At 32.2% G+C, this 64,435-nt stretch overlaps 2 protein-coding genes across 2 annotated transcripts; one reads left to right on the top strand and one right to left on the bottom strand.

Annotated features, from left to right (window-relative positions):
• Positions 1 to 2,861: 2,861 nt before the first annotated feature.
• Smp_137200 (hypothetical protein) lies at positions 2,862 to 44,616 on the bottom strand (the record flags this gene model as incomplete). Its single annotated transcript, XM_018796198.1, has 12 exons — positions 2,862 to 5,426; positions 7,511 to 7,672; positions 10,908 to 11,196; positions 11,784 to 11,928; positions 16,361 to 16,489; positions 22,730 to 22,916; positions 23,725 to 23,827; positions 24,462 to 24,772; positions 27,761 to 28,294; positions 36,436 to 38,353; positions 40,050 to 40,255; positions 44,377 to 44,616. 12 exons carry the CDS (start codon positions 44,614 to 44,616, stop codon positions 2,862 to 2,864), a joined length of 6,789 nt encoding a protein of 2,262 aa, XP_018646914.1.
• A 9,623-nt stretch (positions 44,617 to 54,239) lies between these two features.
• Positions 54,240 to 54,976, top strand: Smp_137190 (frataxin homolog, mitochondrial precursor,putative; the record flags this gene model as incomplete). Its single annotated transcript, XM_018796209.1, has 1 exon — positions 54,240 to 54,976. One exon carries the CDS (start codon positions 54,240 to 54,242, stop codon positions 54,723 to 54,725), a length of 486 nt encoding a protein of 161 aa, XP_018646915.1. The 3' UTR covers positions 54,726 to 54,976.
• Positions 54,977 to 64,435: the final 9,459 nt, after the last annotated feature.

The raw sequence follows: 64,435 nt of genomic DNA on the forward strand, positions 1-64,435 counted from the left end.
GAGAAACCACGAAATAAAATGAATTCATATTATTCTGCATCAATATTTGTTCTGTCTTTATTTAAATTCATAAAGGGAACTAATTGCATGAAATCAATAAGTGTTATTTGACTTTGGTTTCTCATCAAACAACAGAAAGCCTTCTGTATAAATATCATAACGATTTAGATAAATCTATAAGAATACTAATGAATGTAATGTAAAGAATGCTAATATTTATAATTTTGACTTTATTAAGTGTAGCAGAACAAATGAATGTATTTGAATGCATCTGTCTCTTCTCGGGCTTTAGATAATTTTATTATATATTAATAGCGCTCTTTTGAAAAAAACTTTAATCATTAAACTTGAAATGATAAAATTTTTAGCGACGGAGCGACTATGTTGTTTGCAGAACTTTCCAGATTGTATGACATCAATTTCCACTTATTTTTGAGATATTTTTCACTACCGATTTGAAGAAACGAAGAAATCTAAAAAGCCCATAATAGTCCATGTGTAAGTTATTACTAATAAAGGTAGATCGCTTGAATATATAGGCTACCTATTCCTACCATCTAGATATAGATACTTGCATGTTTTTGATGATGCTTGTAGTAGTTATCCACGTTTCAGCTCCGTATAATAGAACAAACTATCTTGACGTTCGCATTGAAGATTGCGATTTTGATCTTGGTTGAGAGTTGGTGTGAGTTCCATTCGTTCTTCAATTATAGGAATTCTGCCCTTACTTTGCTAATCCTTGCATTTATTTTTACATCAGATCCTTCTTGTTACTCGATGATGCCGTCCAGGTATGTGAAATTTCCCACTTCTTCCAGAGCCTCTCCATCAAGTGTGATTAGGCAGGTGTTATTCGTGTTGTATTTCAGGATCTTGCTGTTTCGCTTGTGTTTGTTGAAGCCTACTGCTTCAAGGATTGCCGCTACATTGGCTGTCTTGACCTGTATTTGTTGGTGGGTAAGAGATGGAAGAACAAGGTTATCTGTGAAATCCAAATCGTCAAGTTGCATTCAAGCTGTCCATTGTATTCCGTACTTGGATTCAGATGTGCAGGTATTCATACTCTAGTCAACCACCAGAAGAAACAGAAAGGCGGAAAGCTAGCAGCTTTGTTTGACTCCGGTCCTCACTTTGGATGCATCTGTCAGTTGTCCTCCATGCACGACTTTGTACCGTAACCCGTCGTATGAATCCCGGATGATGTTGACAATCTCCTGACGTATACCATAGTGTCGAGGAAGTTTCCATAATGTTCTCCTATCCACGCTGTCAACGGCATGTTTGCAGTTACTTCTATGTCTGACTTCACTTGTTCAGGTTGGTGTGTTCTGTTTCTGCTTTCTAATTATTCTTGGTTTGTCCGATGGTCATCTTGATTTCTTCGATCGTTGGTGGAGCGACATCTATAGGAAGATCTGTGCTGCCTTGATATCCGGTGGATTTAGTTGAGCTGGCTCATTCAAGATTTCCTCAGTGTTCTATCCATCTGTCGCACTGTTCTTGAATTTCAGTAATTGCCATACCGAATTATCTTATAGTGATTGGAAATTGAATTTCTAAAATGAACATGGGATTTTGTCATACACTACCGCTTAAGTTTACGCTCAATCGATTATTCGTTTCAACTTTTGTAGTCGTAGAATAAGTAAATAACACTTAACATAAACGTTTCTGTTAGCTTTTGTTTGAAACATTGAGCTTTTATGAATTTTAATTAATTATGATACCCATTGAGCATGTGAATTCTGTTCTTCATTTCCATTTACTTTGTTACTAACTGCAAATAAAAATGGAGACAGTGTATATTCTGTTTAACTACGATGTCACTGTTCACATTTAAAATAAACTTCGACATCCTACAACTGAGTTTCACTGTTTGATTTAGCGATTGACTGATTACAGTGGACTCAAGTTTAGTAACATTTGTCATAAGATGATAATTTACTTGTACCTCAAACATGGAAACGTGATCCTAGACATATATGTATTTGGTACAGACGAAAATGTCATAGGGAATGAGCTCTAACATGTATTTTGATATAAAAACATCCATGCACTATAGCCTGCTGTATTATGTGACAGTTCATTTATGTAGAAAAATGACCTCTTTTGAAGATCGTACTTTACAAAACTAAATACTTCAACAAATGTATTTTAGACAGTCGCAGTTATTTATATCCAGATATGAAAGTCACTAAGATAACATTCAAAAATAATCACCTCTTTTAGTTTAGATGCAATTACTATGACTACATGACTGAGAGATTGTGGTCACGAATTCTCACTAGAATTCCAGGAAATCCATCTTGAATTTATACGTAGTATAAAAATTGACTTTGCATGGTAATAGTTTGATATTTTCTACTCCGTTTTTCGGCGTATTCTCTGACGTTTCAAATCCTGATATTGACCTAACCATATTGTTTTTTTAAATGTACGGCGAATTACAGCGATGTCCCAATTTTCTGTTTATTACGTAATAACACCCATCCAGTAAGTTAGTTCTGCCGAATTAAACAAGAATTAAGAAAAAAGTTGATCAACCCTTTTGTATATATCTTTCATCTTTTTAATATTCTAGAAAAGTGGTCATTATGTACAAATATTTACATAAGAGGTTTTTAGGATCTATAAAGTTATAAAGAAAGAAAATAAGAAATTATTTTTTATATTACAAAATTAAATTGTGCAACTTTATATGCATGATAGTCAACTGATAGAGGTTGTGATTAATAAAATAGTATTCGAAATTCGTTTATCTGGCAAGAGGAAATAAAAATTCAAAATTACATATTATTGAAGATAAATAATTATATTCACTGGTGTAGTATCACAGTCATCAATCTGATCTTAATTTGTCAAATTTGTTCATTCATTAGACTGATATCAAAATGTTTACCATATACATTGTTTTGAATGCAAATCAATGGTGTATTTATACTGTTACACTTCTGACTCTCATTAAACAAAAAGTCATCGCAACGTGATTCAATCACCTTATCAACACATTTTAAATTATCGTGATCGAAGATTTCAGAACTTAATTGTACATTTTCGACTTTCGTTTTCTCATTCTCAACTTTGCTGGCATTTAGAAACTGTGACTCCAATGGAACAATATTCATGTTAATTTGATTGGCCGCTTCAGATGGGGACAATAACGTTAAATGTGGTAAATTCAAACTGGTCGCAGGAAGCTGAGCGAGAAGAACGGGACTAGAAAACTGTGCTGTATGTTGTTGTGTTGGCAAAATGTTTGATGATAATGAAGAAGATAATGTCGGTGGTTGTGATATTATTTTATCGTTTGTTGAAATCAAATGAAATGCATGATTACTGTAATAATTACCATAATTGGAAAAGTTGTTATCATTTTGACAGCTGATAGCCGGTACAGAAGTAGAGGCTTCCATGTCTGTTGTCCAGTAAACAACTGCTCCACTAAAATCACAACTGCACGAAAAGTCTTGTACTGATTGTACAGAGGGTTCTACAGAAATGATGCGATTAATATCAACTTTGTTATTAAATGTAACTCTCGATGGTTGATTTGACAATGTAAGATTGTTAACTCCTTCATCGGAATGGAGTTTCCCACTCTCATTTATTTCATGAAATGAACATAATTCGATGGAATCATGATTTGACTTCAGTATATACTTATTTGGACTATTCACAGTTTCTCTTGTTAATGTGGTCATTGTCAATGGGAAAGAAGTAGATACTTTTTCTTCTGATTGGTTTGACATACCTAAAATGCTTTTACTTGTTTTATTCTTACGCTTATATATGCAACAACCGATTGAACATATTATTACAACTGATATAAATGCTAAAGATAGGGCAAGTCCTGCAATTGTAAATGCGATTCTTCCAGTACCAGAATATCTGGAAATATTGTTGATCATATCAATCTTACTTGTCGACGATACTACAGAAGGTGATGAAATTGAGACACTTCGACTTATACTGTCATTAATATTAAAGTTATTATTAGCTGTTGTGGAAAATAAAAAGTTTTTTATTGAAATTTTTAAATCACCATAACCTGGTTGTACAAAAATAGGATCTGAAGTGGTGAAGTACATTTGTGGAGTAAAAAACGTTCCTAAAGTAAATATATATGGAATAGTTTCTTCATAAATTTCTATACCTTCATTAGGTATTTGATATGCTTCAAAATAAACGTTGTTTGATAGGAAATCTTGTAAACTGATACCTATCGAACTGGTTAGTTTATCATTTAAATAACCACTTGAAATAACTAATCGGTTATTAATATAAAATCTCCCTGATTGTAACATCGTTCCAGTTGGAAATGTGAACATTGTGATTGACGTGACCTTACGATTATTCTTAGTTGGCATTTGATTTGGAATGTTATATTTATGCAAAAGTTCATGGAATTTACTTATTTCTAAGTTTTGTGGATCAATTTTAGTCATTTTCCCAGGACTAACATAAAGTGTGTCAAAGGAAATTAACGACTGTACAGTTATATTCACAGTAAAAGTCATATATGAAGAGTGTTCACCAGATAATTCATTAGGTAGCCAATCAAGGATATTTGATCGAGTTCTCAAAGACATTCCGCAGACGAATTTTTTTATTTCGATGGTAAACGAGTCATGTGGTGTTGAAAAATTTGTCTTCTCATAGTATACTCGGTTCTGTTCTAACTGTGTGTAGCTGAATCTATGTACAGGTATTGTATCTACAAATACTCTGCCATAACTAGGTATTTGTTTGATATGGAAGAATGTAAAAAGATTTGTTTGGTAATCGTGTTGATAGTTTTTCCATCTACTTGATTGGACTTGTAACATTTCTGCATCAAGCCATAGTTTTGTTTCATTTTGTAACAGACTTAATTGTACTGAATTGTTCAGCACAACATTGCTCAGTATAATTTGAAATTGTAAAACACCGCTCAATTTATTCATTTGTAGATTAGGATATTCATTTTGATAGATCTCAAATGTTGCCGAATCGTATACAGCTATATTAGGGTCTTCTTTGCTTCCATCAACATTATTTGCAAAATATCTGAGTCTTTTTAGATTGACATCATTTTGTGTAATTTTATACAATGTTTCACATTCAGGTGTCAACATATCATGCTCTTGTTTAAATGAATTATATGAATAGTATAGTTTACCATATTTTGGCAATGTTTTAAAATGTATGTAAATAAATTGTGGCTGAATAAATTCATGCTGGACATATAAATGTTCATTGGTAATAGTTACATAATCATTCATTTCAACGGTAATTAAAGTTTTACTTCTGCTCAAAAGATTATTTTTATTTATTTGATTCACTGGATAGATGAGCTTAAGTGATGTATTTAAGTTAGGAACAATTTGTATTGGAAAACTAATAGGTTGTTCATAACTAGTCAACGAGCGATTTAATTGATATACCTGAAAGACAAATTTGAAAAGCTCATGAATTCATTTCTTCCAACATTAAAAAAAATTTTAATTTTACTTCATTCCACAAAATAAAAGGTTGTATTATGTTGTTTAATTGTCGCTATATGCAATACATTTATTTATAATCAACAAGGAAATTTAAGACACATAATGATCAAAAAACTGATTAGAGTAAAAGTGCCAATGACAATGGATTCGGTTTACAGTCTTTTTGTGTAAGATTTTAAGTAACCTCAAAAAGCAGAGAAAGATTTTCCAACACAACTATTGAGCGGAGAATATCCTTGTAACTGTTACATTATTAGTCTATGATCCAACCCTAAATAATCATAAAAATCAACAAAATTTGACAATGATTACTAGATGATCCAATAAAAATATACCTATTCAACTCACGACAAACCACATTTCATACAAGATGATGCTATGTAAACTTTCGCCAATACTGTAATATGATTTTATAGCAGTCATACTACTATTAATAATAATGGCAGTAGCAACAGTAGTGAAAATTATAGTAAATTAAATTATTCAATGATGTTAACATTTATTGTTTTTAATGTTAAGGCTATAAATCTCAATTGTTTTGATAACATTTAACATTTTTATGGTCAATTAAAACAAAATATTTAATCATTTGGATATAGTCATCTAAAAGATATACTGGCGAAACTATAATTTATGGACGAACCAGGTATAATTATCAGAAGGGTTTTTGTGGAGATTTAGTATATTGAAGTTAGAAATTAACACCGTTGGATGCCAGCTCAGTGGTCTATCGGTTAAGGGTTTCGGCTCGAGACTGGTAGGTCCTGGGTTCGAGTCTCGCGAGTGCGGGTTCGTGGATGCGCACTGCTGGGGAGTCCCATAATAGGACAAAACGGCCGTCCAGTGTTTCCAGGTTTTCCATGGTGGTCTAGCTTCAATTGACTCACGCTTTAAATCAGGTATAAGATAATAGGTCTCGGATTTCGGCGCGAAATCAACTCATTCATTTGGGTAGATAAAGTTTCGGCATTATAGCTTATGTCAGTTCGTGATGAAAACTATAAGTATAATTCCTAACTGTAACCGTGAACTGTAAATCATAATTCGAACTCCACACAGGTTTATAAGCCTCATCTTATCCCAGTCATTGTGTGGACACTCTTGAGGTCACTCTAGCGTCCCTCAAAGGTCGTCCATAAATTATAGTCTCACCGATATACTTACTATAAAAGTAATAAACAGTTTTCTTTCTATAGTTTAGAAGCATCAATTCAACACGTTACATGTAAGTATATTTTACATTTTAGACATTTGTACGAAGTTTGTTATTAATATTCATTAATATAAATAAACCATGCTTATCATTGTAACTGCTTATTTAAAAATAGCTTGAACATTATAAGTTCATTGAAGATTACTTCTGACCTCAATATATTTATAATAATTAAATAGTTTTCTTGTGTATTTTCAGTGAATGTCGAACATTACCAGTAGACTGTAAATTATAATATGATATGTATTTTAATCATACCATTCATTTAGCAGTTTAGTTAATGATGATTAACACTGTAATTGATTGACTGACCTTTCCTGTTAGTGTCATATTTTCACAAAAAATATTCTATGATTCCAACTATTTCTTCCCATATAAATAGTTTTTATTTGAGTATTACGACATACTATTACTGATATGAAATACATATTGTTTAAATACATTAACTTGGAAAGTGACTATAAATTAACTTAATATTGAATTATATCATCATACCCTATGTTAACTAACGATATGATATTTAGTAATCTGAATCAGTACTTCTAGGCTGATAAAACTTCAGATGAACGTTTTTTTCTTGTTAAATAAATTATTCTACATATATCCTTGTTGTCTTAATAATTATAATTATATATATATATATATATATATATATATATATATTTACTAGTTTGTTGGGGATATGCTCTGATAATATATCAAATAGTTTCGATGAACTTTGATTTCTAACCATACTCTAACTTTATGAAAACTGTGAAGTATTTGAAAAACAAATGTAGGGCTTATTCTAATTTATAAAAAATGAACTTACCAATAGTTCGAAACTGTCCTTTTTTGTTAATGAGCCGTCATGTCGATAAATTAATTTTTCTACTAACTCACCACTCAGTAAACCAGGAATTATACTACCAGTTTCCATCCTTTTTGATCCTAACCAAAGAGTTCCATGTTCTGGAGGTCTTGCAATTTTAAGCTGGCCATTTGAATATAAAATCACATTGAGATGAATAAATGATTATTATTCAGTTGTAATAGAATAAACGTGACTAAAAGTAGTTCGTATCAGGAACCAACATAAAGCCGATGATTGAAATATAATTGTGTGAACAATTATAGCTTAAATGTTTCGATATTTTTAGTAACGACTCTGCTCATATCATGCGATAAATGAATAAAAATTTCATCCTAGTACAAAATCAGGTTATCATTCAGTGAATGGATCATATTGTCACTTAACGTCGTTGTTAGTTTGTAGTAAACCTATTTCTAAACTAGTCCATGTCCAATATAAATCATAAATTAAATTGCTTTGCTTTAAAAAATGTTCCTTATCCTATCATTTTTATAAATATTATATCACATATTCATAACATTTCACAGGAACTTAAGTAATGGACTCAAGTAGCATGAGTTTTAATCTTGATTATTTTGATAACTTAACGCTGGAACTGTAAAGAGACGGTCATTAATTTATTATATGATATTACAGGATATAATGATGTGATCATCAAAATTTTAAAATTTAACAATAATAAAACAAGGGTCGAAACTTAAAAAAAACTATAAGTTCTTTTTCTTTTAGACTTTAAGAGATAAGTTTGTTTTTTTTATTCGATTAAAGTAATCCATAGGGAGTTATCTTTAGTTAGTCCATTCATCTGATAGAATTTAGAAGTAAATTTATAAAATTGTTAACTAAATTTTAACTTATAAATTTTTTTATTATAGTTCATAAACTTGAGACTAAACCATGAATAAAATAAGTAAAGATGGATAGTGGCTAGAGACTGACTAGTTTCAGTCCTAAAACATCAATGGGAAGATTCAAATAAACAATACTAAGGGAATCATGAATAAAATAATTTAGAATATTTACCGAGAATATATGAACAATGGAAGTTTCACTGAATGTACTGATTAAATAGAATACAAGCAAACTAAAGTATTAACTTTATCCTGTATAATTAGATTCAACAAAAAGAATGATTGTATACCATCATAATATTTATAAACATTAGTGAAGTATAACTAACTTACATTTTTACTTTCTGATTTATTAGTTTTGAAAAGTTCGAGAATTGGATTAGGATTGATATGATTCAATGTAATATCACCAGTATGACCATTATGTAATATTAAGGGATTTATACTTAATAAACGATTTTGATTATATTTAAAAATATAATCATATGATATAGATATTGAACCGAATATTATTTGAGATGTTAAGTGTTCTGTATAATCATTATAATTTGATACATCACCAATATTATGATCTTTTATATTGATGTTATTGTAATTTTTCTCATTGTTCTTATTTATAATAGTGGTACGTTTTACAATACTTGCACTGAGAATATATTCATCTTCAATAACAGAATTATACTGTGACAATGTCAATTGATTTCTGTTTGTATGCCATTTATTTGGATGAAATTTATAGGCTATTCTTCCCAATTTGATTTCCTCCTGTTGAATGAAATGAAACATTAAATTGTACTCTTACGATAACTTTGTGTTTACAACAGAGTCACAATTATTCAATACGGCAAAAAAAAGTAATATTTGCACTGAATACCTGTTTTTTTTTAATTATTATTCACAAAGCCAAGCTTGACTGACAAAACCTTTAAAGAATATAGTGAAGAACATCTGTGTCCATCTATGAGGCAGTAAGTGTTCACTAAACATAAAAGATAAAGTTATTTATCGAAAACCTGTTAGGTAGAAAATGTTGAAAGGTATTCTGGTAAACTTACCAACAAAAATGCAACCGTAGAACCTCAAAGAATGGTACAAAACAAATTATAGATAAGCAATTCTTGATTCGTAACTAGATTTATGACGAAATAAAGCCAATCAATTAAACCGGTCTATCAAAGTACAATGTCATCCAATCAACATTGAATACTATAATATTATTCATGAAATGTATTTATCATTAATGATAATTTAGAAGTGCAGAATATGCCTCTATCGCTTTTATGAAACCAATTTTCTATAACTGTTAGGGAAACAAGTATGTCAAAACAGAATATCTCTCTATTTTATTTTATATGAGTCATACACAGATTGTCCCATAATACTGTAACATTGGTATTGAAACTTCCTAAAATGACTGCTTAGTACAAGACATTTCCTAATTATAAGCAAAGATGGATAGTGGCTAGCAGTGGAATCCAGGTATTGGGTTCGAGTCCCAAAGTGAACATCAACTCTGAGATGCAGGTACATCCAGCTGACGGGTCCCAAATAGGATGAGATGGATTCCACGGCTAGCCACTATCAATCTTTGCTAAAATGCTTGTGAATTAAGGCTATATCGAGGCAATACGCACAGTATGCACATATGCCAATAAGAGACTGACCAATTGCAGTCCTAACACATCGATGGGAAGATTCAAACAAACAATACTAAATAAATTTCTTCTTTATACTCCTGGTGTCTACTAAATTTCTATTCAACATAAATCTTGTGTTTTTAGTAATTATTTTATAGAATTCATTATTTATTGATTTGTTTATTCATTGCGTTATACTAATTAGGCATAATCTATTATAAAACGTTTTCCCTTCATTACTATTTTGTCCGTATGTATATAGACTTATTAATATAGTTTCACTTTGATGTCCATGAACTTAGTGCATAAGTGAAATTACTACCCATTCTACTACTTTTCGAATTTTAAATTCAGCTGAATATATTTACATATCTCAGTTATAAAGGTATGTGAAGTTCCTTTGTGTCTTCTTATGATATTGTCCAGAACGATCATAAAAGATCCATAATTAAATAATTTAGTTTAAAGAATTGCACGAAATAAAAAGCATCCGTCTGAGCTTAAATATCATTCAACGCCTAAAGTGAGTCTTCGCAAAAACACTGACTTGTGTGTTTATCAAGGTACCCAAGAAATAAGTAATAAGGTGATTATTATTTTTTGCGGAAATGCGCTGCTGAAAAAATGTATTTTCGCCTATGATTTTTCAAAGCATCAAAATGGATGGCATGACAATCAAATTTAGGTAGTTGGCACTTGTTATCATTCATTTAATTGTAGTATATCTTCGTTCTTCATAAATAGTGAAAAAAATTCACAAATAAATCTGTTTTGATGAATTAAAGCAAGAATATCGTACGTGATAATAATCTGACTTTGTAATAAGTAATATTAGCAAAAATCTAATAATTAGGGAGGAAAATATACCTGAGTGAATTCATTTATACTATCATTCCAAATGGCCAAATGACTTCTGTCTGTGACACTGAACCTGACTATCGATCCATATGTTGGCTGAGATAAAACCTTGTACACCACATAAAGGCCCAACTCATTTTCAAGTTGACATTGACGTGGCATTAAACATGGAAGTGATGATGAAGTATTAGACAGATTGTTGTTCTTCAGCGCAGTTGAATGAGATTCATAATCCATCGATTTTAGGGTGCTGAACTTTATTTGAGTACTGATGTGATGAGGAGTAATTATTTCAAATCTACGAACAGTAAACAAATGTATTCAAAATTTACTTGGCTTTTCCAGTATATTTAGAAACAAGTGAAAATTTCACTGCAATTAAGAATTTATTTCTTCTAACAATTTTTCTTTAGCATACACTATCTAGAGTGTGAGCTTTCATTTATATATTGACAGTTGGTTTTTACTCAGTAAATCATCTATTGATAAACCACATAAAGAAGCTTAGATCTAGGGAACCAGGAGTAAATCATATAATATGGTGACCTACTCTAGTGAAAATGATGGCATTTATGGATTGACATTAAAGCTTCCTGAAAAGAGTGAAGATTTCGAATTGCATTGTCAACAAAGTTCGGTGATTTTATTGAAAGCATGTCCAAGGAAACGACTGATTGAACTATTTCAAATAACGTCAGGGACAAGAACATTAATTGGAGTCTGTTATTCTCTTTAGAAACTATTTTGACACATTTTCTAATCAAATAATGATACACGAATAACCAATCGAATCCATTAATAGCATTTAGTATAGCTACGCTACCAGAAATGGAATGGAGCCCACAAAATCATCATAAACAAGAGTCTAACACTTTAATTTCTTACCCTTTGGGAAACACTAGCAATGTTCGATTGCTTATGACATTCAATTCCACTGTGCCAGGAATTATTTGAAACTGATAAATATCAGATCGATATAAATTGTATATCAGGACAAAAGCAAAACCGCAAGCCGTACCTTTCTGTGAACCTATGAATGTTTACAGAAAAAATAACTTATGAATATGATTAAATTTGTTTATGGAAAAAATATACTGTTGATAATGATAAGACACTGAAATTTGTTCATTGAAATGAATTAAAAGCGTGAGACATCTTTCCTTCTTTTACTTACAGGAACTAAAATACAATAATCATAAACACCAGTTAACTTACATAAAACCGAACAGTCATTTTATTGATAAGTAATTGGGTCATCAAAATATGGTCATATGAGTAGGTTGTTTGAAACAAAGTATATTATATCGAAAACATACATACAAAGGGTACTTTTATCTTTACAAGCGTAGATTTTGCAGTTTATTTCAGATAGGTTAAAGTACTTATTCACTGCTTAGTTGATTAACAAATATAGTGTATTGTGAAATGATTTAAGAAATCTTATTTTTAAAGTTACTAACCAACTAGGTAATTTTGATTAATCATACGATAAACTCTGAATGATTTTAATCACATAACTTACCCTACTATGAAATAAATATATGTCGTTAGAAAAAGCCTCTACAAAACCTTTTACCTGAAAATATGTAGTTAAAACAATGCAGTGTTCAAACGACAAGCGTCCAGCATAGATCTAATAACATAGATTAATTGTAATCATGAAAATAAGGAGAGAAAAAATATTGGTAACTTAGGTAGAGTTGAACAATAACATAACAGAATAATTTTTAGGGATTGTGTGTTCATTATTATTCTACATTTCCACTGTTCCTTTACAAAACAACCTGAACCAAATACATAGTGAATCAGCATAGTTTTAAAGATTATAGATGATAAAAAAATAAATTTAATAATAATCTGAAATCCATATCTAAGAGCTTATGTCACCTAGTTGTTATAGCTTAGGGAATGTAATTATGCGGGCAGGGGGGAAATAACTTAATTTCAAAGCAGTTGCGATCTAACTTTCAGAAGATGGAAATTCAAGTAAATACAGCCCTTTTTCAATGGTAATGTATAAGAATCGAACTCCTTTATACAAAGAAATGTATATACGTAATTCCAACATTCTAAATTAGTAATAAATATTTTATTTTGCTATATGCCGATGAACAGAAAATTGTAATTCTGACTTTTCGTAAACTAATATAAGCTACTTCTTCAGAGTAAATTCTAAGGTTATTAAACTAGTATCATGTTGAGAGCGTACATGTAATGCTTACCATCGTAACGTTTAGAGATGTTAATAGACAAGTTTTATGTTAAGAATTATCACGGAGATGATTCGCATTTGAAGGCAGCTTTCATTAATGATTCAATTCCTTTGGATTAACACTTTGAAAGACTTGAAATCCTTAAAATCTTCAAATACTTATCAACAGAGTAATTAATTACTATATAAACAATTAAATGACTAAGTGACTAATTTATTAAACAATGAAAATCTATGAATTAAAACTCCCTGAGTATTTCGTATAGGTATTAACATGTTTATAAGTGGTTAAATAAGTTATAAACCTTAAAAGTTAACCAAATAGTCAACAAATAAAAAACCATGTAATTACTTTGTTAATTCGAAGATTTAAAATAACAGTGAGATATTTATTATTGAAAATTTTTAATAAAAAAAAACATTAATTTTTGAAAAATTCATTAGTTCACTAGAAGTATTAACAGACTGGTTAAATGAACGTTTTCTAGTTATATATGTTCTGTAATATAAATGTAACATGCCCAAAGAAACAGTATTTAGTGATCAGAATGACTAACTTCTTATTAGTTTGTTCGTTTCGTTGAATATTTGTTTTAAGCATATGATAAATATATGCGAAATAATATTTTACAAGGTGTTCACAATAATTTCATTAGCTGCCTACATAGGAATAAAAACTCAGAAATATTTGATCGTTTGTTGCAACTCTTACATACGCAAATCGTCAAATATATATTATCAACTTACAGGAAAATGATTCTCCTTTACCTGATTCATTAAAGTGTATACGAGAAAACGTTTTTCGAGTAAACAAAACGCATATCCAAGCTTTAGATGTTACGTGATTATTTTCATGCTCATAAAATTACTAGGTTGTTTCAGACTACAAAACTTACAGCAAGTATAATGAACATTTGAACATTCAGTCACCTATCCACATCCAACCTTTTCATTATGATCCTTTTCGTACGAAACAGAATATCACTTAAGAAAGTAGAGAATTTTAGTTTATGAAGTAGTTTATTTATTTATATTTAGCGCTTAAGCTGTTATACAGCACCGAAGTGCTCATTTGGACACTAGATTTAGGATTGCGTTATACACTAAAGTAATAGTTACCAGTTAAGCCTTAAATTTTCTAGCAAAGTTAAAATCAATATCAACTGGAAAAATAATTTAACAATATATAAATAGACAGTGATTCGTGTATTCTGCCTTTCCTCCAAAATACTGAAATGTACAGTGCAAAAAAACTGTACACAGATTTTAACATCAATTTAAAGGGAAAATTGACGTGACAAATATCACTGTGAACGTTACGCTAGTGTATCTAAACAAAAATTGCATCGAATTTCCAAGAAATACAAATCCATTTATCATATGAAACTAGGAAAAGAAAATACGAATTCCCAAATGATATATAGTTATGCAAATGATAACTTGCAAATATTTTAAAGAGCTTTAGAAATTAATTTAAACATCATCCATTCTGTTAGTCATAGTTTCACTAGATACCTAAGTTGTTTACCTTTCTATAATTCATTCTACATTTAAAATGTGATTTGCATAAACCGAACTGCCTAAAATTGTTCCGAACTTTATAAGAAATAAATTTATGCTTTTTTCCATTGAAGGTTAATTACCCTCATTTGGGTGTTCTTCTCTAATCATATTTTTGTTAAAACGAAATAACAAGATTTGAATTTCAAAATAGTTCCTATTATAAACTTTTATTAATACTTCTGAATTGATTTTCTATTATAGGATACACCACGCTTGAATAAAGTTTGGTAATAAAAAGATTTCTTGATAAATGTAGCAAATGATAAAAATAGAAGTAACTAAAAGATCTACATATCATGTCTATACGGAAATAGAAATTTATGTGTTTATAGGAATTCCAGAACAAACCTCGTGTATATATGAATTCAGTCTATGCACGGAATGTCAGCTCGCTTTCAAGAATTGAAAATATTTCTGGCTTTTTATAAACTGATAATAAGTTTTCCATCATTGATCTGGATAACAGTTTTCAATAGCTATAGATATACTTTGTGGATGAAAAAATTTATAATGTAATTTTCCGAATAAACTTCACAATCACTGAAAATATCGAACAACCTAAAAAACTAGAAACATTTCTGACCTATTGTCATATTGACATGCATAGCTACTTCTCTCCACATCAATCACCTGGTATTTTCCCGTAATCTCTTTTACTTACTATGTCTAAGTGAAGTAAAGGTATGAGAAATGTGAGGGATTTCTTCCATGCCAATTATCCTCTAAAAAAGCAGGATTTACGAATCAAATTAAATGTCCAAATTTTCGATTTACAATAATGAAACCAAAATTTGCGATGCATAACATTTCTAGTTAATGACAATATTATAAAAGCATTTATAGTTATTTAACAAAAATATTCACAAATACATGTTGTTGATTATTAGATAAATATGGTCCTATCGCAAATTCGAAAAATTGTTTTAATCCATTTTTTACAGGTAAGTCTAGAACATCTTACTTTCGTAACTACTATTTCAATCTAACGAAGAATAATAATTCCTCAATAATTTTGTCTTTTCATTTGCGTGTTATCAAGCAAAACGCAACGGTTTATAAATTGGTTGCATCATATTTCGTATGGTTTAAACGTTTATGTTTTATTTAATAGAAATATGTAGATATAGAAAGCGTAAAAACACGTTTTCGTCACAAAGAACATTTGCTTTCAGCTAAGTTCCTAAGAAACATTCAAATAATATAGTTGAGTTTATATAACTACTTGATATAAATTCATTTCAACTGCGTCACAAGGCGAGCCCTCACATGGAATCCTGAAGGTCAAAGGAAAAGAGGAAGACTAAAGAACACATTACACCGAGAAATGAAGACAGACGTGAGAAAAATGAACAAAAATTGGATAGAACTAGAAAGGAGGGCCCAGGACAGAGTGGGTTGGAGAATGCTGGTGGGAGGCCTTTGCTCCATTGGGAGTAACAGGTGTAAGTAAGTAAGTAATAAATTCATTTAAAACTAATCTAACATGCAGTGAAAAGAACTAGTTATAGTGTGAAATTTCCCAAACTATGTCACTTCACACTAAAAAATGGAGGTAATAAAAATTAACTTTTTTAACAGATTATATCAAAAGGATTACACGTTACAAAACATTTTCGAAAAATGTATTATTTTATAAACTGTTAAGACGTTAATATGAATCTTTTTATCGAAAATTATAAAGACATACCGCTATGAACAAATCCCACTCGTCCTTGTCGAAGATCCATTTGTGTAAATGTACTTAAACTAACAGAAAAACTGTTTAAAAACACTACGTGACCTTGATGTGTGTACAAGATTTCGTAGGTGATTTGATCTAAAACATATCAAAATAAAATTAAAATTGTGATGATTTAATGAAATGATTATTCGGAAAATAATTTTTATATTAGATAGAGAGAAAATGTTTGTTTAATCGAGAATGTCTTTGTGTCTTAATCAGTTGATTTACGCTTTAGTTAGGGTGGTATCTCAGTGATTCCATTGATTAGGCGTGATAGGGAAAAACATGTGAAGTATATAAATCCTTTTTTTTCCTGATACAAAATAAAAATAACAAGAAATAAATTAGGTACAAATTCAGAGAATTTACAATTATTTCATTCTAGACCTAGTGTTAAACTCATTAAAGGTATATTGACCGAAAGGAATGATGATGAATCGTCACAAAATTTTTACAGTCAACTGTATTATGTGAAACTCTTAAGAATAGCTCATACTTGATCATCTATGATGAAAATCTACTGAGAGCTTGACTAAATTTACTGTACCATTTTTATGTAGATAAGTTAGCAGAACTTATAAAATAGTGACTTTAAGAACTATATATTTTCACTGTAAAATTAATTCGTAAATATTTTAACTCAACTGAACAGTATCAATTAATATAGCTGCGTAAAAGTAAAAAGAAATGCAGCCATTTCTAAGTCTCAGAAACACATTCAAAAGAACAGTACAAAACAGAACAATTTAAAAAACATCATTATCTTCAATTCATTCGCCTAAAAACCATTCATTATTGTACTACTTTTTGAACTAAATAGTAAAACAGTGATAAAAGATAATTGTTGTTCAAACTGATGTTTTAGTCGTCATTCCGTTTACATATTTCCAGGACATAAATGATGGGACAATAAGTTTACTAAGTAAATTCAGGTGCTAATAAGTTCTGTACACAAGTATTAGATAAAAAGAAACAGTTCAATAGATTATCATTCTCAGGTTAATATTTTTGAGACAGTAGTTCAAAAGACACGAAATCGTATTATGATAATCACCAAACATGGTATCAGTTACACATTTGAAATGTCTAATAATTCCCTCAATTCAGCCCAGATGTATCTTTAAATGAGACTTCCAAAATCTGCAGTATTAAGGCTAAGTTGCTTTTTGTTGGTTCCCAGACAAAGGCTGATTTAATCAAAACCAATCAATTAACAAAATGTACCGAGTTTCTGTTTATCATACGATGGCCGTTGGACTCCAGATCTTCTGAAATATCCATAATTTTGACTAAAATCTAGTTACCACAATCCATGTAAGTTATAAAAAAGAAGCATTTTCAACTTCAGTTACTAATTTTATCTGGTAACATGCTATGTGGTCTTCCACATATTTTGAGTCACCCACACTTGTGAATTTTAAACTTCAAAATCTAGTAATATCGTTTATTTTCCCGAATCATATATCTACATTTCAGTTGATCCCATTGTTCCAAAGAATATTTTTATTTACCTAACTGATACATACACATGTAAATCAATAAAAATACAAATTCATAATTCTTTTCTGCAAAGCACTTCCCGCTATTTATTAATCCATAATATTGAAGCTGTTTGCACTAATAAATCCAACATCTTAGTGAAAAGAGATTCAACATTCGGTTCTGCTAACCGATTTTTTGAAGTCCTTATTACCTTTTGTAAATTAATAATAACAGTAAATAGACCTATGAAGAAGAGAATACTAAATCAACAAGTAATAGTTTAAAAACAAAACGGATACGTAGGTTGACTACGAAAGCAGCCTAAAAACGATGGAGTTTTAATGGTGTAATTTCATTGTATACATAAGTTATCCATCAATTCCTACCCTCAAGGTCTTAATATCACGGGTTTGAGCTTGGGAAGGGTCGTACAATTTGTCAACATTACATGTACGTTGTGCTGACAGATTTTGTTACGTCCTTGATCTGTCTACCCGCTTTCGTACCGAGGATAACTTGTCTAATGTAGGTTAAGACCTTGATGCGATAGGCTGACTAGCTTAACCTCGAGGCTAGTATGCGTGAGTTCGAAGTAGGGGTAGAGAGCCGAAAACTACTCTATCCCTGATTGTCTGACAAGCACACGCGCGAGAGAGAAGACAAGGACAACTGGAACACTACTCGATTTCTTCCAAAATACGATCTGGTACCCGAATTCAGATTAGTGTAAAAAGACACATCAATAAATCGACGACTAACCTGATCACAACGTTCAATAGTTAGGAAAATACATTTGTCCAAAACTGGGGGATTAGAATAGAAAATAAAGTACAAAAGGTTACGTCTAAATTACAATAGCTTTGGAACAGAAAATGCTATGGCAGTGAATCATACATCAAACGAAAGTTTATGATCTGTTGAATAGACTAAGGACAAAAATAAATGTTGCTGTTATACAAGCTTTGAATTAAATGAGATAACGTCCCCAAAAATAGCTTCCGTAGTTTGTTAAGGCTTCTTGTTTCGCTGTTTACATCAGATTTCATCTAGCGAAAAACTCAGTTTCGAGGTTTTTAGTAGGAAATCACGTGGATAATAAATATCATGATGGAAAAAAAATATAAATACTTAGTAAATACACTTTTTTAAAATGCTAGAGAGTACTTTGAAAAATATTGCGTAAAATCGAAAACATCAAAGATTGGTAAATCCATTACTTAGCCCATTAAACTCAGGTTCGTGCCATTTAATGTTCAAGAATTTAGCTAAGATAATTTCGTATAATTTTCCCTTAAAAGTTGATTAGAAGGAAGTTTTAAATATGTGTTTAAAACTTTGTGGTACTAATTAGATAATTTTATCTTCTAGTGTAAAGAAATTTTAAAAAATTCCCACATTGAAAATTAGAGAAAGTATATATGCTAATAGTACTGCTTCAATTAAATCTTTTTCAGACTAAAAATAATTAGTATCTCATTTGTCTGTTGTTTAATACTGATCTAATTCTTTGAATATTTTCATTAAGACACTAAAAACACAAGTTCAGCAAAGAGATATTTCATTTCAATTAAGTCTTCATCAAGCCTCTACTTTAACTTTTCAGGTTTTATCATTAAATATAAAAACAGTGACAAATAAATAGGGTAAATCAACCTAAGAGTAAAGTAATCTTAAACAGTTGAATCCAGGAGTCGATCTAAGCTAGACCACCGTCATTTAGTTACACAACGAATGCAAAATTAAAAATAAGGTCAAATTTCATAATTATTTAATTATCACAACTAACTACCTTAGAATAGGAATTGAAAACAGATAAAAATACAAACTATTTAAATGTAAATGTTTGTATTATTCGTGTAAATGATAAAGAGTAATTATTAAAAAGAGATTAAATAAAAATCATGTAATCAGATTATTTAACACATCTCGTAAGATTAAAATTAGAAATTAAAATTTCACAGAATCAAAAAGTTGGGAGGATTCAAAAGGGTATTTTAGGAAAGGGAGCCAATAGTAAATTGAGAGGCTGTACAAACTTTTTATGTATATAGATGTTAGGCTTAGCAATATAGAATACTATAGCGTCTACTCTATGTAGGAGCTGGACCCTGGAACCGTAGAATAGTTTTGATGGGATTTTATGGATCAATTTGCAATTCGGTCAATACTATAAGTGACTTGACTTTGCCAGCATTATATTTTGACGCCAGATGGTTCGTGGAAGTTGATAGTAATCCTCATTTAGCTTGTATTTTGCGCTAGTTAGAACTCGTCAGCAAGGCATACCATAATCTTCATGGACCTGATGATTTTGGTGTATGCGAACCTGATCCACGCACTTTCACAATCAATGAGGTATATTGGTCAGGACTGGTATATGTAAACCTAACATTCAAACCTATTTCACACGATTTGGAGTCACTTAAATAAGTTGTTCTAATGCAACTTGATAGGAAGAATTTTAATCATCACAAAAGGATTTCAATATTTTGTACTATTTACATATATATGCTTTCTCAAAAAATTGGGGGCTAATTTTAGCCGGTTTATTACTGATGGATTCTTAGCTCTTGATGATGTCATCTTAACAGATTTTTTATGGTCTGACCATGCAACATATGAATAGATTTTGTTTATAGTGAGTGGGTGGGAGACTAAATAGGTGTATGCACTGACAAACAGAGGCACACTTTCTATACGGACCTCCGCTTATCAATTTCTTCCTGTCTATTTAATGATATGTCGTGAGAATATCAGTCATTTTTTCATTGATTCTTATAAGTGGAAGTGACTATTGAAATTCTGAATGAACAACTCATTTTAAGTAGGAAAAAGTGGATAACCCGATCAAAAACATTTTATGAAAAACTGGTCAATATCAGGTGGTAAAACTGAATAGCTGTGATATCTCAGTATAAAACACTTAATAAATTATCTGTTCGAGCTTGTAGTCATAATAAATGTGTAATATTACTTATATGATTCAATATTTGCTCCAAATTGCATAAGACTGCTTTATTTTACCGCTTCGAGTTGACATTAACCCAGAAATTTTCCACTTAATGTATGAGGTGTAGATTGTTTACCTACTATACTGAAAATCTCAAGCAAACTTCCGGTTAACTTTTATGTATACCCTTTTATTATAATAGGGTTGATAAAAGAGCATTTCTCATAAATAAAATAAGCGAACTGTTATGACCATTATTTCCTAAAAACAAACAAAAATTTTCAACACAGTTTTTTAAAAATTATGCTGGATGAAGAAATTTATTTTCTCTCTCCTAAATATCCAGTCGAATAAGGTAAATAAAAGATAAAGTGATACAGGCATTTTTATTTTTGAGTTATGACTAAAGGTAATGACTATGACATGACGTCAAAATGTGTAAAACTTAAAAGCTTCATAAAAAACTATACTGCAATAGTGAATAAAGTCATTGAAGTTAGATGATTGCTGCTCCTAGGCAGTAAAGGAAACAATGATCATGTATAGGTGTAAAAAAACGCATAAAGTTGAGACTTTAAAAACAATAAACAAAAGGCACTCCCAAGAAATCTACATAAACATATAATTATAGAGATCGTACATATTTTATATCTCATTTCCTAGCAGAAATAACTCTGAGCATAACATTGATTGAAGTATAAATCAATTGTAATATTTGTAGAGTTTCTTGTGATATTCACTTGGTATCGAACATATACATTTCAGATGGTTAAGATTAATCACTAACATAATAATAGTATTTATCACAAAACGGATGAAAAACTAGTTTTCTCATGTCAACAAAATGAAGGAGGAACATTGAATCAAGACGACATTGTGTTTACTTTTTTATATCTTTATGTCATTGAAAGCTAATAACCTGAAAATGTATAAATAATATAAAGCGAAAGTGATGTAGTTAACACTCAAATGAAATATCTGAAATCTAGATCAATTGGGTCTCAAGGAGATCAGTAAAATTGTGAACGCATTTCTACCATATTATTTATTACGAGATAAATGCAAAATATCGAATAATTTATCATTGACAACATAAACTGTTCCCAGTGCAGTGGTAGATATGAGATAATAGAATAGCAAAGTTAGTTAAGTAGATACAGACGATTCCAGTTTTCAAAGAATAGATGTTTTAAACATTTTGAAAGGAGTATAAAGCACTTAAACAAAATTAAAGCGAATTATCATAAAAGATGGTACATCTATGTTGACGCTTCCAGTAGCTATCTGTCACGGATTGAAAATGATAAAAGGAGATAAGTGAACGGAACTAGTGGTGGGAAAATTAAACTGTCTACATCTTACTGCGTGACAAAAAGATAGATTTTATAATTGATTGTCTTTATCTTAAAACTAACAGTCACAAGTAATAGGGATAGTTACTAACCCTGTGGACATATTTTAAATACTTTTCTATTTTTCATAAAAGGTTTATCCTACTCTTGTTTTTTTAATACAATATACAACGAAACAAGTTTCATCAAATTAAGTAAAATATGGTTAGTATGTTTTATTATTCATGATATATTCTTACCAAAATATAAAACATTAACAAAATAAAATAACTAACATTTTGTCAACCAATCATAACCCATTAACATCTATTGAAACCAAAAGTTTCGTTATTTTGCTTTCGTATTATCAAATATGTCAAAAAAAGAAGGAATTAATCTGAAATACTCTACGTCGAATTCAATCTTTTTTTGTAGACTATTATTTAATATCTTGCAAACACAATAATTAATGGAAATAATTGATTTTAAAGAATATGATACCTTCCAAATTCCCATCAGTGGATAAAAATATTCTTCATCATCGTAAAATCAATTTCAGTTGAAACTTACCTGAATTGAACCCACTTGTTAATGCTGCATTTAAATAATCCGTATGAATAACAACTGATGAACCGGTTAAAATACGCATTGGTCTACAAGTCTTTAAATATGGTCGAGAATTCATTTCATTTAAAGTAAACTTAATTTTGACTGGATTAACTGTCATTGTTTTTGTTGTAAGTTCCAGTACTTGTAACTAATAATAAAAGAATGAAAAATGGGCATTTCAAAAAGTATTCTATAATTACTTTTTGTGAAAACATAAGACAACAGTTGAACTATTCAACGCATTCTGCAAATAACCCAATAAAGATTTGACATTATATATAAATATCAACATGATCAAAACTTATTTACATCCATTAGTGATTCAGTTTTTATCTTTAGATGTTTTTTATTCGTATTGTCTTTTCAAAAAAACAAAAAACTAATCAATTAATAAAGCAAACAACTAACATGAAATCATAAAACACCAAATGTTTATTCTTGTACTTCTTGAGGTGATGTAAATATCAGTAACAAAACGACATTATTAAGCACTATAAAGTGATAAACTAAAATTCCAAACACTACAGTTTAAGTGGTGATAAGAATAGATCTTACCCTTTTCTTTTGTTCCTATTTTATTTATTATTATTCAGGAATTTATATGATGAATAAGAAGTCTAACCAATATTTAGAACAATTAGTTGTAATTAATATTAACAATTGATATAAAATGTTATAATTTAGGTAAAAGATTTGAAGAGCATCTATTATATGTAATAGAGCTATCAATGGTGCAACTCTCATCATTTCAAATGAATCTCTTGCTGAATAGTACAAACAAATCTACATAGATAGTGAAAATAAATCCATGAATTGACAGCAATGAAATGAATGTATTTTTAAAGAATAAAATACATATAAACGAATAATAGAGCGTTTCATGAAAATCTAAAATTGATTTTAAGAATGTTAGTGAACCATACAGAGTAAATATTGAGTTTGAAATATAAACTTACATCAACTGAGTCTTCAGATATTGAAGTGTTTCCAAAATTTTGATAATAAATATCATTAGTGGCAAGATCTACATCAGAAAATAGGCGAACTGTTCGATTAAGCCTGAAATAAATAAAATACTCATATTAACTAGTAAACTTTATTCATCTTGAATTTGAAGAATTGTTGTGTAATTAACTTTTAAAAAGAATAACATTGAGTAACCTGTATGAAATAGAATTGTATTATGAAGGCATTTATCCAGGCTTCGTGGATATTAATGCCAAACAAAATGCTCTAGTAAAGCTGACGTTTTAGAACATATATTCTAAAAATGATTTTATTCACAAATAACTTTGATGTATCGCTAAACATTTCGCCCTGTCACTGACGTATATCTAGTCTAATATATGTGCTTTTCTAGATAATTAAAACGGTAACGAACCACGGATTGTCAGAAAAGCGTATCTTAACAGATGTAAATAATTGTTTCAATATATTTGTCTTTCGAATCTTTGAAAAATGGATTTTTTAGAATTCTCATATATTCAGAGTACTATGTTTCACTTGATAGAGAAGTTGCTTGATGAAAATATTTTGTAAGCCCCGCATACTATACAACTTCAATTAACACTTTGATAGTGTTAATAGACTGATAAAGTGGTAGTTGAGTTTTAAACAACGTTAACAGTTTCTTCCTTTATAAAGTTTACGATCGAAAAACAAAGAAATCATTTAGTAACATCTGATAACCTACTTTTTTGAAATTATTAAACCATAACTTGGCCCATTCTTCACCGTATACAGTGTTTTTACATTTTTCTTGGGATCCCTGTTGCTACTAGTACTGTATTTATTTTGTGCATATGGTGCATCCAATTCTAGAATACTTTCTGATAATTGCGTCATATCATATTCAGTATTTTTGCTTGTCAGAGAAAAACTGCCCTCATTTGTTGCTATGAATGGTTCGTCATGTCTGACAGGATTTTCTTTGTTTAAGATTGGAGTTAATTTTGAGTCTGTTAAGGATCGATAATTCTTTGCATCCAAAGCTAAATTCCAGTGCTTCAGTGTCAAAATCGCAAATAAACAGGAAACAAATATATCTTTGTTAGATATCAGACTTCGGGAAAGTAAAATAAAGTTGCCTAAAATTAGTTCAGTACGCTAGCCTAAAGTAGAAAATTGTAAATGTTATGTATGGCTTTTACTTCATTACCAATCACCTTACAGCTGACTAAAGAATATATATGAAACATTTCCAGAAATTTGTTTAGCGTAAGAGGAACGCATTTTTCTAAAATCTTTGTCTCCTGCACGGCCAGTACAGCCTTAAAATTGAAAACTTACTTTTAAATTAAGAGAAATGGATATGATGGGATTATTGAATTTCTGTCAAAATAGTTATTCGCCTAGATGTTTTTATTTGTTTTGGCCAAAATGTTATTCTGAACTACTAGCCATGAAGAGTCGATGAGGAGCGTGACATTAAAGACCTAGGACTTCACGCTTTAACAATAAAAAACATTACTTAGAAACGAAGTCAATTTTATCTGTCAGAGTGGGATTCACAACCAGTACAGACCACCCTCTGAAAATAGAAACTAAATATTTCAAGATATCTGACAACAGAAATTATTTTAAGTTTTCATTATTGCTTGTCTAAAAGCTATCATTCTGTTCATATATTCTTCCACAGGTGTAACTAATTTAAAGGTTATAGTATCGGTGTTGTGAGTTTTCAACTAAATCAGTAGTTGTTATTTAAGTATTCTCTAGAAGCGTATAATTAAACACGTATATTTTATCAATCCACAAGATTATTTTATCATTGACGATCTCACCAAGACATAGTGTGATTACGATAGAGTTGTGATCCCCACTTTGAGCTTTAAGAGGTTTTAAATAACCTATCTTCACTTTATTCTAACTTATTATTTACAATCAAAAACTGATTAATAAAAGCGATTATAGGAAACAGTTGTACACTTGTTATCGTTCCTCGAGTCATTATTATTTTAAATGTTTACGCTTCATTTCATTCAATCTTATTTCGATGTTCAGATCTACTTTTAAATCAACTAAGCTTTAATAAGAAGAGTGAATAATTGAATATAATCAGCATTCATGGATGATAACAGAAGGTACATTAGAACAATATAACCTTGCTATTTACCTGAAGTTTATAAGGCTAATAAACAATCAGCTGAGTCCTCAATCAGTCTATTCGGATAACGTATACAATAAGTTAAAATTTCATTTCCGAACACAATTACACTTATTTTGTTCAAAAATATCACTTTCCAGAAAATCTAATCTAATATTTTAATAAAAAAAATACTGACATAAACTGTCAATATGAAGGTATACTTATGACTCTAGTCGAAAGAATATCATAAACATTACAACAATATATTAAAAAAAATAACTTTAATTTTTTATCTTAAAAAATATACTTATCAAAACCTGGATTCCATTAAATAATAATTTTTTATCATTACTTTTACGTCTAAACCTTTTTGCATGATTAAGAAACAGATAACTTGTCTTGATTCAATTTCTGTTTCATTATTGATTTGATCTGATACGTAATTGTTCATTCCATATTGAAATTGATTATTTAGTAAGAAAATAGTTATACAGTCTTTAATCAATAAACTTTGTTTGTAATATGTTTGTATTGTATTCAATCGATTTGTCAATGACTCGTATAATATTCTTCCAGAAAATAGATCCGCCAGTGTAAAGTATTTAATAGATGATATTTTAAAATTTGTAGTACATAGATGAAGTATACCGTAACGAGGCTCCTAAAATAAAATGATTGTCGCAATCAGTAACAAGGACATCAAAGATATTTTGCTAATTTTCAGTTCACATTTTAAAAAAAACGTCTACAGAATATGGTAATTTCCATTTCATAGGTATTAATTAATCAAATTAAACAGATGTATACGACGTGAGTCGATAAAGTATGGCAGAACAGACCAATAATATATACGTATTATTCCAAGATACTTGCATTCTATTTACTTATGAATCACGATCTTTTATCAGAATGAACAGTTACTAAGCAAACATGATATATAACAAAAATTATTCTCCAATAATGCATTAGATATTTTATTCAATCGGAGGTAAAGAAACTGTACACATATTGAGGATTGATTTTTTCTTGGCATAATTACTTGTGATTAAACAATGCAAATCAGCCTAGAAAACATTACTCAATTTAGTGCTTGTTTGTTTATTATTGATCATTTAAAAGATGGCTATTTATAATCAACTTAAAATCTTCAAAAGTCAAGGTATGGCATCGTAATATAATTTTTTTTAAGTTTAACAGTTTATGATGCTCCTTTTAAAGGCTATATTTTGCACATATACATAAGATCCCGATATAAAGCAGAACATGAGTTAAGAACTGAAACGTTTCATTTACACATGAACTTGAAAATTCAATTCTGGTGCAGAAGTGTGATCTTTTCCTCCTAAAAAACTAAACATTCGCGATCATGTTCTATTACAATGTATTAGATCTAAGGTGCCAAAAAGCCATAGTACGGGATAGAATCGTAATTTTAATGGCTAACATGTATCTAACACAAATTCAAAGGAAGTCATCTGTTTTCCCACCACATTAAACAAGATCGGTAGAAGTTAGTAAATACGAAGACTATTCAGAGTTTTCTAGACTTCACAATTTCAGAGAGAGCGTTACATCAGCAAACTAGATACGTTTATCATTACCAGCTTCGTATATAATGTTTTGTGGATTTATATGTATAATTCTCACTTAGTTTGTGATCGCAAGATCATAAACTTGGTTGCTTAGTCTTGCTTTTCTAGGGTTATAATGGGATAACATAATCATGTTATTATGTAGGATAAATGAACTGTTTTAAATAACTTTTATTAGAATATATGTCTACGTAAACCATGATTAGTACAGTTTTATGGAGTTTAATTTAATTACTCACATTTTGCTGAACATAAATATAATAAACCTTTATCTTACCATAAATGTGTGAAGGAATCCATGTACACACCTACCTGATTTACAATAATTGGTATTTGTGAAAAACTTCGTGTATCATTATTGTTTGGAAAAAAATTTGGTTGCACGACAACACTCTTGCCGGTTTCAACAGTTAATTCGTCACTAGTAAATTTAACATCGTTTCCTCCATTAATATTTCCATCATCCCATAATTTAAGTTGACTCAATAAGATAGATAACCTGACTTCTTGCTGTAATATATGGCCAGAGAATGTAGTACTGACAAATAGATAAACTTCGTCTGATCGCAATGTAAGGAAATCATCTTTCTTATCGTTTTTACTATTTGAATACAGTAATTTACAGTAAAGACTACGTGCAGTACTCTTAAATGATGTTATATTTTGAAGCTTAGACTGGCTCCATGAACTGATGTATTCATAATAAAGGGGAAACTGTAGTAAATCATTATATGTCCAGTTTGTTGACTGATCAGTTAAACCAAACAACACCAAGTTTCCAAAGCATCCAGAGCGAATTACGTTAATTTGAATATCGCTTGGATCAAGATGAACATTCGTGATTACCTTTATGAAAAAGCAAAGTACGTGGAAATTTACTTCCTAAGCTATTATTTCCAATATTGCTGAAAAAATAAGTATGGTTAATTATACAAATCCACCAACGTACAATCTTTTTAAACACCTAGCTAAGATTCTTAAACTATATGAAAGAGAAATAAAATTTGAAAAAAAAATTCTAATGAATTCAAAGATATCATCACTACTATCAGCATGGAAGAAAATGAAATAATGACAAGGGATGATTTTTGTTCTTTGTTTACAATTGTTCCTGTTAGGAAGGCTCTAGAAATTGCATATAATCTCTTAGATTCTTACATTGAGGTAATATGACGATACTCATTAGGTCTCTCATACATTACGAAAGCTCTGAGTCCGTGCTTTTATACCACATTTTTTTCGATTTTCAAGGAGATTCATACAAACAAACAGGTGTGACTATAAAATCACTGATTTCTCCAATTGTTGCTAACTTATTTATGCATTTAACGGAAACAAGTGCAATTTTACAATGTTCTCATAAAACCGAGATTCTGGTTGAGGTACGCAGATGACACTTTTTTCACCATCAAATGAGATGGATCAGATGAATTTTTTTAATGTCAACAGTGTGACAATCAAATTCACCAAAGAGATGGAATCAGTTAACCACGAACTACCTTCTCTGGGCTGTTTGGTTGAAAGGAAACGTAGTGATTGTTCACAAATTAATATATTCCAAAAACCGACATATTCTGGGAAATGCCTAGATTAGAGGTCAGCACATCCTACCAAAGTGACAGAGGCCGAGAATCTAATAAACAAAGTTCGTAACATCATCACGGAACAAAACGACAAAGAGACTAAAGTGAATTTAGTTATGTTTACTCTGATAACGAATAATTAATCCTACAATAAGGATAATTAAGAAAGATCAAAAAGATAAATAAAGAGATAAACCAAAAGAATGAGTTAGAACGTTAGTAATCTCATACCTTAAAAGGAATTTCAGAAGAATCCTAAATCTTCAAAATATAAAAGTATTCACCCAGACAAAAAGTGCTCAAAGCTGTAAACTGGTAAGAATCAAAGATTCAGTCTGAAAGGAGGAACAACAAAATTGTAAATACGAGAACAAATATAGTGATTGTAATGTTATATGTGCAGGTGTGACATCGCAATAACTGAATGTGATGGTGAAAGAATACAAACCTCATCAATCAACAAGGAAGATCCGGTGCAGATGTAAAGGTGAGGAAACAAGTCAGCGATAGCACTATTCGATAGAGTCTGGTTTATCTGAATATACGATGAACAATTAGCTTGATCAACACAACAGCACAAACATTTACTTTATTTATCTCTATTTTATATATGCTGTGACATGTTTGACTTATGTTATCTATAAAAGTGTCTTTTTCAGAGGTGATATCTAGTCAATGAGTAAGTATCGTAATTTATTGATTAAACAATCCCTGCTTTTGATAATTGTCTGCAAAGTTAGAGAAAAGTCAGTCGGTTGTATGCAACGTGAAACTTCGCATGTATGCACACTGATTAAAGTTGGCGCACCACATTACCACACAGTAAAGTCAAGAGAAGTATCAGTAGTATTAGGAAAAATTAAGCATAGAAAACATGATTCTAGAAAAAGGATGAGTTCTTGGAAAAAAATCTATAGGATAATATTGAAACTTAAGGTCTGGAGTAAAACAAACTATGAATACATGCGCAACGTTGCTAGCAACCTGAAGTCATGTCATCCAAAATCTCCACCCACTAGTTACTATAATCATATACAGCCCATACAAGTAGTCTGTACCACCTGCACGTCCAGGACCCACGGTCAAAGACTTCATGGACTAATCCCATGTTTCGGTTGAGTCATTCCTAGCTTGCTTCCAATCTATTCCTAGGTCTGACGTAAACATCCATCCAGTTTGTCGGTAGACAGGCACACAGAATACCACATTGGTCGACGAAGATCCATATCTTCACCAACCACTTTGTCATCTTTGCCTAGTAACCTGAATCTAACTTCAATATTCCTTTCCAGATGGTCCCAACATGCACCATCAATGCTTCGAAGATATATATGACCAAATACAAATAACCTATATATATATATATATATATATATATATTCTTAGGATATGTTCTACACCATAAAACAGAACAAAGAGGATGGACATTAAGTGATGTAGTTTGGTAAAAGTCAACCGAGGTTTCTGAGCCTGTGTTAAGAATTTGTCAAACACTAACCTACTAGAGCTGATGAGACTTACAGGAGGCTATACAAATTACGAATGTTGTTAAACGATGTTTGGAACTGCTGAATAATTTGCAACGTTCATGTAAACCACATTTCAAAAAACGTGCAACTCAAAAGTTGTCAAATTATTTGGCAACTCAATCCTACAAGAAATAATGTATCAGAGCCACATTAACGAAAACTTTAAACTTTACCACTCAAATTTTATTGAAGCAGTTATTCTGATTTACTGACTTACTAGATGTGGTCCAAACTTTAGCAATATCTACATTTATAAATTTATTAATTATCTTATGTATAAAACTACTGACTTTAACAATATTTTAGATGAAACACTTTAGAATCAAAGTACTACGTTAAAGATGTCAATTATTTTCTACACTTATAAATAGTATTGAAGACAAACTTTAGCTTACATAACATATTTCTTAAAAGCCAATATAAATAAATGGTTATTCAGCATTTGAATAGGATGTATATATAACCTTTTAATATTTTTTGCACGTTGAAAAGTAAAAGGCTGAAAAATTATTTCATAAGATGTATCGTATACTTTCAATGTAACGTTCATTATTTGTACACAAGTTCACTTCGTAGTGTTATTTTTCCAGACTGGTCGTCAATATATTATACAAAGTAATACCTTGTACAACCTTTTCCGATATCTACCATATTTAATCATCCAATAATTTTTATTCTTCTTGTAAAATACCGAATATATGAATAAAATCTTAGAATTATTTTCAGCCTCTCTACTCAATTTTGACAATCTCAATAGTTTCATTTGTAGTATATGTCTCCCGCCTCCAGATTTTACATTACATTGGAATCTGTCAATCAAAAATCTCACCATGATTGACTGAATGATAAATTTGGGTTCACAATATAAAATGTTATATATATTTTCATGAATATGAGGAATTATATGACGCAATGATTTTCACATATCATAACAATACAATTCAATATGATACAATATGTACAGAATTCAACTCGTTTAAAAATTAAAAACTTGTAACTAAGCTATCTCAGACTGTAATCAAAGGTGTATAAACATGTTGAAAACCTGTATTTCAGATATTTTCTGCATTCTTAAAACCTTTTACAAAAAAACGCATTTATAGGGAAAACAGAATAGAAGCTATTTGAAAAATTGTGTTGTAAGAAAATGCTTAGAATGTAATGAAATTTATTCTCTGTAAGCTTCTTTACAACAATGTACTATGTTTGATTTTCAATGATTTTATAACGAAAAAGTATATTATAAGTTATAGGCGGTTTTATGTTTTTATGATTAGTCGTACTAACCTAATAAAAAGTAACACTAAATGAAATTATGTCAAAAACACGCAAATTTATAACCAATATATAGTGAAATCACAATTTTTTCTTTGTATGTTTACCAAAGGAAACATAAATTGTTCCCGTTTTTCGGATATTTATGCACAAGGGCATTATTTCTTTTGATCAATTATCTTTAGAACTTCAAACCGACCTAAAATGTATGTTTCCAGGAAAGAAAAGATTTATGTTTGGGTTGTGTGTGCACAAATATACTACTGTATATTACAGTGAACTCAAGCTTCAAAAGTCACGGTACGTGCGCAGTTACGGGTATTACCAGTTGGAAATAGCTAAAGGTTTTTGAGTTGAAAAAAACTAACATACAATTAAATGTTTATTGTATATATCAGTTTTCATGTAATTTAAAAGCTAAGAGACATTAAACCTAAATTTAACATTCGAGTATGTCAGCTCTCCTATGTATCAGCGCAAATATACTCAACAGATAAGTTAAAAACAAGCTTGTTTCAGTTTCAATTGTAATGATGGCAAAACAGAATAATGTACTTTAAATAAATCCATATCTAATTGGTAGATAGATAATTATTTTTGACTGTAAAATAATATATTACCATCTACAAACCGAATTGATTAGTGATCGCGGATAGATTAAAATCTAAAGTAAGATGGAAATTATTAGAACAAATCAAGTCAAAAGAAGGCTAAAATACGTTATTTTGGTTAATGAAGAAAAATCCTCAAACTACATATGACCATATGACAGATTCTGAATGTCTTATTAACTTCAAAAGCTTTCGAAATTTCCATAAAACAGCAGCTAATTACAGATAGAATGTGTAAATATCCCTACCGGAACATTGAGAAAAACACTTTTGATAAACTAGGTGTGGTTCCATGAATTCCGTTGTACTTTTGAAATTTATTACTTCACACTCACATACTTCCCATCTAAATCTTATTTCTGAGAGCTTCACAACTTATCAAAAAATAATAATAAACCACAACTATGACATTTAAATATGCAATTACTTGTAGGTAACGAGGTGCAGTAAAATCTTTTCCGGAAGTCAAGTAATGTGGGAATAACGGATTACTAACAGCCCAATTGTCTTAAACGAGAATAAACACTTAATAATCCATCCACAAAACTGAAATACAATAGTGATAAATCTAACCTGCTTTAGGATATTATTTATCACGTTTAACTTTTGTATGAAACTGAAGCTATCATTTCCTCTCACCCGTTCTTAAGTCTGTTACTTTTCCCTCTCTGTAACGATATGAAATTCGGTGAGCTGTACCGATACACCTTTGAGCTGAATCTTGTATTTCCTAAAGATGACTGGCACTAATAATGTATTCCGGACACGACGTCGTAGCAAGATAAAGCATAGACCTTTGGTTTTGTCGCTAATTCCATACACAGTATGTATAGAATTAAGATGAATTAGGCAGTCTGACAAACTGAATTCGCAATTTGTCTGTTCTCAGACTACTTTGTTGATCAGTGACAATAAAACTTGAAACAAATATTAGTGTTTGCTGATGCTTTTGTCATATTCATTGCTTACCTAAACAAACTAATCCCTTTCACGGACAGTTATGAAGTAACCATTTTCCTAAACGCTTATTACTTTGGATTCGAAAACTGTTATACAAGAGGGTGACAAAAAAGATAACTATCATTTTTAGGTTTCCTAAGGTTTTGACAGGTTTTACATAAACATATTGACAACTGATATGTCGTTCTTATTTTTCAAATAAAGTCTTCATGAACAAAATAATCAAATATTCTATCGATCTGAACCACTAGGAAGTTCTTCAGTCAACCGAAAGAACAGGAAAGTATAAAATCCTCTCTTAAATTAGTGTTTCAAGCCTCATTTTTATCCAACGCGAGGTTATTGGTATTGTTTCTTCAATCTTCGCATTAGTTACACACAAAATTAATTTATATATTTTCTATGAAGAATTCATCAGTAGTTTGTAACGAGACTTTCACTCATTTACCTCTAAATTTATGCTATAGTATGGTTGATTGCACTTAGAACAAAATTTTCGAAAGTGCAAAAATTCACCCGAAACATTTTTGAATAATTGTTTAATTTATTTGGAAGATGGTCTTTTTTGTTACTATACTACTTCAAGCCAATCAAGTGACCTATTCATGTAATGTATAAAGATGAATGTTGTCTGTAGTCAATTAGGGTTAAATTATGATAATCCATCAAACTAATTATTTTCAATTTTCTCTCCGTTAAGCCTAGTAAATGTGAATGTATCAAGAATGTAGATTCTATCAGCGATCCTAGTGTACTGACTGGAAACGACTACTACATAAATCAAACTGGAACATTTCTGAACTCCAACTTCGTGACTACCTAGGCAAGGTAATTGAATTAGCACGAAAATAAAATAGTGTACATCTGACTTCGCATTCTTAATAATTTTGCCAGACTAATTCCGAGAGGTTAATCTACCTGCAAAATGTAGGCTCACGGAATCACTACCTAAGCGCAGTTTCCTTTATTATCTTGAAGAGAGAAAAAACAAAGATTCTAGCAGAGTAGCATAAATTCGTTTTATTTCGTTTGGTTCTCGTCAGCTCTTTGCGACCTCTGATAATTATAATCATAATTACGGAGTAGGTTTAAAGTACTTACATGAAACAGTTTAGTTGGAAGTTATTTTGAAGATACATCAGTATAGTATAACAAGAGTGTAAATAAACTTAATAGACTGAATAAAACATTGTAAATAAATGCCTTATGTAAAATAATATCCTACAACATTGATCGTAACAAGAGTTCAAAGAGCCAGAAACAAGTGATTGCACAATGAGTGAATGCTGATAAGAATTAAATGAGTAAACTCAGTTAATAAAAGATTACAATTTTCGAAAGACAGTGGTAGTAAAAAGATGTAATGATATAGTTGAATGAAAGAGTTAAAAAAGAATTTCTTTAAGACGGCACGAAGGAATACTTGGCACTGAGGCAAGCAAAGACTAATGAACATCTTCTGAACACATGAACTGGGTTTTTGACGCATGATAGCAGCGGCTTCAGTAAATTTAAGAGGACTGGAGCTTGGCTGTTTAATAATCATTTTGGAAGATTGCAAGATATCGACCTGGTGTCCCGTATCTAAGATATGTTTGGTAATTGCACTGTTTAAAGTTGTTCTTTCTCTTGTTCTAAGTCTTTTCAGAACATGTTCGAAAAATCCAAGATATACCCTTCTTTCTATTCGACCAATGTGGCCGCTTTGGCAGGTAGTACATGTAAATTTATAAATACAGTTGGCAGTAACATGAAAGGAGTGACTGTCGACCTTTGGGTTACTGAATATGTTGTTTTATACACAATTTATTGTTTGGCTACCTGATAAGTTCTGACTGATGGAGTTCCAAGCATCCTGTTGATTGAGCTTGCGACGTCATCACCTTTGAAGTTGAGATTTATAGATAATGGTTTTTTATTGAATGTAATCAATTCCATCTTGTTTCCTTTAGGTTTTTTTGTATTTGTCAATAAATTTATGTATGTAGCAGTTGTCTCTTGGGCATTTTTCAATACTCATCAATTCTTTCTCCAGTTTGCCCGTAGTACATATCCTTTATACTCTATAAAATATTGTTTTGACCAATGCTTTGGTGAGGATTGGATAGCAAACTAAATACGAATATGATAATAATAAAATAATGATAATTTCAGGTAATATTATTCGAAGCTGTGAATTTTCCTAAGCAATGAAAAGTTGACTACTGTCACTCTCGAGAAATAAATCAGGTTTGAGTTTTTCAATTGCTACTGCTTTGGTTTTGCCTCACTCCGCCATATGTTTTTCGAATTCCACTTTCAAACAACCTCATAATTGTTCATGCATAGACATATTATATGGTTATTATTAATAATCTTTCTGACTCTAATTCCTTCCATCATCAGTGTCGATCGCTTCAAATTAGATCATACTTTTATGTTACACCTCAGTACATATGTTTGTGATCAACTGATGAGAAACCACGAAATAAAATGAACTCATACTATTCTGCTTCAGTTTTCGTTCTTTCTTTAATGAGATACTTAACAGTGACCGAAACAACACATAAGATTTATACATTTAAGATAAAGTACGTTTAAGGAATATGAGTTTACTCGATCCCTTAGAGAAAAAGCTTCAAGAGCAACAGTTAATAACATCATACTTTTCATGCACTTTTATGCGAACATGTTAATTGAATAAGCTTTGAGATTCTGTATTAAATTGATTCATGAAATGATCTGAAATTTCTGGGTGTAAATTGCGTTAGTGTCATAAATTTTGTTTAGAGATTAGCATAATATTGTAAAAGTCATTGTTAAGCCTACAGTAAAGTCAAATGTTACTATCAAAATAACTAGAGAATAAAATATCTCAGCCTAATAAACATAGAGCTTGCATTTCTACACCACTCATTTGTTTGGAAACAAATACCACAAGCTGGAAATAAGTTGCAGTATTCGTTACTTTAAAAATAATCAATAGTGCATTTTCACGATATTCACTTTTATAGAATATAATAAAATAACAGTTTTGATTTACCACCTACCTCTATAGGTATGAAAACTCTCCCGTTTGGTCTCAATGTTATACGACTTGGCTGCAATACAAGCAAACTAGGCTTGGTTGCATTGATCGTTAGTAGCTTAGTAACAGTAAACTTTCCATCCATTACTTTAAGATTCACTTGGCCTGTAGGAAGTCCCATATGTTTAAAGTTTATAAGACCATTAGTTAATTCAGAATATTTGAAACGTCGACTGACAGTCATATCAAGATTTTGAATGAAATATCCCAAACTTGGATATATAATATCTTTTCTTTGGAAGTTTTTGTTTTCTTCCCAATAAATCCAAAAATCACCCCTTTTATATATCAATTCATTATCATTATCATTATTATCAAAATAATCGTTCTGCAAATTCTTATCTTTATCTATTATTTTAAATGATTTACTTAGTGTGTTATTTGTTTTGTTAAATTCAACAAATAAAGGAGTTATATACAAATTCGGAGGATTATCATTCACTGGAATAATACGAATCCGAAAAACAGAAGTAACTGGTTGACCAAACAGTTCATCTACTGAAGTATGCGTTAATCCTGTTAAATGTACGGTTATATCGTCATTAGTATCATCATATGAATGGCTAATCGGTGTTTGACGACAAAAAAATTGAAATTGAAAACTATCCTTAAATTCTTCTTCACCATTATGACGATATATTAACAAGTTATGACTAATTAATTTGTGATTATATTCTGTCAAATTGATTAAATTGGTTAAAGTTGAATTATATGGTGATTTTATTAAAAGTGTACCATGTTCGGGTAATGAGAGAATTTGAAAATATAGATCATAGTCTTGAAATAGATCATCAGATGATTTTTGTACAGAATTGTTTTGACATTGTGAATGTTTAGCATAAAACAACTCAGGTGTTAGAATCAGATCTCCACCTTCCTCTACAATTCCACCTCTGTTTATAATTGTAGGACTAAATTTATTAGTAGAGATTGAAGTAGCGCTGGATATTTTATTGATGACTATTCTAAAATCGTATATTGTCTTAGGTTGAGCTCCTTCTACATTAACACGATATTTGAATTCATCCATTAGACTGAAACGTTTAGAACTTACATCTGAAGTCCTCTCCAAACTATCATCTAGTACACGGCGAAAGGTGTAAAATAAATTTCCTGCTCTTAAGTCTTCTTGTGTAAATTTTGAACTAACACCGAGATAAATTTTATCATCCAATTCCTTGTTTGTATTTGTCTGCTGACTGCTTCGATTAACTAGAAATAAGTGTCCATGCATCGGAATTTTTGTTACAGTAAACCATATTAGCGAATCTTTCTCCCATGGTTCAGCTCTGACTTCTAAATATCTTGAGTCCAGTCGAGCTGTACGGCCTTCCATGCCAATGAGGTGTGGGTTTATTTTATCATTGACAGTACTTACATAAATTAAAAGAGGTCTGTTCACGGTGATACTTATATGAATTCTGATAAAGTTCACTGGCAAAACTAACCTCATGATGTTAGATTTTTCCAAATTTCTAAAACAGGCTATATGTATGCGATCATTAAACGCTATTTGCATACTTTCTGGTTGAGCTACAAGGCTAATATAACGAACCTTTTGTTCAATTACTTGTAATCCACTAAATGTAGTTGTTTGTTTCCATGTTGCTCGGTCATCGTCTACTTTTATTTGTATAATCCCATATTTAATTTGTACAACATTAAACTGGTAATGTGGAAACGTTACTTGGTTGAAGTCATTTATAATATTACCACTTGATGATGGCAATAAATTAGATGAATGTATAGATACCGCTCTAACAGGTACACTGTTTACTGCTGGAAGCGTAAATGTAGGTATCATATTTCCAGTTTTATTAAATGAAGACATTTTATCTTTGGTTTTAATTATTGAACGTGGAGAACGTAGTGAAAACTTCCTAAAAATATAATGGGGAAAAACGTTAACAGGTAGAATTGTGAGATTTTTATTTTTGGAAATACTTTTTGCTCCCAAAGGAGAGTGAAATACTTATGTGCATCACAGTGGTAAGGTTAAGTGATGTTGATCACAACGTTATAGAGACAATAAATCATAAATTGAAATTCGTCACATTCTTACTATTATTATTAAGTGAGAATCTTAAGTAATACACTCCCATAAATACTTTGGAGACTAACCTAAGACACGATTAGAGAGTTGAAAACATTAACCTTTGCTTTAACCTACAGGAAAATGCGTGAATTATAAAGTAATCTGAATGGCTGATATAAATGAACTTGCACAGTTGAAAGCGTAGTTCATTAATATGCATCATAGAATGTGAATATTAAGGGATATCTTCAAAAATTGTGAATAATTACTGATAATATAAGGGTTATTTAGAACGAAAAATGTCAACTTCCAAAACTAATGTTATTGGTTGAATATTTATTATGTTACCTATTCTTTCTAATAGATCCAACTCCTATATTATATGAATTACTGGATAAGAATAATGAATTTTTCTAAAGCTTTAGACATTATTTGACAAGTTTTGATAATGGATTCTGACATTAACTTTTAATTTTTTATTAAACCATCGATTAAAGTTTACTTCCGTAATTATAGAGTCGATCTCGTATTGATATATATGGGAAGCTACGAATTATTTCCCCTGACACAAATACCGCCCCATTGCTAATGACAGAACATCTCTTTCCAAATCCGCTTTTTGAAAAACACTAGATTAGTTCAGAGAGAGTTGTATAATTCTAAACAGATTATTAGTTTCATAAAGAAACAAAAGAATTAATTAGTGATAAATAACATGAAAATGAGATGACTGAGGGTTCAGTTGGCAAATGTTCCAAAATATCTATTCATTATTCTTTTTTTCCGAAGCTTACATAGTTTTAATTACAAATGATACATCATGGTCCAGCTGCATACTAGAGGAAATAAATCTCATGAAATAACACGACCAGCAATCATTAACACTTGGAAGCACTAGACGGTCGTTTCATCCCAGCATGGGACTCCTCGGCAGTGCACATTCACGATCCCGCATCGAGGTTCGAATCCGAGACCTTCGGTCTTGAGCGCTAACGCTTAACCTCTAGACCGCTGAGCCGGCACCTAATGGTGTTAATGTCTAACTTCAACCAATTCACGAAATTGCGCGATCATCGATTGTTTGAGGTAGATACCTGTCTCTAAATGACACGGATTAGCTCCACTAGTCACGGCTTCTCACTAGAACTCCGACACTGCCGTCCAGTGCCTCCAGGTTTTCACTAGTGGTCTAACATTCATCGGTTCATGATCTCAATCAAAAACTCAACAGTCTTCACAACCCTATACTGATAATGCTCAATACTTTTGGATTCAAAAATATCTGTATTCAGAAACATCTTACATTTCTTGATTTGTTTAACGATTCAATGTTTCTAGGTTTTGACATGAAGAGCAATTGTATTAACGTAATACATAATGGAAAGATGAAACATTCTGATTACTTACAGTATTTTAAACGATCTAGAGATTTATAAGATTTTTTGAATTGACTTAAATTACTGAAAACCTTAAACCTGCGTAACAAAATAATTTGTCGTTATTATTAACACTAAACTTTTTAAAGAAATAAAGGAACTTACCGAAAAAGAAATAAATTTAAATACTGTTCAGTGTTCATGTCATATTTTATGGATGCTTTTAACATGTAGTTCCTGATACAATACGAACAAAAGTATATATTGTTTCCATTATTCATGAATTCACGCCTTTCGACTTCTGAAGTCAGATGACGTTGTATATTTGAGTATGTTGGAGAATTCATAGACATTTTAGATACATTGATATGCTGAAAATGTATAATCAAGACGTAAGAGTTAATGAAACAAATTCATATTGCTTATTATTATTATTTATTTAATCTAGTTTTTAACTTTGGATTTTGTTGTGTAAAGTTACTCTTTTTTAATAAATAATAATAATGAATGATAAACTTCTTGCTATGGTACTGTCTCGGGAACTGCCTAATCTTCTGACAAGATTTAGTGGAGTTTTAATTTCGGGCAGAAGTTCGCAGATAAATCAAACGAAGATGTATCCTGTTATGAAACTGTCCTAAGTGTTTCAGCTAGTACTACACATACTGAACAAAATAGCTAATCGAAAAGGATTCTTAAACAGAGATTATTTACTCTACTAGTTTCATTTTCAAAAATGTGGATGGGTAAATTTTGAGTTTAGCAGAAACGACTAGCTGTGATTTTGCTAATATGAAAACGTTTGATAAATTCATCCCTTTTATGATAGTAAGCATACAGTACTGAAGAAAACTACTTATAAGTTAATGTATCTAAACGTTTTCTGTCATTATATAATTACATATTAGGTCCTTTTTCATCACAAAATTTCAAGGAAACTCAATGACAAACTTCATCGTATAACCAAACAGATGAAATGCCACGAAATTCAGGAAATCTGTCAACTGTTCTATCACAAAATAACCATAATTTGTGAACCAGAATAACTGTGTCCATTGGTACTATTATTAATATTAAGTCTATCAATTTTAGAAATAATGGAAGTTTGGGAATGGTATGGATTTACTAGCTTATATAATGTAATAAGAATCTCAGTTTGTTCAATTTTGTTTGTTTGCCATATCAGTCTTCTGACTGAGAAATATAATCATAGCCATTTGTTGGAAAGAAATTAAGAAAAAACCTCTCCACATCTATTACAGGGTCAAAGTTGATTACGTAGAATCCACCCAAGCAAACAGATATTCAGCAACCTAATAAACTAAATAAACTGAGGATCTGAACAAAAATGTGGAATAGCTTTGACAAATGTATTACTGTAACCCCAGACTTTGCTAGATTTTTTAAATAAAATGAAGATTACAGGTTTACTTCTTACATAGTTATTTGTTCTGAAATTATTAAGTATCACTTCATTCACACACTTATCAACATATTCGTAGTCTAGTGAAATAAGTAGGAATATGACAAACAAGAGATTTTAGCAAAGGCTAAAAACTAAAAAAACATCTATTAGCAAATCATTCTGACAATAGCAAATCTAAAACTAAAAGCATGAAAGTAGTATGGTGAATACAGCAACATGAATTTTAGGAGTCAGACACAAAATCCTCCTGAATAGATTTAAATTTTAACCAGTTTATTGAACGAAAATGGTGAAGGGTTAGGAATGGCATATTATTTTTTTATATTTTTCTTTCACTTGTTTAACCACCCTTATTTTAAATGGCCGACACCAAAAGATCTGCCTCACTTGTTCTTTAATGCTATTAGTAAAATCATTCGGTAAATCTGCTTGGTGTACAAGATGTTTATTTGCATGAGGTACTAAGCAAAACAAACTCCAAGAAGTGATAAGCACAAACGTGTCCAAACAGTTATAAACGAGTAGCGCAATAGTGTCCGTGGTGTTAAGATGAATCAATAATTTCTTTGTACTGATGACTGTTTTGATTTTGAATTCCAAATACAGTACACTCGTTCGTGCTCATCTAATATTTCTTGATTAAAATGCGTTATTGCTGGGATTATTAGTTCATACTATAATTCAAATACTTTAAATCACCACAGTATCCTAAAATAAAAATTTATCAAAGTATCGGCCAAGATGCTATGAAACATAATGATGAAATATCTGTTTTGTATGGCTTAGGTTGTTATGCACCCTAAAAGGTATAAACGTTATCAAAAAACATGAACCCTTGACATTTTCGTGATTTCATAAGGCTTAACTACATGAAACAGGATTTGCGTAAAAGATGAATGAAGTTATTCAGTCGATGAAGATATCAGCCATTCAATGAAACACTACATAAATAAATTGAAATAAAATAAGGTCTTATTTTGATGTCTTTGACAGTGTGGAATTATTGAAAATCTAGATCATTTTTATCTCTTCTCTCGCCTTCTTAGTCGACATGAAGTTCAAACTTGTGCCCATAGACTTAGATGCCCGTTTATCAGATAATTTTGCGTCGAAACTATGTGTCTCCTTACTTTCTGTCTTCTTTTCAATTCAATACGTTCTTTTTAAATTAAAGGGAAAATGAAGACCGAAACAAACATTTCTAAGGAATAAAAGTGATTTGATGTTATACTGTCTAAAAACTATGAAAAATAATTGGTGCTATTAGATAAAAAGTCATAGTTAACATCCGACATTACCGTAGTTCAATGCCAGTTTACAGCGTTCATTTGTCTGTTACACCAAACCTTATTTTTACACATATATTTTGAAAAAAAAACAGATTTGTTGATTAAAAAAATAAACCTTAGCAGAGAAAAGTGACTCAAATAGACCTCTCAGTATTAGTTCAGTTAAATCAAAAATTTGGGCTTGTAAATATACAAATACCTAACCTACCAGAGTCTTTCTATATTACACAACAAAGGTGAAAATAAAAATGATTATCTCAAGCTCAGTTACTTCACAACTATAATATTTTAAGCCTACTGTTAAGATGGGCATTGCTTTTTCTAATTCATCAGCTTCCATATTATTAGGTTAATTTATTATTGTAAATTCGCAAGTTATGACAACTAAACTTGTGTGTATTCGGGTCAAGATAATATTACTTAGGTAAACATATATACAGATAAGTTGGTTTAAGACTTACAGCAGAACCAAACAGCACATGTTTTTCCATAGACTCAGATAGGCATAAAGTGGATCACTGAGGACATGTTGTCTCCTATATCAACCACATTTTAGGGTTTGACCCACTAATCCCCAGTAGGACTGCATATTTATCACAATTTACCATCACAGTCCAGAAATTGAAAAGCAAGGTAGTCATTTAGAAACTTTATACATTTGATTATACAATACCACATAACCACTATATCATAAAAATTTCTGCTTTATAAGCATCTTCTGTCCGCCTATACATCAATTTATTAGTTTTAAAAGGAGGTGAACAATTTACTATTATGTATATCGATCCTTTGGAAATGTGTATAATCATAAAAGCATTACTTATGCTACTAAACAGATAGTAAACAATTGAAATAATTTGGCGTTATAAAAAATCTACCCAACGATTACGAGGAAGTTAGGGAGCCACTTGATTAAATAACATAAAATCGTGATAGTCGACACGACTTTCTAAGTAATCTCCTGCAGCAAGGTCTATGATTTATCTGTTCTAGAAGAAACAAGGATACTTTTCTGGACATAAGATTTAAAAACAAAAAGAAGTGAACTTAAAGATACACACAAGCATATTTCTTTAAACCAAAAACTCTAAGACCAACCAAACTAAGAATACTTTTACTTCAATAATCAATGAATCAAAATGATTGAAACATATGGACATCCAATTCCTAATAGTTTGCAAGTGTGGGCCCCACATTAGGATTATTCAAGGCCTTAGTTGCTGCAGCAAGCATACTGCCATTAAATCATACAGTGAAATATCTTCAATAAATCGGAATTATGGTTAGTTAACAAAGTGATAAACTTATTGTCTGACCTCATCCATTGCATCCACTACATTTTAATAATTTTCCTTAAGCGTTAAGTCAAAGTTCACAAAGACATGTCTGTTGGCGCACCAGTATACGGAGTCGAAGACTGTTCAGAATGTTGGAAAGATATTGCTGAAGGACAATATACTTTCCCCCACTTTACTATCCCCTTTGGAATGGAAGCGTATAGTGTAATGAAGAACTACGACTGTTTGACTCCTGAACCAAACACTAGAACTAAATGAGCTGTCTGTTGATCTGAAAACTATATGAGTACTGAATTCTGAAGATTTGTTACACTTGCAAATATATCTGTAGAATGTTACAATCATGTAAAAACAAACAAGGTTTCAGCAGTGGAAGGAAAAACTTCTGCTACATGTCAACACGAATTCCCGAATAACACTTTAAATTCCAGCTTAAAATTAGGTTGACTCGACAAAAATGGCTAGGGTTAAGAACAAACCTTGCAGAAACGTTCGAAAAAATTCCAAAAGTCGGTCGGTACTTCCAGGTTATTGGTAGTTTGACGGGCAATTACCATTTCATCATCCTCAATTTCAGGTTTATTATGAAATTTGTGATCACAGCATGAAAAGTAGCATCCGTAAAAATCGAAATAGTGTAGTGAGTTGACTTTAGCTTTTTCATTGGTAAAAGGAACAGATGCAAAACCATTGTAGTCCAGCAATTTATTAAGAAACATAGCTACCAGCAAAAAGAAGCATATACGTAGCATCATTCAACTCTCTCACTGAAATCGATCATGTTTCCACCACTAAAAATCAGGACAGAACAATAATCCAGAGAGTAACGATAAGCTGTTCTTACATTTAAATAAGTCATCATTGAACGTCTCGTGTGACTAACTGCAGATTTAAACAACAACATTTCAAATACGAATTTGTTCAGCAATATCATGGAATCTGTCTTTGGCACCTACCTCCTTTTTTCACTCAAAATTTAGGACGTGTACACGATCAGGCTTGTCGAATTTGTGAACGTTTTCCATTGCCAATATTTCATTTATCGTTTCGAAACAACGCCGTAGACGAACTGGCTGCATCTGCCTACCACATCTTAGAAATTACGAAAAGCCGAGGTCTTTCCCGTTAAAGAAAAACCTCAAGCGACCCCGACTGACATAATCAAACTATGTCACACACTTACACGCAACCTTCGATTTCGTAATGAACGTAGACGGTCACAAACCCCGCGAAGAAGCGTTTCACGTAGGCGATCTGTCTCTCGACCACGAGAATTTGATAGCCCCAACTGGTGCTGGTATCATAACCAGTATGGCAAGTCTTCTAGAAATTGCAGGAAACCCTGCAATTACTCGAACTCCAAGTCGACTGACACGAGTAAAAACTCGGGAAACTTCCCTGCCGTCACGCGTTAACGGCAACCGTAGCCAGCGAACATAGCCGCCTCTTATACGTCACGGATGTGACTACGAACGTCCGCTACCTCGTCGACACCGGCGCAGAAGTTAGCGTTCTTCCCGCGAATTCCAACGACAGACTCCACTAGTCTATTTTAATCTTACAGGCGGCAAACGGAAAACCGGTTACCCTGTATGGTAAAAGGTACGTCTACCTTAACGTGGGTTTACGCGAACCCATCCACTGGATTTTCGTGGTTGCAGATGTCTCTATGCCAATCATCGGTATAGACCTGTTACAATACCACAATCTACTCATCGACACACACAAACGATGGTTAATAAACAGTAACACTAAGTTATCTGTTTGCGTAACTCCGTTTTCTGGTTGCAGATTATCTCCAGTCACAATTAATCACGCCATAGACCCCTTATATCAACCATTACTTGATAAATACCCTGGAATATATCAACCGCAACTGAAATTGCCGTGCGTGACCAGCAATGTTACACATCACATCTCGACTACAGGACCACCTGCATCCTCGAAAGCACGCCGACTGGCCCCCGAAAAGCTTAGGAAGCTAAAAACGAATTCGACCACATGATAAACTTAGGAATAATTCGACCGTAAAATAGCCCATGATCATCCTCCTTGCACATGATCCCTAAAAAAGACAGCAATAATTGGCGTCCAATTGGTGATTATCGGCGTCTGAATGCTAAAACCACTCCCAGTTGTTGCCCGTTGCCCCATATTCACGATTTGACAGCTACATTGAAAGGTACAACTGTCTTTTCGAAAATCGATTTCGTTAAAGCTTACAACCAAATACATATGGCTGCTGACGACATTCCGAAAACCGCCATTATAACTCCTTTTGACCTCTACGAATTTTTACGAATGCCATTCGGCCTAAGAAACGCGGCTCAAACCTTCCAAAGGTTCATAGATGACGTATTCCGAGGTCTCAACTTCGTACATACGTATGTTGATGACTGCCTTATAGCAAGTCCGGACAGAGAATCACATCTCAAGCATCTGGACATTGTTTTCGAACGGCTCCAAAGTCATGGCGTTACTGTAAACATTCAGAAATGCCGAATCGGAACAAACTCCTTAGACTTCTTAGGACACACTATTGATGCCCAAGACATCCGACCTCTTAGAAGCAAAGTGGCGGCCATTCTGGATTACCCAGAACCGACCACCATTAAGCAATTGCACACTTTTAATGGCCTTGTAAGTTTCTACAGACGGTTCATACCTAAATGCGCATCTCTTATGAAACCGTTAACCGACCAACTTCGTGGAAATGCCAAATCAATCAATCTAGACGACACCGCTCGAAAAGCATTCTCCACAGTTAAGGAACATATCGCTAAGGCAACCCTGCCCGCACATCGGGACACTCAAGCGCCCATTAGTATCGCCGTAGACGCATTCGACTCAGAAATCGGAGGAGTCTTACAATAATTGGTTAACCACTCTTGGCAACCATTAGGATTTTTCTCGAGACGATTGCTAGACGCTGAATCTAAGTACAACGCGTTCGGTAGGGAACACCTAGCTATGTATTGTGCTGTACGACATTTCCAACATTCCATTGAAGGAAAAGAATGCACTCTTTTTACCGATCACAAACCTCTTACCTTCTCTTTGAGCTCATCCTCAGACAAGGACTCACCCCGAGAGTCTCGACAACTGGACTACATTTCGCAGTTTACTTCAGATTTACAACACATTTCTGGAGCAAACAATGTAGTTGCAGACGCTTTGTCTCGTATAGGTTCCTTGAACAGCTTCCAAGGAATCGACCTTCTTAAACTCGCTCAGCATAAAAAAGAAGACACTGAGTTTCAGCACAAGTTATCCTCGACAACTCTAAAACTGCGTATTAAGCAGATGGGAACAGGTAAGAAAGCCTTACTATGTGACACATCTACAGGTAGGGATCGTCCAATCGTACCAAAACATCGACGCAACGTCTTCAATACATTGCACAATCTTTCTCATCCGGGTGTTCGTGCATCCACCAAGCTTATAGCCGAACGGTTTTGCTGGCCTGGTATTAATGAAGACGTGAGGGAGTATACATGCTCCTGTGTAAGCTGTCAGAAATCTAAGGTAATCAGACACAACGAATGTCCCTTAGGCCCTTTCAAAACCCCTGATGCTCGTTTCGACCATGTTCATCTAGGTTTGGTAGGACCCTTACCCGATTCAAATGGATACTCATATCTCCTAACATGCGTAGGCCGTTTCACTCGATGGCCAGAAGCAGTGCCTATTAAGGACATCACTGCTGAAACAGTGGCTCGCACTTTCGTCGAACGATGGGTAGCAAATTTCGGCTGCCCCTCAACCATCACTACAGACTGTGGACGCCAGTTCGAATCTGGACTTTTCCGTTGTCTGACCACACTATTAGGAATCACAGGCCTCCGAACGACCGCCTACCACCCACAAGCAAACGGGTTGGTAGAACGTTTTCATCGACAGCTAATAGCTTCACTATCAGCTTCAAACGTTTCACAGTGGACAGACGCTCTTCCACTCGTCTTGCTGGGTACCCGCAATGCAGTGAAGGCTGACATTCGATACACTGCATCCCAACTCGTTTATGAAACGACACCCCGACTTCCAAGAGAATTCGTTGATCTTCCAGCTTCTTCATTGAACATGGATCTAAACTCTTACACGAGCAGGCTTACAAAGGCAATGCGTTCAGTTAAACCTGCTTACACTCGACCGCAACCAACTGATGATTTCGTTCAACTTGACTTACGACATAGTACACATGTCTTAGTTCGTCGAGACTCACATCGACGACCTCTCGAATCAGCATACGAAGGATACTTCAAAGTTCTGCAACGTGAACCTAAGTACTATATAGTCGATAAGAACGGCACGAACGATAGCATCAGTATCGATCACCTAAAAGCAGCGTACTTAGAAGGAAACCCTAACTACGTCGATTTTCCTTCAGTACAATCGGATGACACGGCTCCTAAACTTGTAGTACCCCACAGGACAGCCGATGCACATCTTGATACTTCGTCAACGTCGGGAAATAAACTTAGGACAACACGTTCTGGAAGAAGAGTAAGATTTCCAGAACATTTAAACGACTATTGCACGTAGGACACAAACTTTGTCTTGAATTCCCTTTGTATTATTTATTATAAAAAAGAGTTTTTTAATATGCTCATTTTTATCTATTTATTCCAAAAAAACAATTTTTTCACTTATGAGCGTGTATATTTCTTTATATATAAAATACCCCAAGAAACCAATTTTTTCCAGTCGCTTTTACGTTGTCGCAAACGTGTTGGTTTATTTACTTTTTTTCCGCTCACCTTGTGTCCTTACGCAGGTACGTGTATTTCGACATGCACTCACACGTTCTATTTTTTTCTTTTCCAGGACGGCTGGAAAAGAACGATGAAGTTCACAAAGAACCGAATTTTTCATTGTACTTTGTTTCCTTATTACTATGTTGTAATTCATGGTCCCTGAGTGTAAGGAAAGACGACCAGATGCTGCTAAACATAGTAAGCTATCAGAAGAGTGTTTAACAATGACAAACTCGTTGGGTTTAAACTTCTGGCTGGCCACGTCGTAGGGTCATCACTACCTCACTAGGGGGGAGTGATCTGTAGCTGCAAATAATTCCCCAAAATCAATAGCTTTTTAAGTGTTCGACATTGGATGCTGACCACATTAGTTTAAGTGGCCTTGTTTAACTGAGGGCGCTTGGTCATGCATCCGCACTAGATCACGTTATAGCTCAGCGTGGGAAACATTTCCTACGTTCACTAGCCAGATTAGAGCAACCGCTTCTCGATATATTGATGACGCATCAAATATATTATTAAAACCTCTTCGCATCTGACTTTTGATTTTAACCAAGTGGGGGACGATTCGGATATAGAAGGTGTTACTGGTTAATAGTTGTCAAAATACAATACTGGTTGTATCTACAATGTTTTGCTGCAATGGTCCTCAAATAGATGTTTGGTTTTTAAACATATCGAAAGTACTTACAATGAATTATTGACTATCACGGTTTTGATATGGCTAGCAACCAACTAAGACGAATTTATAGAATATGTGAGTTTCTATTTTGGTACAAGAATAGGGATTCTATGGATAACCGAATGGCTCCTGTGATAATTAGCGGTCTGAAGGTCTCAGTTGTTTGAAATAGTTGCCTGCAAACTTAGATAGGTCTATACGTGTTACTAGTAAGCCTCAGTCTTCCAAGTCCCAAAATTACTCAAATGTTGAAGAATACTATTGAGTTGTCATTCTGTAACGGGACTAGTTATTAAGAAATGCCATTTTAAAGAATGACACCTGAATCACTCAGGTCTTCTAGGCTAATTACAAGATGCATTCGATTGGGAGTTAACGCGGTAGGATAAGTGCTAAAAAGTCGTATACCTCACCATATTTTAAACCATAGCGTTAGCTCTACTAGTGGGTAATTTTCCTCCAACATGCTTCTATTTCTTTACGGTTAGGGTTTGCTACTTCTGAATTCCCCTAATGTCCAGAGGTCGGTCAGTCGATAGGTGATGTGGCTCTGTTTAGTTATCTGGTAGAGGTGGAATGAATAATGAATAGTTATCTCATAACTGTCTCAATAGAATATTTCAAAGACAGGCTGTTCTTGTTTACCGTTTCCAAATGAATTATGACATAAAAGAGGAAAGGACTGACAGTAGAGCAAACGTTGGGAACAAGTTACCTACCTTGCAAACGTGTTTTGAGAAAGTAGCTAAGAGAATAACTGCCAATTTTGAGTGTGTCAAAAACTGGTTGGCAGAGCAGCAGTTTCGAAGGACCTGATTATCTTCTGGTACTTTAGTGCAAGTAAAACAAGTAAGTGTATTGCTTTAATATCTACTCCTTATTTAGACATGGATCAATTAATGTGAGTAAACCAAAACTATAGTTGTCGAGGGAGTCTTATGTCACACGGAGGGATTTAACCTGACCGTCTCAGATTCTTCTTGTGTATCTTCCTCGAGTACGTAAATTATCTGCATATTTCGTAACTACAATTTATACTAGTGGAAGCAACTGGTATGAGTTTGCCAACTAGTTAGAGGTACCTTTGTTTGTTCACTTGAAGTCATTTGGGGATCTTTGAGGATGCTTATCCATTATTTTTTTGTTTCAGAATCACATATATGGCACACACTCACAAATCTAACGCCTTAACGTCGACCAATGTCTAAGCGTACGCATTTACCAGCATCATAACCCTCTCCTTGTCGGTCGATGATGAATGTAAACTTAGTGAGCTGTTCCATTAGTCAGATCTGTTCAATAATTGGCTGATATGTTTGTGAAGACTGAATTATGAAATTTTCACCATTCACTAGTGTGATTTTTCTAAACATACTTGTGTAGTACTCTTGATATAAATCGTAGTCTTAAAATATAAATCGTACCTGTAAAAATGGCATTTATCTACAGTCATAAATTGATGATAGGAATTATAATTTGACGATGACTCAAGTGTAAGAAACTCTGACATATAGGATAACTGCTTAGTTCTCTACAATTTTAGGACGATCCCCTCCAGGTTTCGAGATAAAAACACCAATCAGAATAGAACGCCCCTTGACGAGATATCTGCATCTCGCTTGTAGTTGGCTGTAGATATGGCCATCACAATCATTTGAACCTCAATTTCGGTGTGACCAATTTGCTACATTACCTTTTTGGTCTTTTTGAACAAAGTTAAGTTTTACTTGAACATCAAACTTAGAGGTTGTCATTATTGTCTCTCTCATTTGGTCGTCTTTTTGTAAATTGATAGCTGTGATTTGTTCACAGGAGAAAGAACTGTGTTGCTCACTTGACAGATGCGCATCTTCCTCTTTCGATGAGTACTTGGTTTATAATTGTTGGTGACCCAATTACTTGATGATTTTCATTCTAATTGTATTGTACTAACGAATGAAAGTGAGCGACTCTGTAGAATAATAACAATATATTCTTAAATAGCAGTGTGTTACATGTATTATGCCGGTTTACAGGCGAGATCAGATTGTTGCAAATGCTGCTGGTTTCGCCCTAACACGCTACTCAGTGGAGTTCATGTGTTATAGGGGCAACTGGTTATATGATCAGGGGATAGATAATGATGTTAGCATGACTTACGTTCAATGTAAGAGTTGGGGCACTTTGTGGAGGTTGAGTTGCGACAAGCGAGTGTTGGTCGAGGACGAATACGACTTAAGTCCAGAGATGTTTGTAGTAGGAAGTAATGAGGTGAATTCATAAACAACCAGCCAAAGACGTCATCGTTAACATATTATTTTGTGCCTTCTGATCCCAGATAAACTTCCGAAATACTGATGACGGCGCACGATGAAGTCATATGTTCGACATATGTTTTCGTTGGCATACTGTGGGGGTGCTGAGACTGAGAAAGGAAAAGGCAAGGGTAATAAGCAGAACAGTCAGTGCTCATGACTTGTAAAGTTTAGTCATTAGTGACAGGATATTTGATGCTTGACTACCTCAACCTATTCTCTTGTATTAGGTCAATTTCTGAGCAAATATATTTCCCCTAGACCACAAGGATCGGTAATTTTACTAAATTATGGTTTAGGACAGTATTAGTACACGTAGCAATGCTACTAGAATGATAGGCCTATTCTACAGTTGTGGATTTGCCTTGATGTGACCACGTGATCGATCATACCTTACTTGGAAGCCACATCGTTAACTAGACTGGTTCGTACCATCGTGTTAATAATTGATTACGTTTGAAGAATACATTTGCAATGGGAAGGGAATTATATGTTTTGTAAGGAAAGCAAGAGGTTACATAGCGATGACCATACAGTGGTATTGTTTCTAACCATACGGTCATCGAAGCTTAACATAACTTGGAAAAGTTACATTCAACATTAAACGCGGAGACGTCGGGAACGGTGAACTCAGGAACATTTTGATCAGTATGAAATGACTCAGCCTAATGGGCGTGCCCATTAGATGTAACCTGATCCCATTCACAATAAATATATTGTTCCATCTACAGTCTAAATGTGTTCTTTAGATGCGCTAAACATCTGCTGATATCACGATGGGATGGGTCACTGTAGACAATTATGTGACTTCTACGTAAATCCCATAGATTGGGTAGTCACATCATAACAATCTACAATATTAGGATCAGATCTATCAATACAGTAGCAAAGACAATACCGAAAAAGACCTTAATTGTAAAACCATACTTTCATGGCATCTGTAGAACTAACATATGTAACGTACAAAGTATTATGTATCCAAGCCTGCAAGGACCCGATAAAGTAGGTAGTTCATGTAAAAGCTAGAGTTTAATAGACAACACAAAGGGAGGTGGCTGGTTATATATTGGCGACACGTCTGCTGAAATAAAACTGACACTTGACAAGAACGCACTGCTCGGGCCTGAGTCAGCAAACGACCTTGGGGTGGATAACTCGCGCACTCCTGACTTCTCTGAAAGTACCCCTACTAAGGGATTTAGAAAAAGAAAAGTGACCGGTTTCATTCATCGTAGATCCTTAGAGACGAATCTGGAATCATCATTTACAAGATATATGTAAGACTGCTCGTTGAATACTGCTCGTTCGGATTTCTCAACTTACTCCTATTTGAAATACTGAAGGTGTAGTGCGCACAACAGTATTGCGCTCGTTAAATCCTTGAAAAGGACAGACCTTTTGACTACCCTGGCCGATGCCATACTTTAGGATTTGAACTTTCGCGGAAAAAAAATGCCCATCTTTGATTTTGACTCCAGCCTTTCGCTAAAACTTCTTTGCTCCTTTTATAACGTAGTTAGTACTTGAGGCTCATATGTATTACGTTCGTGATAAATCACAACTGAGGAGGCAATCGATCAGTGATATTCAACCTGTCCTCCTATGCTCGTCCATCTCAAAACTGGAGTTCGCAATTTAGCCCTGGCCTCATTATTCTGCTACGATAATCTACCACTTGTTAACTTGGCAAGTAGGCGAAGTCAATCGACGTTCGAATAAGAAGTCCTCACCATGAATGATTAAAAAAACTGTTAATCGGCATCTAGAAACCAAGAATATTGTTGCTTCCTCAGTGCAAAATGGATATGTCTCTTGGGATGAGTACAGGGGTGCGCAGCAATATGGGTGGAAGGATGTGACCATAGCCACATCAGTGAACAGTTTTAAGAAGAGGTTGAATAACGACAAACTCATTCATGTTGTAGATCATCAACGTTGATGATCTATGTCGAATGATTGAAGGCCTACTCGAGTAAGACGGGAACGATGTGACGGACAAGCTAACTTCGAAGTCACACCTCGTGACCAGCACATTACGTGGATTGCTCCATCGACGTATCAAGGGACCTTGGATGCTCTGAAGACTGTACAACACAAAGGACGGTATTACAGGAATATATTAGTTATCACTGCCGCATGGGCCAGTCCATGGCGTATGATTAACTGATGCGCGTTGATTGTCCTTGACCTGGACGAGGGATCGATGATCTGTTCGATATTTAGTGACCTAACTGCCGGATGATTTGGCCAGGGTTCAGTGACATTTCACTGGCCCTACAATGTCTTCAGTAGCTGTACCTAATGCATGTGTGTTAGTAAACCGATCACTGGAATAAATCGTTTTTCAGGTCTTTGAAATTTGTGCAGGCCTAATTAATTTTAGTGGACACACCCTTAGCGAAAGTCACTTGGTCAAGAATCTAATCCAGGCCGTGTCTGCGTATACAGTGATGCCCACCTCCTACAACCTTAATTATATGGCATCATAGACTTGAGGCAGTACTTAAACGTCAAAAGGTAAGTCCAAGGGAGTAAATTAGTTTTTACTAGCTGTTCCGAAAGATGGTGGATACTATAGAGTATTTGCTCCATGGTTGGAGGCGTTTTAAATCATGCGTTACAGTACCATATTCCAGCATTTGAGGAGACCTCGTACTTGTGTCCATTCTTTTTTTCTTAAAAGTCTTGATTTAGTCTACATTACTCACGTAGCTAAAATAAGACTTACTAACCTATCTTGCCCAAACTCATTGTCCGATGCTGAGTACGAGCGTGTATCTACGAAAACTCTGGAGTTACTAGCAGACTCTTTTGAACAACTTCCGGAACGCTTTGCGTTAAACAAAGAGTATGATGTCGAACACGCCTATGGTGTTTTAAAGATCACTTTTGGTCCTGAAGTTGGTACTTATATTATTAATCGTCAGGCCCCAAACAAGCAGTTATGGCTTTCTTCTCCTCAAAGTGGCCCTAAACGTTACGATTATATTCCGTCGATGCGCCTGTGGATCTATAAACATGACGGAAAGTCTCTCCATTCTCTTCTCAGCGAAGAGATCTCTGCCATCGTAGGTGGTCCTGTAGAGTTTCAAACCTGAGATCTGCTTTTCAGCTGATCATATTTTATTTTGTTATATGTTTCCACCCTTAGAAGATACTTTCACTGAACTTGTCAAACTCATTGATGTTTGTGTATGTTCAGTCATGTTTTGTTGCGGTTCTGCTTCTGGCAATCGGAACTATCTGAGTATTAATACATTGAATACGATAGATACGTTGTTGTACATATAAATTACGATATTCGTTTCTTTCGAAATGATTTGATTTTAAAACTCGTACTTACTTTTTACCTGTGTTCTTAAAATTCGTATGATCTGTCAGTGACACATTCGTAAAAGTCTGTAAATGAAAGTGTCTATTTTTGATAGCTTTTAACACTAGGCTAATTTGAGATGTACTTTGTGCCGTTATTTTGTATCGTCTGCGTACAGCTATATTGGAGGCGATAGTCTAATATTTAGGTCATTAGTTCTCGTCCACTGGACCACCACATTTTAGTCCATCTAATTTTCATTGCCGCAAATGTTCAGTAGTCAACCGTATAATGGTACTACTTCTCCCTAATTATACAGTGGCAGTACTTGACTCAACTTAGTGACACTATAACTGTCAATTGATAAATTAACAAACGTCAAATTTCCGTCCGCGTCTACAGGGCGTTTTCTAATCTCGAGATTGGGTAACAGAATTACTAGGTAACACTTTTTCAGGCGGTAATATTCAGTGAGTATACGTTTTTTCCCTTATAAATTGCAAGCAAGCAGGTCCCTTTGAAACTGCTACCAACATACCTCTTAGTATTTTAGATAATTGTCCATTGTTTAAGAAACACTCGATTCTCCACTTTAGATTTCAGTATTTAAAGAATTAGTTTATCATCTGTTAATTAGCTGGTAACAATTCATTTTTAATTCCATTTTGTGAATGTTGTTTGTACCTATTTTAGGACTAATTAACAGTTTTTAATGAAGTTTGACAGAAGGCTGCACTTCGTCACTGTCTTTTGTCAAGCAGGAATACCTCGTCTGCGTACTCGTAATTCGACTAGGTGGATATAAGTTTACACCACAATAATTTTTACCCTGCTGATAATATTTAGCTTGAACTTTACAGCATTTTGATAACTCAGTAAGATGAAACTGTTAACAGTATTAATAATTATTTTGTTCTGTATTTGAAAAGCATATACACTTTATTCATTGATAAGCCGTCAACTAGGTGTTTGTTTCTTGATCACTTGCAATTGTCATTATGTTACTGAGATAGTTATTTCTGTAGGATGGTGTGTAGATTGGGGTACTTTCGTTACATCTATATCATAACGCAACCTACAAAACAAAGACATTCAGTACAGTCATTTTATAAGTATTCATGACTGAAATCAACATAAGAGACATCCACTGAGTATTTCAGCTTGATCTAAATACCTCGATGACCTGCTCAAGTACAAGTATTTTTATTTGTCTGAAAGTGCAACTGTTTATATCCTGTCTACACTCCCTTCCTACTTTCCCATTGAAGTCATTCCTAAATGTAATTAGAACAGTAAGCTCAATCTCAGAAGATAGACCAAGTGTATAGTTTTTAAAATGGCTTCTGGGTACTGAGTATTATATTTTTACAGCTAGAGGCGCCAGCAACGGTCGTAGATTTCTAAAGACTAATTTAAATATTCTCCATTTTATCAGGTATTTGCATATTTGGTATTAGACGCTTCTCCAAGAAACAAACACGCCAACCACTTTAAAACTTAATAGCATCATCGATGACGATGTAGAGGAAAGTAACGGTAATGGGTAATTATCGAACACTACTGCTCGTATCGACGAAATTAGACCTAGTTTCGCCATTATATTTGTTGTTTACTGTGATTTGTCCCATTAATTGTCATCCAGACGAAACTCAATTGGTGGGAAACCTATATCTCAGTGGTTCTCACGTATATTAATATACTGGCCATATGTATAGATCTATGCAACAATAGCTTCTTTCTAGAGTGGACACTCGGTTTACCATATTTCTATAGAAATTCCAGCTATTAACTTTCCAGAATCATTCCCACATATGTGAAGGGAACTGTGTATGAGTTGTCTGCGTTTACGCTCTCTGGTTGATATCAGACATTGAATGTAACTCATCTAGTTGTTCGCTTATTATACTAGGTTCCTGTAATATCTCCTATCTGTATTTTTGAGTTCACTTAGTTACTGATAAAACCCGCCCTTGCCTGCTTCTAGGGTGCGACCAGTTAGAGTGTCAACAGAGATTACTGTGCGTACGTCAGTACAGTTAAATAACCTCGCATCCAATTTCCAGTAGTGTCTGCAAATATACGAACGTATGTGTGTTTCGAGAGCAAGGTTAAAATCTCCATACTCAAAAAAACCTGATGATTAGTTTAATGAATGCTGGCTTCAACTCCACATCAATAGTTAGTTGACTTCTTAATAACCCTTTGAAGGTTGTTCAATTATTACGAAAGCTGTCTATTTAACTTTCAGGGTTACCGTCAATTCATTTCTGAAACTTCAAGCTTTAATCATTAACACAGTGCCGTCTACTGGATTTTCGAATATTTGTCGTTTTGCTTCTGGTACATCAGCACTTTTGACGAACTGTGAAGAGAGACAAAAGTTACGTCAAGAAATATATCAGACCATCAGTCTCAAGGTTACCCCAATTATGTCAGGGATTATTTTCGGAAATATTATAAACCTCTGTTAGGAAGAATTCCTATGTAACTGAATTGTCAATATGAACACCACCGAGACATTTGCATAAAAACAGTAACCTGGAAACCATTGTGTAATATTGAAGTTCTAACTTGTACAGGGATGTTTATTAACTGTAATATGAAAACTCGGCTTTCCTTTCTCTCCAATCTTAGGAATAGTTTGAAAAGAATCCTTAGTAACTGGAGTTTGACAAAAGCACTAGAATTTCCAAAGACGGTTTTTCGCTTGGACTCTTAACGTTTATCAACTACAACAATTCTTGTTTCGAAAATTTGAAATACTGTACTTTCTTAATGTCTTCTTCAATTAGGAATATTTTGCGTATGCATTGTATTAACTGAGAAACGGGCTTAAGTTAGCATTAGATAATAAAACCCGTAATAATCCATAGTAGCGATAAGTGTGTGTGGTGTAAGACATCTCGGCTTCTAATGTAACTTGTCTTGATGATTGCAGAAGAAATCCAAGTTAATTTTTTCCAATGCAGTAAGCAGCTTCCAAGAGATTACTTATCCATATCACTTCAATATTGTTTATCTTAAAATGTGTTTTCTCTGCGTAGGCCGAATAAATGTTTAAAGTGTCATCTTTAGCTTTACAGTAGTTTACTATTCTGTCACGTAATAGATAACCGATATCTATTTGTTTTTAAATTTGTGCCTTCTTTACATCAATGAGCATGTTTTCCCACTGATAAATGAGTAAATATGAAACTTTTACAGGACTTGCGGGTTAATGAAAACAAACCATAACTTGTTTGGTACATACGCTGTCAAATAAAATCCGAAAAGAGGGTTGGATGCAACTCCAATGACGTTCGTTACTTACCTAAACTAATAAAACCGATTATCATTAAGAAAGTTTTCCTTATACGTTTCTTTTGTTTCCAGTAACGATTGGACAGGTGACTTCAAATGTTGAATAAGAAATAAGTTAAAGTAACTTCGATTCAATCATATACGATATCAGAAGAACCAAACTCCCAACCACCTGGTCATTAAATCCTTTTGAAGAGTTTTAAGTTTAATGATATGTGATATAACAAAATTCTTGATAAGATCCCGGTTAAGATAATATATTCTAGACAAAAGTAGTGTAACAGTCTGAAACGTTTACTCATGTATATAACAAGTATTTCTCTGTAAGCCCATTGTTGAAATCGTCGTAGAAAAAGTGTTGTTTCTCCACTTATTTCCTGTAAAATATCCGTTCTATAATCAAACCACTTATTACATGTAATAATAACAATAACAAATAGTCTTATCAAGATTTTACGAGTGTAAAACGGATATCTATAAATCCAAAATAATTATCATTTGACTATTGTACAACTATGTGATGCTTATAATTTAGTTCATAGTTTCCCGAGAAGTCATTCTTATTATTTGTCCATTGATCTTCATGGAAAGTACAGAACTAGAACCTATTGTCCTTACGGAAACAATTAAATGTTATACGAAAACATATGTAACGATTGCACAAATAACAGTGATCATTAGTAAACACAAGGTTCATGATCAATAGATTCAATAAAGTAGGTAATATTTGAGTTACAGTTCTTGCGAAATTATAACATTCACATCTTTTATTCATCAGTACATGATATTGGATTTAGAAGTGATTAATCGCTAGAAACTATTAAAGAATAATTATTCGCAAATCTGACTATCATTTGTGCTATCCTCTACCTAGATAAGCACATCTTTGAATTAACAACTAAATCAATTATTAAGAATTTTTATTATTTGGATACGGATCGATTACCCTGGAAAAAAAGAAAATTGAAAAATAAATAAACAGTAATTCATGAAATCACTTATATTTAGTTTAATTATCATGGTTTGAAACAAATCGGTGTAATATAACTGTAAAATAGTTAATAAGATTCCCTGATAGATAGTATAGTGTTACATTGAAACGATATCAATTAGACCCAGAGCTGGAAACATGTTATTAACTAGTTTTACCAATATTGATCGTCCTCAATATTTCCATCATAATCTTGAGGGATTGTCTGAGTCTTAACAATGTTTATTCATTTTGGCTAGGTTATATTACTCATTTGAGAACAATGTATCAACTTGAAAATAACAAGCATGCACTTTTCAGTAATTAGATTGAGAAGTCTTTTTTTTAAAATTTATTTTCTCATTGAAATCGAATCAGAGTTGAGGAGCCGGTGTGAAAAGAAAGTAATCAATATAAGAAGATTTATAACAGTATATATTTTGTTTTCTTCATTTATATATATATATAGAGAGAGCAAGATATATTCAATTCATACATCAAAATTTGTAAACCTAATGTATACAATCATTATTTAGAATTTTAGAAAAAATAATATGACATTTTAAACTAAATTTGAATGAGAAATTGATCATCACAAAAAGTTGGATTCAATCAAATCAAGATAATCAAATTAATAGTAATAATAATTGACTGAAATTGTAATTAGAGTATTCTTATTAAGAGCAAATGATGTATATTTTTAAACAACACAATCCGGATAATAATCATAATAAACAGAATGGAAGGGACAATAAAATAGGTAAAAAGAAGTTGTTATTATTCCTGTTCACATTTTAATTATATGTTGTCATAAATTCGATAAGATAAAGAAAGAATAAATGAAAGAAATAGAAAAAAAAGAAACTGGATAGAATAAATGACAAGATGAAATATCTATGTAATTGAATGTGTCCCATACATACACATAGAAAGTCTGTAAGTACAGTATTATTTTGTTTGGTAATATTATATTATCAAACTAATTAGGTGTCTGAACTACAAGAGGAAAAAATGGTTCTCTCAATATCTGGAATATTATTGAAAAATGAGAAATCTAATTAACAAAAGACATTAACTGGAGGAACTTTAGGATATCCTGTTATATATTTATAGATATATAACGAGCAGTTCAAATAACTTCACCAATGTTATTATTCTTTGAGTTTTTATGGTTAAAAATGTAAAGAATCGTACAGGTTATTTTATTGAATGTATTTCAAGATGGACGAACCTAGTGAATATGACAAGTTACTAATAATTTGAAGGAATTCTACAACTGTATTTCTAAGTTAATATTATTGTTTTATACTAAGTTCAAAACTAATAAAACTATTACTAAAACAGTAAATAATAGATATCGAATAGTTACTGTACTGTAAATATGAAGAATTGAGAGGAATACGAGAGAAGGCGATATAGTCCATCTATTATAGGTATTTGTGTTTTGAGATGAAAAACATTATATATGTATGTATATATATATGATAACCTCACACAGCCTTATTCAGTTTTATTTATAGAATAATATCTGTTGAGGGAAAAGTGTTCATAATTTGAATGAGTAAAAATATATTAGAGAACACTTACTTCATAATCAACTGTTCAATAATGCTTGAATTCTCAGATAATGTATATTATTTGCTATGCTCATTGTTTCATCTCAATATTGCATACAAATTCTCACACATATACATACACATTAAGATTGTAATATTGTATGCTAAAGGAAATATGTTTATGTAATTTAGGCTTTATCACAATTGTTTATATATAATAATTGTAAATATTAGTAGACAGGAATAATAATTGTGTAAAAAAGTAGTAAATAATGACAAATGGTTTTGGTAGACATGTGATGATAATAATAATAATAATAATAAAACACGAGTGAAATTTGTCAAAGGCAAAATTTAATTCATAATGTTAATTAAGCAGTGATAATACTACTTAATTACTTATTTAATTAAATTTCCTTTTCATCCCCAAAAAAGTATAAATATGTTTGTTTATATAAATGTATGTTGTTTTTTTTTAAAGAAAGAGTTAAGATGATAATAGTAGATCTATTTTCTTTTGGTTGGTTGGTTGTATAAAATACTTTTCTAAAAGTTATGTGAAGAAATTCAGTAAAACTATTTTTCTTGATTGGCTGTACTAGAGTCGTTATTATTATTATTATTATTATTATCGTTATTATCATCATCACCAATATTATTAGCATTATCATCATTATCGTCTTTCAAACAAACTACTGATTTCGTAAGTATTTCTTTATTATTCTTTGAAATATTTGTTGATAAATGATTTATTATTTGATATGAATGTGAATTAGATGATGATTGATTGATATATCGTTTTGATTGATTACTCCATTCCTTCATATCACATAATTTACTTGAATAACCACCACGAAATGCTCTGATTGCACGAAGCTGTCATATTTTTATCCAACACACACATACATGTCCGCAAAATGACGTAATATATGTTGTTGTATCAGTTTTGTTTTTATTCCAACGTTTCAAAATAATTAAAAGAATAAGAAATATAATTAATAAACATTCAAATAATATTTTTTTCTTTCTTATTGAATGCATGCTTTGAATACATTAAATGAGTAAAGCAATAAATAAATATATGTGTATATATAAATATAGCATGAGCTTAAACACTTATATATATACATATACATATGTATAAATGTATGTATACATATACCTAAACATAGTTACTGTATTCAGGTAAATTTAATAACATGCAAAGCATATTCTAAACAAAAGTTTTTCTATTCATGAATGTCAATATTGTTTCCCAATCGTATCTGTTTAGTAAATTAAATTAAACTAAAAATAGAAACCTAATTATTTTCATTCAATCAGTCAACAACAAAAAAAATAAATGAATTATTCAAAGGTTAACATCTTCTGAAACAAGGTGCTCATCAGTGAATGGAATAATTGTTATTGTACATGCTGGGAAGATGTGTTCACATGCAAAATGTGATCTAATAGTGATAGGGTAAAATGAAAAAACAACAACCAAATAATAGGAAGGAAAAACTAGCCATAAACTATCCATATAGAAATTATAAGATCATGCTTGTGTATCGTACTAAGAATTATCATCTCTAATTTCAATGGTTCAAATGACGATTTAAAAATAAACAAACAATGTAAATTATTATAAGGTGAGAAGTGAGATGTAATTTTCTTTTTTAATAGTTGAGATCGTGAGTCAATTGAAGCTAGACCACTATGGAAAACCTGGAATCACTGGACGGCCGTTTCGTCATATTATAGGGGCTCTTCAGCAGTGCTCATCCACGATCCCACCTGGCAAGATTGAAACCCAGGATCTATCGGTCTCGCACGCGAACGCTTAACCTTTAGACCACTGAACCGGCTTCCAGCGGTGTTAATGTCTAACTCCAACTAATTCACGAAATGCAGCGACACATATATCATTGTCTTCAGTGTGTTACTATTTCACAACAGACCCGGTTTAACTCCACTGATCACGGCTTCTTACTAGAACTACAGGATGTACCTTTTGAAGCCATTCACTAGTGAGCATATTTTGATTAATATCACAAAAGATTTTGTGGTGGTCTAGCTTCAATTGACTCATGATCTCTAACTTATTATATATATCAGTAACGGGCATTGTGGTAAGTGCACACAAATCAAAACTGTCTTTATAAGTAATTTATAAATAGAAGAAAGGCTTTAGAATGAATTTATATTTTATGCATAGTTAATATAGAACAGTATTCTTTAAAAAGAAAAATCAAAATAGAACAAATACTTGAAGTTGTGTTGGTTACCAAATTATATTTAAAATTATAAAATTTCAATTATATATATATATATATATATATATATATATATATATATAAAGAGCTCTTTACATACAAAAGGTCTTCTCTTTTGACAAGACATACTGTAGTCTGGAAAATAATAAGTATTAAATGATTATCATATCACGTGAACCTAATAATGGTAAACTAAAAAAATAAATTACATTAAGAGTCTGACGAAACAACACAAGAAGTTGAGGAAAATTGTAATGAGTAATCACTAACTACTTTCTAATGGTTTTCTTTCCATGGATACTTATTTATTATTGTTTTTCATCTCAAAAAATTTGGTACCCAAATTAAAGCTAAATCCACACATACCAACGTGTTCACAACATAGAAGTAAATACAACAAATATAGAAAAAATAGTTTCATTTTGTTCTGAAAACATTAATTATAAACTTAAATCAAACTAAACGTTAAATATATGACATTAATTAAATAATTTTGTGTAAAATAAAATCAGTGATGATCTTAATGATAATGATGAGATAAACATATAATAGTAATGATGATAGTGTTATAGTAGTAATAATAATAATGATTACGACGTTGAAAAACGTATAAGCAGAGGAAAGTAAACTAATAGTCACATATAAAGATAACCTACCCTTCAATGGAATGAAATGCAGTTGTTTGATTTCAATATGTTACATAATTTAACGATAATGATGATAACAATATTGGATAATGATGACAAAATTAATTTCAAGCATTCAATGAATACATTTCACAACCATGCATATAACAAAAATGGAATAATAAATTAATTACATTATCATAATTATATATGTGCATATTTGTTTTAAAGTTGAAAATCTTTTCTATTGAAGTTGGTTTGTTTAAAAATGAAAGAGGAAAAATTTGTGCTTTTCAATCTACAGCGTGAAATTATTGATAAAAGAAAATCGAAGAACGTGCTGGGAAAAATTAATTAAGATAAACCAAAGTAACTGACGGTAAGAATATAGAAGTAGTATATAATATAAAAATTTTTTTTAAATATACGTTGGAAAACAAAGTGATTTCCAAAAAAGGAAGTTGTTGTTGCTGATGATGATGATGGTCATGATGATGATGATGATGATGATAATGATGATAAAAATCACTGTAATTGATGATTGAGCAAATTTTAAACTGCTAGGCAAATCACTACTTCGTCTTATATGAAAAGAATTAAGTTTAAAGGAAGATGTTAAATAATTAATGATTCATTATTTAAGATGACATTTTATATATGAAGTAAGAATCTTAATTAATGTATAGATTTTCATAGATATAAATGAAGATTTTACTGAGATTACAAGACGAATAGCGTTTCTAGTAGACAATATCTTCAAATTTAATTTACAAATAATAGATAAATTC

This window comes from Schistosoma mansoni, assembly GCF_000237925.1.
Source record: "Schistosoma mansoni, WGS project CABG00000000 data, supercontig 0176, strain Puerto Rico, whole genome shotgun sequence".
Taxonomy (NCBI): Eukaryota; Metazoa; Platyhelminthes; class Trematoda; order Strigeidida; family Schistosomatidae; genus Schistosoma; species Schistosoma mansoni.